Genomic DNA, 72,089 nt, shown 5'->3' on the forward strand with positions numbered 1-72,089 from the left:
TACTGGTGGAATCAAAATGGAAAAATGAATTAGTATTTTTCAAATCCTCTAAAATCATTCTCTTGGGAAAAGCTTTGGCTTGAATTCTTTCTCAGAGCAAAGCTTTCTCTTTCCTTAGGCTTAGGTAGTGTAAGTAACTGGATGCCAAAAATCCAATTGCTATTTTGTCAAATTTCAAGGCTTATAGGGTGTGTGCATGGAGCTATTGATTTTTTTCTTTCTTTCTTTTTTTTTTTTCTTTGAAAGTGAACTCCCCCTGGAAGGATCCCACAGAGCTTTGATCCTGACCTGAAAGTATTCCTGCAGATTCTAGAATCCCAATGGTGAGAGAAACAAAGCAGGGAACTGGCCCAAGATATATATTTTTTAAAAATAATAGCAAACAAATACAACACAACAAGCCTGGTCCCTTGATGTCCCTTAGGACTGGCTGGCTAGAACACTGATTGGAAGGAGAAGGGGAGGGGGGTCTTTGTTACAAACTTCCTTCCCTGCCCTGGCTTCTGTTTCCTCACCCACCCACCCCCTGTGGAGTTGTGTTTTCTGGGATCAGCAAGTAAAAATCACAAGTGGTCTTTTCTTTCTTTCTTTTCTTTTTTTTCCTAGTTCTTCTGTAAACAAAGCTTTATCACGTGTGGCCTTAAACTTGCTGCAAATTGCAAAGAAATGGCTCAAAGGCTCCAGCTCTTTCTGTGCCCTGGGAGCTGAGATGCAGGGCAGTGCCCTTGCCAGGGTGCCCAATTCCCTGCAGACTGCCAGAAAAAAGAGGCCAACTGGAAAGGCGAAAGAGAAAGACTGCCGAGGGGTGAGATCAGACCCTTGGTCTTTTCTTTCCTCTAATCTGTCCTGTCTGTGCCCACCAGCTCTCTTGACTTGCCAGAACTATTCACAACTGCTGTGGGGTGCTGCCTCAGTTTCCTGTTTCAGGCTGTGCTCTGTGATCCACACCCTTGCTGAACATTCTGAAAGGAACTGGACAGCTTTGACTTCTACCTCCAGGTAGGCTTTGGCATTTGGCTCTTCTTGTTTATCTATCTATCTATCTATCTATCTATCTATCTATCTATCTATCTATCTATCTATCTATCTATCCATCTATCTATCCATCTATCTATCTATCTATCTATCTATCATCTATCATCTATCATCTATCTATCAGCTATCTATCCATCTATCTATCTATCTATCTATCTATCTATCTATCTATCTATCTAATCATCTGCTTTTAATTGTGTGAGCAACATGCCTTGCTCTCCCAGGACAAATGTTGATAATTTAACACTAATTTTTGCAAGGCTTTAGCTTACTATGGTACTTCAGTAAAAGTCATTTTCTTTCCTTGTTAGCTGGGTGAATCAGAGAGGAGTCTGGTTAAAGACAGGTAAACCCAGACCTGCTTTGAGATTTAGGTTTTGTTACGTGTTAGTTGGGTAGTTTCTGTCAGATTACTTAAATGCTGTGGGCTAAATCATTTTGTAAGTCGAGATGATGATGTTGATGTTTTGGGATTATCTTAAAGGTTACAATATATGTATGTATATCACACTGAATAGAGGTGATGTTTATGCTAAGTGAATTTGACACTAAAATCATTTGTAGTTAGGGGTGGGAGATCAGAATTCTGTATAAGACACATTGCTCCTCATGAAAAAAAAAAAAAAAACCCAGGTTATTTTTAAGACTCCTGGAAGAGAAAACCGTTAGAGTCAGAACACCTGGCTGGTGCAGAGGTGTTTAAGAAGGGAGACTGGTCATGGGGTACCTCTCTGAGCTCCTTTATGATAGCCCATGGCCCATGCAGACTGGCTGCATCTCCATCACTGGTTCAGAGCACAGGGCCTGTGTGCATCTGTGTGACTCAACTTAACCTGTCTGTGCTCCTTTAAAAGCTAGGTTCCCAAACCAAGCCATGTGAACAGAGAATTCAGATTTTTAAAGAAAACTACTAGTTCAGTTTGTTTGCTTTATGATCTGGAATCCATTATACCTTAACTCAGGATATTGAATGAAAACTTTGCCACCTGCCTTTTATTATTTATTTTTTGGAAAAATAGACTCAACTGAACCAAGAGATAAAGGATATATCCAATGCATTTTTCTCTAAATGGTGCTCTAGTCCTACTATACAAATGCAGATGAAGAGAAGTAGGCTTTGGCTTTGACCATGTATGTCTGCCCATTCAAGTCACTGAACATTTCTCCCCATCCTTTCAAGGCAATGAGAAGCTAACAATGCCCACAAGCTGGGGCCTCATTGGAACATATTGCAGGCATGCTGATTTGCATATTAGGCATTAAGATGCAGTTCAGTTTCTGCAAAACTATATAGTGTCAACTTTTTAAGTGTTACTTTGCCAGATCACATCATCAACCCAGATCAGGCTATCTGGCCATTGTTCCCAGTAGAATAATTGTGTAATACCTTCAAATATAAGAAAATAGCATACTGAAACATCTCAAAATTTTAAATTATTATTTTTGTCATTGCTACTGTTTGGCACACACATCTTATAGTCAAGCCATTTGCTCTTTTAAAGAAAAGTTTAGTCAGAGTGATGCATGTCATTATTAAACATTTGCTTGCATGTTCTAGTTAAGAGCTTTAAAATCATGTCTAACAGGAAATAGTATATCAATAATCCCTTAAAAGGTCAATTCTAATTATATCATTTTTGTAGAAGATTACATTTTAAAGTATAAATTTACTATTGTTGTTGTTTTTTAAAAAATCTTCTGGCCTATATACTTTTATGTAGGGATATTTTTAGGACAATAATAAATTTATTATTGTTGTTTTTTAAAAAAATCTTCTGGCCTATATACTTTTATGTAGTGATATTTTTAGGGCTGGTGAAACTTTCTGCATATAAGTTCATTTCTTATTATAGATACTGTTCCTTGTGCTGTTGTAAAAGTCAACTCTTCTCTGTTCAATTTCTATAACTATATTTACTTCTTCACCTTACCTTTCAGTGGCTTCTAAAATTTCATTTAGAGGCATCACCATAATTTCCTTGCCCTTTGGGTAATTTGACTATTTGGATAATTTTCATCCTAAGCAATGACTTCTCCTAGATGTTCTACTTCAGGTGCAAGGTAGACTTGTTGGAAAGAGAGCTACTGAACATTGCAGAAGCCTGTGTTTCTCAAATAGCATTTTGATTGTTCTTGCAAAGCATTATTTTGGAAAACCAGTCTTCGTAACTTAGTATTTGTATAAAGTTTGTATCACAGACTGGTAACAGTTTTTCTTAGAGTTCTCATTTCATTTCTGTTACTTTTGTTTTATTGTTGTTATTGTTTGCGATTTTTTTCAATCAGAAATAGATGTTGGATGATTTCAATTAGCAATATTAATCAATTGCTACTTTTTTTAGGGTAATTTCCATTTGAAGTATTGAGTAGTTGATTTGAAGTTGGTAGTATTTGGGGGTAGTTTAAAATCTATAGGTTTGTTCTGAAGTTTACTCTTTTTGCTGTTCCTCTTGAGATTTTATAATGAAGGTTACTTTAGTTTATGTAAAATAAGTGGTGACAGTGAATCCATTTCATTGTGTGCTTGCTCTCCTTAAAAGGGACTTCATGATAAAACAGTCCTGCCATTTTATCTGTCCTTTGTTCCTTTGCTTTGGTGTATGGTGTGAAAGTGTACTGCTCTCCTCTCTTCATTGTCTGTTTTTCTGTTCTGTTCTGTTCTGTGTTGATACATGTATTATGTACTGAAAGTTCTTCATTTTGTCAACATTTTATACTTATATGTATATTTTATACATAATTTTGGTCCCACTTCCTAAGCATCTTATTTATTTATTTATTTATATGTTGTTCTTTTTATATATTATACTTTATTTTTTCTTGTAAATACTCCATTCATTTTTTGTTAATTATTTTATTTATTTACATCCCAAATGTTGCCCCTTCTGGGTCCCTCCTTGCAAAGTTCTTCCCTCATACCCCATCCCCTTCACTTCTGAGAGGGTACCCTCTTCCAGTATCTCTGGGCATCAAGTCCCTACAGGATTAGGCACATCATCCTCTCCCACTGAAGCCAGACAATGCAGTCCTCTGCTGCATATGTGCTGGCTGGCCTCAAAGCAGCCTGTGTGTATACTCTTTGGTTGGTGGCTCAATCTCTGGGAGCTCCCAGGGAGTCCAGGTTAGGTGACACTGTTGGTCTTCCTCTGGGATTTCCATCTCCTTCAGTTCCTTCATTACTTCCCATAACTCTTATATTGGGGTCCCCTACCTCAGTCCAGTGCTTGGCTGCTAGAATCTACATCTGTCTGTCAGCTGTTGGTAGAGCCTCTCAGAGGACAGTCATGCTAGGCTCCTGTCTGCAAACACAACATAGCATCAGTAATAGTGTCAGGGCGTGGTGCCCACCCACGGGAAGAATCTTAAATTGGTCCAGTCACTGGTTGGCCATTTTGTCAGTCTCTGATCCATGTTTGTCCCTGTATTTCTTTTAGACAGGAACAATTTTGGGCCAAAAGTTTTGTAGGTGGGTTGGTGTCCCCATCCCTCTAATGGGAGCCCTATCTAACTAGTAGAGATGGTCTCTTCAGCTTCCTTTTCCCAACTCTTGGTCATTTCAGCCAAGACCACTCACATTGAGTCCTGGAAGGCTCCCTCGGCCTAGATCTCTAGGTCTAGAGATTCATCCTAACCCCCAACCTCCAACCCTCAACCCCATATTTCCATATATTCCCGTGGGCTTCTCTCCTGTCTCTCACCATAACTGATCCTGACCACTCTTCCCTTCCCCTCTCCTCTACAATTCTGAACATCTATGTCCCAAATACAAGGGTACCAACATTCCTAAAAGTAACTTTACTGAGGCTTAAAACACATATTGAACCTCCACACATTAATAGTGGGAGACCTCAACACTCCACTCTCACCAATACACAGGTAATTGAAACAAGAAACTAAACAGATATAATGAAGCTAACAGGAGTTATGAACCAAATGGATTTAACAGATATTTATAAGACATTTCACCCCAAAAGAATATATCTTCTTGTGGAAGCTTCTCCAAAACTGACCATATAATCAGACACAAAATCAGTCTCAAGAGATACAAAAAGATTGAAATAACTCCTTGCATTCTATCAGATCACTGCCAACTAAGGCTGGACTTCAACAACAACAGAAACAAAAGAAAGCCCACATACTCGTGGAAACAGAACAACTCTCCACTCAATGATAACTTGGTCAGGGAAGCAACAAAGAAAGTAAAGACTTTATAGATAAATGAAAATGAAGGCACAACATATTCAAACTTATGGGACAGAAAGAAAGCAGTGTTAAGAGGAAAATTCATAGCATGGAGTGCCTTCATAGAGGTATTGGAAAGATCTAGTACTGGCAACTCAACAACACACCCGAAAGCTCCAGAATAAAAAGAAGCAAACATACCCAAGAAGAGTAGGTGGCAGGAAATAGTCAAACTTAGGGCTAACAAACAATACAAAGAATGGAAAAAAACAAGAGCAGGTTCTTTGAGATAATCAACAAGACAGACAAATCTTTATGTTTTATCCATATTTTTCATCTTTTGATAGTAATATTAACTACTTTAATTTAATTGGTTTAATATTTCTGTTCTTTCACTCCCTTTTATTTGCTCCTTTTTAAAAACTTAAAATTAAGTATGTTTATATAAAAACAGATATTCTTATAGTATTTTTAAAAAGCCCCTGTCCCTCCCTTTTAAGCCTTTCTCATTTCCCATAAAATAAGGAATAAAGACATCATAAACGTTAGCAGGACAATTTTACATTCTACAACATGCTTGAAAATTTAATCCAAATATTATATTTCTAGTCAGTGTAATAAGTATTCGAAGATACCCCTTTTTTTGTGTACAAGGAATCTTGTAACCAATGGGGACAGCCATGCTGTTTTAATTTTTGAGCCCTGTGGAATGCATTAGACTATTAGACAAACTCTGGTTCATGTAGCCAGCTAGCAACTTGTAGCACAGGATGTGTAAATATTAATGTGAACAGGGAGAAATAGGGTCAGATTGTGCAAAACTGTTAGGAGTTTGGTCCGGAGGAAGAGAGAGGGGAGGGTGGGAATTAAGCCAGGGAAGAGTTGTCCTTCCTCTAAGGCTAACTACAGCCTGTACTTTCATCTGAATTCAATCTAGGCACCAGACATTTATCGTTCGCATTCCTTCCCCATTAGCCAAATGGTGCACAAAGTGGACCTCTTCCTTTTTGCTTCCTTTTAAGCTTTACTTGGGTGCCAGAGGAATGCTAAGGTGCTTTGGGGATCTGCGATGGTGTCAGCCTCTGCTATTCATGTCTTGGAAGCCTTAATTCTAATGAATCAATATTCAAGAGGTTGGATTTCTCTTCCCCTTCCTGCTTGCGCCCAGTTTAATCTGGCAAGACCACAAAGTCAGCAAAATTCTGCCTCGTTATTTATTCCAAAGGCAACATGGAAATTTATTCTTTGCTGTAATGAGGCCCAAAGTGAAAAGATTGAGAAAGAATGCTAGCTGTAGGGTCTCAATGGCAGGATTCGTTAATCAAATATCCTGTCTGATTTTAATTGAAAAATGTTGCCAACTTACGGTGGTAAGAGGAGATAGTGACACTTTAAATTATACCTATAGAACTGTAGTCTACTGTGAAATGGAAACCTCTTTAAATCACACGGATCAGAAATAAATTGCTGTTTCTTTTTAAAATCAACTTTGACAGGCTGGGATAAGAAACATTTCCATAATGGACACCTCATCCAAAGAAAACGCCCATTTGTTCCACAAAAATTCAGTGCAACCTGCCGGAGGGCCATCCTTTAAAGTGGGATATCCGTCCACAGAGGAAGCGCGGTCATGCTGTGGAAAACTGAAGGTAGAGCGTTTGTGTGTAGTTTACAAGCTTGACTTTCCGTCCCGACAAATGAAGCAACAGGAGGAATTTGCTTTCCTTCTTTTCTTTTATTCAATAAGCTCTCAATTGCAAATTACTAAGACCACTCACCAAAGGATGAAATCATTTTTGCCTACCATGCAGGTGACATGGCTTTCCTGGGGTCCCTTGAAAGCACTTTCTAGATAAGCAGGCAAGAGAGAGAACCAAACATTTTATAAAGGCACTAACCTGCCCTGTACGCTGTGCTAATTATTTCCATACTATTTTCCTTTTCTGAAAGCAAACTTGGCTTGGCTTGTTACACAGAAAGAGAGAGGTGTCTGCGTGGTTCAAGCCTCCCTTCTTTATGCCAAATAACACTCATGGAACATAATAACATTGTATTTTAATTAACTGTGAACCTGAATTCACATGAATTCTGCTTTGCATATACAATTAAAACATATGGTTATCAAAATATAACCAGATATCAAAGACCCACTGAAATTTTAATAATAAATTTAGCAACTGCAAACCAAGCAGACTGAACATTTCAGGGCAGAACGATTCCCTCTAGTGTATTGAGCGTGTTTTCAAAATGCATACTAGGCAAGGGCTTGTGGGAAGATGGCACATGGGTGTAGTGATTTTCACTTCGCTTGTTTCCTTGCCCATCAATGGCTCTTTGCTTGCCTCTCACTGCTATTTCCAAAGCTAGACTTCCTTTTATGTCTTTTGTGGAGGAGTAGGGAAATCCTGTGAACATTTTAAGTGAAAGTCCACATGCTTTTCAACTGCCAAGTAACTTGGGTTGTTTTGAGGGAGGGGGGACTCTCAGTCTTAGGGCTGATTTGAGTTGCAACAGTGCTTGAGTTAAGTCATCAGTTGTAACACATTTGCTGTTCCTGTTAATTTTGTTTCCTTAGAAACTCCTGAGCTATGCAAAGTTAGTCCAGTTATCTGTACCTTTTCGTGTTTTCCAGGTGTTTTTGGGTGCCCTGTCTTTTGTTTACTTTGCCAAAGCATTGGCAGAAGGCTATCTGAAGAGCACCATTACTCAGATAGAGAGGAGGTTTGATATCCCTTCCTCTCTGGTGGGAATAATTGATGGTAGTTTTGAAATCGGTAGGTATCACAGTAGCCTGACTTTTCCTTTAAGCCCAAGGTGTTTCTCCTGAGCCTAATTGCCATCCATCATTGTCTGCTGAGATGCAACCTGTAAAATCCTGTTTGGATTCATCTGCCAAGACCTTATGCTACAAGGATATATCTATCTATATCTATATCTATATCTATATCTATATCTATATCTATATCTATATCTATATCTATATCTATATCTATCTATCTATCTATCTATCTATCTATCTATATCTATATCTATCTATCTATATCTATATCTATCTATCTATCTATCTATCTATCTATATATATATATATATATATATAAAGGAAATGTATTCTCTCAGCGAGCAGGCAAGCAGTAACAAATTTCCTGCCCCCAGTATTCATTACTCGATGTTTAGACAAAGTTACTCATCAGAGGGGAGACTTTCTTTAGGTGAGGTGAAGATTGGTGTTTTGGGTTGTAATATGTGGGAAGTACCTCTTAGAGGAGTGAGAATTTGGGAGCTCTCAGGGGGCCTTTGCAAAAATGGAGTTCAAATATTCAAAATAAATAGATGCTTGGAGGCTGGAGAGATGGCTTGGTGGTTAAGAGCACTGACTGCTCTTCCAGAGGTCCTGAGTTCAATTCCCAATAGCCACATAGTTGAGATCTATAGTGAGATCTGATGTTCTCCTCAGGTCTATCTGAAGAGAGTGACAGTATAGTCATATACATAAAATAAAATTTAAAAAAAACCAAAGTTGATGCTTAATGTATTTTTCTACATATTTGCTGAAAGGGGGATTATATTAGCAGGGACACAAAGTAAAACAAACTGAAAAGCTTCTACCCTCTGGTATCTCTGGTTTGGCAATTGCTTAGGCAATAATTTTAATCACTGATTTGAAATTGTTCGGAATGCCATTCCAGTTAGCTTCCTGAGTTAATAAAAATGAGAGGCATTTAATGCTTTTTCAAAATAAATAAAATAACCCCTTAGTGGTCATTGATGTCATTTGGGACAAACAAAATAGCAGAGAAATCTCTTAACTGCTTTAGTGTCAGATTTACCTGTAGTGAGTGGAATTTAGGTCTTCAACTTTTTGTAACTTGCTATTTTGATTTTATTTGTGACTTGGGATGTCACAGAGAAAGTTAGACCAATGAACATATAAAAATTTCTGGCTTTTGGAAACACGTAGCTTCACTTCAAAAGGGATTAGGAGGTGGTTTATTCTGGAGACAAAAAAATTGTATGACCATAGCTCTGGGACATAGATTAGGTTGCCTCATGAACCCTGTTCTAATCTAGTAACTGTTTCATGAAGATTGTATTGAGTAAGAACAAAGAAAGTCATAAATCAGCATTCTTTCCAACATCCTGGTGTAAACATCAGGTAGGTAATTATGACAAAGTGGGAGAAGCCTCTACTATTGAACTCAGAGGCCAGCTGATGGTGATATTGGCTTTTGAGCAGCTGAAAGTTAGAGTTCTATTCATTCATTCAAAGGGATTGACCCAATAGTCAGAAAGATGTCAGGTCATACAGAGGTGGTCATGAACAGCCACAGCGGGGATTAAGATGGTCCGAAATAATCTGGCTCTAAACAGAAAGTTCCAACCACTGGAGTTCTAAGCAAGGCATCAGCTTCTGTCTGTGGAGCATCCTGGCAAATTAGTTCACAAAGGTTCCCAAACTGTATCAATCACACCTTAGTGGCCATCCAGGTGCCTGGGAGGTGTTCAAGTGCAAGTGTCAATTCTTCAGGGAAGGGGACCAAGTTTCTATTTGTTTTTGTTTTAGATTGCATTAGTCATTTATTTATGATTAATTAACAAAGTTAGTTCATTTGTTTTCATGTGCACACACAAGAGTTCCATGGTGCACATGTGGAAATCAGAGGATACCTTGAAGAAGTCACTTTTCTCCTTGTACATTGTGGGTCCTGTGGATTAAACTCAGGTCATCAGACTTGGTGGCAAGTATCTTGACCTGCTGAGACATCCCAAAGCATGTCTTCATTCCTTGTTGCCAGAAGCTCTCGATGTTGGCAGTCCAGAACCTGACATACATCATGGTTCTAAAATACCCACTTCTTCTTAGTTAGGGCTTAATTGCTGTGAAGAAACACCATGACCATGGCAGCTGTTATAAAGTAAGACACTTGTTAGCTTATAGTTCGGAGGTTTAGTCCATTATTGTCAGGGCAGGAAGCATGGGAGCACACAGGCAGAGGTGATACTGGAGAGGTAGCTCAGCGTTCTAAATCTGGATCCGCAGGCAGCAAGAAGTGACGGTAACACACTGGCCAGGCTTGAGCTTCCCAACTGGAAAGCCCACCACTAAGCGACACACTTCCTCCATCTAAGCCACAGCTACTCCAACAAGGATACACCTCCTACTAATGCCACTCCCTAGGGGCCAATGGAGGCAACTTTTATTCAAACCATCATAGGGATTGTACCAGCCCCTTATGTTACCTCCTTGGAGGGACCTCAAGAGGTGATGCTTGCCCCATCGATGGCCTTGAAGGACCATAGAAGGATGAGGTCAGGTGATAGGCTGCATGGGAAGAAAGGCATATTGCTAGGAAACTTCTGCCAACTGAGTGAAGCTGAGCTATGATGTGGAAGTTGATATGCCAATAAAAATGAGGTATCATACAAGTTTAATTTTTCTCATTCTTGGTTTCTGTGTATAAACATAGTACTAGAGGTGCTTAAAAATGACGGAGTATAGATTTTTGCTTAAATACCCTAATATATAAGAAATAAACTGTCCAAAAAGTTATCCAATGCCAACATTAGGTCTCTACACACATGCACACACATGCACATTTTAGTTCCACACACATTTATGTCCAAACATGTATGAACAAACACAGAAACACACACATACACAACATACCCTCACATATACAGACAACAAGAGTTTGTATAATAATATATACATTCAATAAAATCACATGATTGAAATAGAAGACACACACACACACACACACACACACACAAACAAACAATTTTTAAATTCCTAAATGTGCCAGTTCTTTCCTTGCTTACTCAGTTGTCCTGAGGACTATGTTGGATTGAAGTGGTGATAACGAGCATCCTTCTTTTGTTTCTTACATAATAGAGTGCTTTTAAAATTTCACTATTCAGCAATTCACGTATTGCATCATTTTTATTTTAATTAACTAAATTATTATCAATTGGTTACTAATTTGTTTGCATGGTTTTTAGTAAGTATACTTTTAAATTTTTATCTGATCAGCACATTTCTCTTCTTGTTTGAAATTTTTGAGACGTGGTGTCTGGCCCTGTGGCCTTGGCTGGCATGGAATTCACGGTGTAGACCATCACATTGACCTCATACTCACAGAGATCCGTCTGCCTCTACCTGTAGAGTGCTGGGATTGAATGTGTGCTCCACCATGCAAGGCTCTGTAGTTTTTACACTTCCGTGTCTGGTTGCACTGACAGCTCCACTACATTTCTTCTATTCTGCAGAAATGTTTTCTCCATCTGTTATATGATGGGTTAATTAATAGATTTCTTCTTAGCTCAAATTCTCATAGTCCTGAAATAAGCCATACTTGGTGGGATGCACTGACTATTCCTTTTGCTAGTGGGATCTTTAACTCCAAATTCACAACTGTACTTGGCCTCTAATTGCCATTTCTTACTCTGGACTTGTTCAGGTTTTGTTTCTGGTGCATAAGATACCTTTAGTTATCTGCTTTCTTTTTTAACACTTAAAATTTTGGATGTGTGTGCATAAAATATTTCAAGCTTGGTAAAACATTAAACTCCTTGGACCTGTAATCTTTTTTTCAATTGGTTATATGAAGTATGGAAGAGTTTTCATATTCAATTCAATATGTGTGTATGTGTGATACATGTGTGTACATGTGTATGTGCATATATGCACACAGAAGCACTGCATAGGCATGCATTTGTGGAAAGCAGAGGTAGACTTTCAGTATCTGCCTTTACTGCCATCCACTTTATCTTTTGAGGTAGGAGGTCTCTCACTGAACCTGGTGCTCACCTTTGCAGCCAGGTCGGCTGGCCAGAAAGCCTTTGGAATCTGCCAATCTCCACACTTCCTCCTCAAGGCTAGTGCTGAGGTTACAGGCACCAGCTTCATGCCAACTTATATGTTGGTGTTGAGGATCTGAAAATAGCCAGCACTTTGCCCCGAGCCCTCTTCTCAGATGCTCCAATCCATTGTTTGCAGGTTTTGAATCATGTGTCTCTCCCATTTATCTCTCCCAGAAACTCAGAAAGGTCACCATTATAGCAAGAACAAGATATGAAATCTTGTGGAGATAGGATGGTGGTGAAATGAGATTATACATTAATGTAACAAGTAACACCCTGCAAACCAGTCCCTTATTGTAAGGGTTTGGTGAAAGCACATAGACTGTATACACACACACACACACACACACACACACACACACACACATATATTGCTATAAAATGTAAGCCAGCCTCACAAACAGAAGGGCATGATCGCTTTAGTTCTTAGACTAGTCAAATGCCAAATAGATACTCTCATGCTTAGTTTCTTTAATATGAAAAATTTAAAGAGCTGAATTCTTTGAAGAGTTGAGCACATAGACCTCATTTTAAAGCTATGTTTTCCTACATTCTTATTATCCTTCAGGCTGTAAAATTCACCACTCATTTTCCAATTGACTAACACTGGCAGTATGTCCAAACAGTAGTAAATCAGATGATTGCTTACAGCTGGAAGGAAATACACTCCTGCTGTAACATTGGAAAGAGCAAAGACAGCATCAGAGCCAGGCCAACCATCAGCCCCCATAGTCAGCTTATAGGGAAGTGTCTGCTTCTTTATCTTGAGGGGAGTTCCTGCAAATGAGACTTCCAAATGATTATAGCTAAAACATGACAAGTGCTCCTAACACAGGTTTCTCATGGCTTATTGTTGTCATAGTCTGCACCATTGGATTTGAGTTTACCTTGCAAATGCAGATTCCTTGACTGGACCATGGTTTCAGGGCACCAACTTGACATGCCAAGAATTTTTTATCTCCCTTTGCACCTTCTCCTAGGGATTCTTTTATAGAACAAAGCCTGAGAAATATTCTCTTAAAACGTGTTGAATCATAGAGTACATGAGATAGCTCATTCAGGGTCATGTAAACATGACAACCTGAGTTTGATTCACAAATATATATCAATGACAGCATCATCATCATCAACAACAACAACAACAACAACAACAATCAGGTATGATATAGGACCTTCACTTATTATTGCAGAAGAGAAAGGCGAGCCACAGTAGGTAGCCAAGAAAACCCAAGGCTGATGAGACCCTATCTTACAAAAGAAGATGAATAGCATCTGAGAGATGACACTCAAGTTAGCCTTGACCTCCAACATAAGAGTCAGTGAATACACACACACACACACACACACACACACACATACACACATGCAAACATACACAAGAACATGTACAAATAAATACACACAAAAGTAATTCATGATGTTTCATTGGAGTTGTTTTAGGACTCTTCAATTCCTACTTTAAAACCAATGTTGTTCAATTTTTTTAAATGGCTGTCTTATAAACATATTGTATTCATGGTATTTGGTCCTTGAGGTTTAGTTGTTTGTGGGGTCAAACTTTCTATATTGAGTCTCTTTGTAAAGAAGTCTTTGAACAATTATAAAGTATCATTTGTATAATTGCTGGTCTAATATTTTATTTCATTTAAAGTGAAGTATACCCCTGTTTTTGTAATAACTTTATTTGGGGATTATCAGCTGTAGGGATAATATAGGATCTATGTTTCAAAAATAATTTGGAGGGGGCTGGAGAGATGGCTCAGCGATTAAGAGCATTGACTGATCATCCAGAGGTCCTGAGTTCAAATCCCAGCAACCACATGGTGGCTCACAACCATCTGTAACGGGCATCTGATGCCATCTTCTGGTGTGTCTGAAGACAGTGACAGTGTACCCACATACATTAAATAAATAAATATTTAAAAAAATTTGGAAACTAATAGAAGGTTTAATCCAAAGCATATGTGAACAAAGAAACTAATAAGATTTGCTGCACAGCCACCAAGAAAAATTTAAAATATCAACGAAAGGAAATTTTGTATAATTTGGATTTATTTTTAAGTTTTAATTATATGCGTAGGTGTATAGGTGTGTCCATGAATCAACAGCTATTTTAGCTCCCAGCAAATCAGGTGACATGAGAGGGGACATCGTGAGTGAAGCTTTGCTCAGTCTGTGTGTGTCATTTGTTTACTGATGCTGTGGACTGATTCCTAGGCTCCCTAACCTGACCGTGAATGCTTCTTCTTGCTCCCAAAGGGAATCTTCTGGTCATAACATTTGTTAGCTACTTTGGTGCCAAACTTCACAGGCCAAAAATAATCGGAGCAGGATGCCTGGTCATGGGCTTCGGGACTATGCTCATTGCTGTGCCCCAGTTCTTCATGGAGAAGTAAGTCTAAAGCATCCATCTTCCCCTCACTCCCCCACCAATGGCAGGTCTCCTCCTCCTTTTCTTAAAAATTATAATTTTGTTTTGTTTTCAGAAGTCAGGTATCATGCTAGGTGGCTCTGGCTTGTTAGATATTCAGCTTACTAGATAGCCCAAGATAACCTTGAATTCACAGCCTTCCTGCTTTAGTCTCCTGAGTGTTGGGAATATGTGTGTATGTGCGTGTGTGTGCGTGCGTGTGTGTGCGTGTTCTGCCTATGAAAAGACAAGGCGATTGATGCTCACAATTTGGCTGACCAGTGGGCTCTAGTGATATGTCTAACCGTCTTCCCTGTGCTGGGGTGGTTACCTATGCTCACTGCTGCTCCCAGCATTTAACTGGGTATTGGGCTTTGAACTCAGGACCTCATGCTTGCACAGCAGACACATAATGGACTAAGGTGTCATCTCCTTGGATCCAGAATTTGGAGCTTTTAAATGGATCATTGCTTCAAAATCCCTTGTGAAACAAGCTTGGAAGGAGGCCAGCAGTCAGAGGATACAGAATTTCATACAGTCAGTCAAGATTGTCCTAGGCAGAATTTGAATGCTGTTCAGAACTAAATCCCTAAATTTAATAGCACTTGGGCCTGGGGCTATGTAAAGTACTGTCCTGCACACAAGGGGAGGTGACTTCAGCCTCCAGCAATGAAAAGAGGAAAAGACAAAAAGTTTTCTACCATTATTTGGACCCGATGACCCAACCCTGTAGTACCAGTTATCCCTGTGACTGAAATAGCAGGATGACTTAAGTTGAGTCATGAGGTCATGGTTAGCTCAGGGCAACTTGGCAAGGCCATGTATCTAAGCAAAACAGAAACTCAGAAAAGTCAGTGTGTGTGTGTGTGTGTGTGTGTGTGTGTGCGTGTGCGCGCGCGTGTGTGCGTGCGCGTGTGCGTGTGTGTTTGTGTGTGTGTGTGTGTGTGTTGTGTGTTTAATAATTTGCCACCAGATCCATTACCACGTGTGTGCGTGTGCGTGTGGTGTGCGTGTGCGTGTGTGTGTGTGTGTGTGTGTGTGTGTGTTGTGTGTTTAATAATTTACCACCAGATCCATTACCTAGAGAGGAAAACCATAATAAGAATTCCTTCTGAGAAAATGACTCTGAAGCTGGGATGCATATTATAGATTCTCTGGAACTGGCCTATGAGTGTTCTGTTAAGTCTGTGATTCTGATCTCCTAATGCCTCTAGATGTTACAATGTTGATTTTTATTTCTGACTTAGAGACAGCTTTGGGATTCAACAAATGTAGGTAGATAACTCTTGTATTAAGTGATGAACAACATTATCTTTTATTTTTAAAAGCCTTAAAATGATTGTTGTTTTTATTTTCTGCTGTGGGTTCATGGTGACATGAAAGCTTACGGCCATCTGTGAAGCAAACTGCTATTCAGTGCTGGTTGGTTTGGTGAGTCTGATTTGAAGGAAACTACCAACCCAACATGATCCCTTCATTTTCAGGCAAACAAAGTAAACCTTTGGTTTTGGCATGCTCTTATCCTGCCAGGGTAAAAGGATGCTCTTTATATGCAGGTACAGCTATGAGAAATATGAGAGGTATTCTCCCTCCACCAACATCACTCCCAACATCTCTCCGTGCTACCTAGAGTCTAGCAGTCCATCACCAAGCTCAATCCTGGGGAAATCACAGAACAAAATAAATCATGGTAAGACGGTTTTTAAACATTGACTTGTGTAAATGAATAATTTTAGTTTTTCTATATGCTTTAGCATGCATATTCATTTTTTTGTGAAAAGCATTAACATTTGAAATATTAAGGTGCCAAAACTACTACCAGTGCATTGGGGAGATGGCTCAGTGGGTCAGGGTGCTTAGTTTTCAAGCATAAAGGGCCTGAGTTCAAAGCCCCAGAACCTACTTAAAAATCTAGTTGTGTCTGAACATGCCTGTAGACCCAACACTGGGAGGCAGAGGTGAGACGGTCCCTAAAATTCACTAGCCAACAAGCCTACTTGTAACAATGAGCTTTCTGTTCAATGAAAGATTTTTGTCTTGAGGCCATGGGGCAAGAATACCCCCATTTGTAGCACTGTACAGTTATAGCACAGCTACAGAGCTCACTGGTCAGCCAACCCGTGAGCATTGCCTTGTCTTTTCACAGGCAAAACACCACACACACATCTAAACAAATGCCTATAATTCCAGCACTCAGCAGGCTGAGGCAGGGAGGCTGTGAATTCAAGGCTATCTTGGCCTATCTAGTAAGCTGAATGTCTGACAAGCCACAGTCACCTAGGGAAATGTATCAAGGCACCCACCAGGAGAAAGGTGCCAGTGTGCTCTGGAATCTGATCACCTGCAGGGATAGGCCTGGGTACTTGTTCTCTTGCCTGTACTGCATGAACTCACAAACAATAAACTGCTCCACAGGTGTAAAGCAGTATACTATAATTCCAATAAGGTAGTCTGGTGATCGAATACTATGGAAAAGACTACTAATTGCTTGGTGGTGACTAGCAACATCTACCAGTGATTCTGAGTAAGATTGATGGGTCTTGAAATGAAAATAAAATGAATTTCACAAATAGAAACATCAATCTAAAGGATTAGAAAGAAAGAAATGTGATTTTCCCCACACCCAGGGTTAAATTTAATTTTCTCTTTATCCTCTCCACACCTCACTAAAAATAACTCCCACCTCCCAGTGTTGCCAAGAAGACTCCAGTTAAAAATACCTGAGAACCACTTAGCCCAGCATGTGCCTGGGAGAGGGAATTTAGATTCTGCTTTGATTACAAAAGGCTGTCAGTATCCTAAACTTTATTACAGTGCCTAAACTCTGGGAAGTGGTCTTTCACTTACATGACTGGCGTAACTACCCCACCTCATACAGTGGGATTAGAGCATGACAGTTACTAATGTACCCTTCAATAATCAGCTCCAAATAGATTCAACTCTAAAAATACTGTCAAACCTTGTTGTTGTAAGATGAGGATTGCTAAAGAATATAAGATATATAATTTTTATATGACTTATTCCCAGAACTCTAAAAATAGTTGATCGCTACCAGATATAATTGTAGGCAATTATTGCCCACACAAATACTGGAATTTCAAGTAGAACTTGGGCAACAATGGCAGATACTTGGGTTTGAAAAACACACAATTTTTATTAAAGTAGAGGTGGATAAACGTTTGTTTGATCATGTTATTGTTTTTTTTTTCTGCCTTGAATAGCATGCTGAAAACTGCTGTGGTATAAAAAGAGAAATATCTCTATGTAGGTACAAAATGAGAAGACCAGAGAGAATAGGTTAAAGGCACAGCAAGAAGCAAGAATCTCTGAGGCCCCTGGATATATCTGTGAAAGAGATGGAAGTCACAAATCAAAACGAATTCCAGGCTCATTCAATGTCTTATCAGATTAGCACTGTGAAAAATTCTGATTCTGCTTTCTAATTCAGTCTTAAAACAGAATGTAGAAATGTAGAATCAAACATTTAACTTCCATAGTGACAAAGCTCCAGTCCTCTTGTTTGCTTTTCTTTCAAGAGTGTGAAGGGGATGCCAGTTCCTCCATGTGGGTCTATGTCTTCCTGGGCAATCTTCTCCGAGGTTTAGGGGAAACGCCTATCCAGCCCCTGGGCATCGCCTATCTGGATGACTTCGCCAGTGAAGACAATGCTGCTTTCTACATCGGTAATGCTTACGCCTCATTCAATTTGGGAAGTGGGGTGCCTGGCCTTTCCGATCTACTACAAATTCATGATGGAAAGATTTTGGCACTCAGTTCCCATGCTTCAGTTAACTTTAAACAGTCAAGGCACTTTAGTCAGCATCTGCTGAGTGAAGGAAAGAACACAGAACTAAATAGCTGTGACCTCAATGGCCTGGAACCTTATAAAAGCGTCCTCCTCGGGGCTTTGGAGTTTAGAGATTGCTTTTAATGACGTGTGTGTGTGTTGGGGGGGGGGTGCTTGTGGGCCTCTGTGTATGTGTGTTTTGTGTGTATGTGAGTGTGTGTGTGTGTGTGTGTTGTTTATGCAGTCCTTGCAATCTATAAGCCCTAATTAACTGAAGGATCTTTTATTTCACTTTCTCCTGTTTGAGATAGAAAGGGGTCCTGGAACCTTGGAAGCAGGTATAAATGATAGAAAAGAAATACAAAGAAAATATAAGCAAGGCACAAGGGGACAGTTGAGCAGCAGTACTCGCCTATATCTACTACAAAAGGGTAGGGAAAAAGCATCGGAAAATTTTCCACACAAAATGTATAGTAGAAATGAGCTAGTTAGGCCAGATGTATTCAAGCACTACTTAATTGGTTTCTCTTATGCCCTGGAATTCAGATAGAAATTATACCTACAGCGATGACTACAGTGTCTTCTGTATTTAACACATCAATTTTGATTCTTGGAATTCTGATCTTTTGAAGGTGTAGCTATTAGGGGCAAAGTGTAAGACTGAAGGAGAGGTTACACCAAGGACTACTGTGTTTCTGGCTATGCACCACAGAAATCCCCAATGTCCTGCACATGCCTAAACAGGTTTAAATTAGCCACAATCTTTGTCTCTAAGGAAAACTAGAGCATAACTTAGGAGCCTAAAGAAGAACTACATGGACCTAACTACACAATTATCCTGGAGATTGGGAAGGTTTTACCTTCCCCTGGAGATTCTCAGAGACTGGGCAGAATCTCATACTCTCCACTGTCCTGAAAGAGGCCAGGAATCTGCTCTTCCTGCCTCCAGCTCATGTCATTTCCCAGGAATATACTTGTTTGAGTTCTGCAGTGAAATGATCCACAGGTGTGAGACTCTTGGCTGAGCGGGACAGCCTCTCTGCTTACTAGTGACACTGTTCTCTGGATAGCCTTTTCCTGCCATCTAGTTAGGCTGCCTCTGGCCTGTAATGTATTTTCTCAGCCAGTGCAACTGAAAAATTAACCAGGGAAATGCCCACAAAAGAAATGGCATATACAAGATACCAGTGGCGTCTCATATTTCCTGCTTAGCATTTTATCAGTTTATCAAAGCAGAGCCAAATGACAGCTATTCTTCTTTTTTTCTCTTATCCCTTCTTTTAATATTTTATTTTGGTTTGGCTCTTTTTTTTTTTTGTACAGGGTGTGTGCAGACAGTGGCAATTATAGGGCCCATTTTTGGCTTCCTTCTGGGCTCATTGTGTGCCAAACTGTATGTTGATATTGGCTTTGTGAATCTAGGTAAGTAGATTACTTGTTTATATTTCTTTATTTACCCTTTCCTCTTTGTGTGTGCACATGCCACGATGCATTTGGGAAGATCAGAGGACAACTTGTAGAAATTAGCTCTCTCCCTTCACCTTGTGGGTCCTGGATAGAACTCAGGTGTCCAGGCTTGCTACGGGTGCCTTTGCACATGGAGCTACCTTACCATAGCTCCTTACATGGAGCTGAATTCACTTTGTATTTAGTTATTCATTTCAACTAGCAGAATTTTTAATGAGACTTTGAAAAATATTACATTTTCTTTTTTTAAATTTAAAAAATATGTGCATGTGAATATTTGCATGCATGTATGCATGCACACTAAATGAGTGCTTGTTGTTGGAAGAGATCAGGAGAGGGTGTCAGTTCCCTGAAACTGGAGTTACAGACAGTTATGAGCCTCCATGTGGGTGCTTGGTAATACAACCGCAGCTCTACAAGAACAGCAAGTACTTTTAACCACTAAGCCATCTCTCCAGCCGCCAAATTTGCTTTTATCACAATGTCAAGGTGCCACTCTTTCATTAAGTATAATAATCCATGGAATACACTTTGATACTGAAGATGCAAGCATTAACTGGTGTAGAAGGATAAACAGATTAGTGGTTAGAGCAGGGTTATCTATGGTCTGTTTATTAAGGCAGACCCTCTTTTCCCACAGCTGCCAATTCAAATAGATCCAGACTCAAAACTGTGGTTCTTGGCAGCTCCTTCTGGTCTCAGATGTGTCAACATGTATGATAGAGACATCAGCTGATAAAGCAAACATAGGAGTGAAAGTCACCAGTGACCAGACTTCCCTTTCTCCTGGTCCTAGCTTCTCTCTTCTGCTCTCCATTCTACCACTAGGCAGTTACCATGGGGACTGGCAGCCATCTTTGAGGACAATCTTAGACATTCAATATGTGAATCAGATGTGATGCTTCTGAAGGCGCAGCAGGCTCTAGGGTGTTTTACTCTCCTTACTCACCCTGGAGATTAAGGCACTGCCCCAGAGCACAGTGTAAAGTCATGGGCCTCTCACAGCCTTTAGTCTCTGACTTTTTAACCCATGATTAACCCATAACAGGGAAACTGAAGTCCCCCATAAACACCCTTTCTAGAGACTGAGGGTAGGAGGCAGTGGTGGATGCCAAGTATGATCATTAGATGTTTCCTGTTTCTTATATGTGTGTATGTGTGTGTGTGTGTGTGCATGCTTCCTTGTGCTTGGGGGAGGACTATGTGTGGGAGTGCATGCACATGGTTGTGCTTACATGTAAAGGCCTGGGGTTGATACTGGGAATCACCCTAAATTTTTTCTCCTCCCTTATTCATTGAGGCAGGGTCTTTCAATCAATCTCAGAGATCATCGATATAGCCAGTGTAACTATGCAGCTTACTCCATGGCTCTGCTGTCTCTACTATTAGAGGCTGGAATAAAGGCTAGCATCCAGGCCCACCTGGCATTTATAAAGGTTCTGGCCATTCTGACCTTAAGCCCTCCTATAGTTTTAATGATGTGGTAGAACTGTTGCTAGAATTTGTTTTCTTCAGTAACTCATTCCAACACCCTAACCTTGAAGAACTCACGACTTAAACAACCTCTGTTTTTCAGACCATATAACTATCACCCCAAAGGATCCCCAGTGGGTTGGGGCCTGGTGGCTTGGTTATCTAATAGCCGGGTTCCTAAGTCTCCTTGCAGCTATACCTTTCTGGTGCTTACCCAAGACTCTACCAAGATCCCAAAGTAGAGAGGACTCTGGCTCCTCATCTGAGAAATCCAAGTTCATTATAGATGACCCTGTTAACTACCAAATGAACCCTGGTGAAGAAAAAATGAAAATCATGGAAATGGCAAGAGGTAAGTCAGATTCTCTTTGATCACGGGCTACTGTACATCTTCCTAGGGAAGCTAGAGGAGGTGTATGACTGCAGCACTGCACACACACACACACACACACACACACACACACACACACACACACGGTCTGAAAGAAAGCTTAAGAAATCACATAGGAAGCAGAGATGCAGAGAGGAAGTCTTCCTTACTGAGAAGGTTATGCAGGTGGTTGAGCAAATCCTTTGTAGCTTCCTTTTGGTTGGCTCAACCTTCTCACTCAGGATTGTTTTTCTCCACAGCAGTTTTTCAGTATAAGCCTAGGTGGGCAGAACAGAAAATGCTATAACTTTTTTCTGAGAGCCTTTCACATGAGACCCACCTGTTTGAACAATATATTAAAATATGTATCTTGGCAAGGGTGTAAGTGGGAGCCAGGCAAAGGGCAGGCCTGTTCTCAGGAGTTCCCCTCAGGAATGTTAGTTGCTGAGAAACTGACTCTATGTCTTCATTTTTCAGCAATCTTGTATTTGTTTATTCATAAATGCAACAGTCTTCAACTGTTGAAGGTAATTGCCCAAGTCATGGGGTGGGGTTGTGGGGGCTGAGAGAAGGAGGTATGTCCTTTTAACACCAAGATACAATCACAAAAAGAGATATTTGTGAGCTACATTTGGAGAAAGAGACTTACACAGAGAGTTCATGATATCCAGCCTAGAACTCTGAGCAGAAGAATGAGGGGAAATATGCTAGTCTCTTGCCATGGGCACGTCAGCTGGTGGAACATGTCCCTGACTCACCTGTGGGTTCTCTGTAGTCTTCCTGTAGGAGTGAATGTGCCTATGTTCAAACCCAGGGCGACTGTAGCTCTGCAGGTTGCAATAACCACCACCAGAGACCCTATCTTCAAGGACTCTATATTGTTTTTGTCTTACAGATTTTCTTCCTACACTGAAGACTCTTTTTAGAAACCCAGTATACATCTTGTACTTGTGTGCAAGCACTGTTCAGTTCAATTCTCTATTTGGCATGGTCACATATAAACCAAAATACATTGAGCAGCAGTATGGGCAGTCTTCTTCCAAAGCCAACTTTGTCATTGGTATGTCCACCTGCCTGTCATGTGTTCCCATAGAAACCAATTTGATGAATCTTGTGCATTCTGAGTAACATTAGATTGTTCTAAATTTTAACTTAAAGTATTTTCAGATATTTTGGATGGAGTGAAATAGTAAAAATTTGTAAAACAAATCTAGTAGGATGAATATATACATGGTGGGTATGTATTACAACTTTGCAACAAGAGTTATTTATAGCTGTGACTGGATGGCTGTAAAACAATTTCCCACAGTTTTTTTTTTTTTTTTTTTTTTTTTTTTGATTTTTGAGACAGGGTTTCTCTGGGTAGTCCTGGCTGTCCTGGAACTCACTCTGTAGACCAGGCTGTCCTGGAACTCAGAAATCTGCCTGCCTCTGACTCCCAAATGCTGGGATTAAAGGTGTGCACCACCACTGCCCAGCTCCCACAGTTCTTAAATAAGTAAAAAGAAGTGAATCTTTTTAATTTTTTTTAGATGATTGGTAATGTTGGGTACACATGTTTTAAGCTTTATTGAAATCTTACATTGGCATAATTGCATGCATGATATTTGGAACTGCATGCAACAGACATTTAGACAGCATGATTGTGCTCTCTCTAACAAAGCATATGTTTGATAAGTTGTTTAAAGTAGTGGTGTTTATAGTATATTTATGTAGCCAATAACAGGAATACCATTCAAGGACCAAAGCAAAAGTAAAGAAGAGAAACCAATATTTAAATAGAGGCTATCACCTTGTATAAAATTAGAGACTTAAAACCTGGATTGGCTCCTTCTCTCCATAAATGTGTCCTTTAAAGTCACCATTTTGAAGTATGAAATGTATTCTGTTTCTTGGGACATATTCCTTTAAGATATGAGACTCTAATTTATTTCTTCTTACAAAGGTTTAAAGAATTTGTTTTATTGTTATTATTGTTCATGAGTATAGATGTGCCATGGGAGTGTGTAGCTATGGGTGCATGAGTGTGTGGGTGGGGTGTTTGCTTGTGTGTGTGAGCACAGGTACCCATGCAGGTCAGAAGAGGCTGTCAAATCTCCTGGAAGGCTGGAGATTTCTCAGTACACTGGCTTCTCAGCACCTACATGAAAGGTCACACATGCTGTAACTCCAGTTCCAGGGGATCTGACACCATTACACAGAAACACATGCAAACAAAATACCAATGAACATAAAATAAAAATTGATAAAAAAAATCTCCTAGATTTGAAGCTACAGGTGGTTGTGGCCCATTGTGTTATGGAAACTAAATATCGACATTTGAGCTGCCTCTTCAGCCCCTCTTCATGCAGTATTTTAAAGATTAGTCTCTATACATGTCTCTGAAAAGAGAAGAAAAAAAGCTGAGTACATCTCTCAGAAGATGCAATTTTCTGATAAATTCTGAATAATGGGCACTCAGAGGATGTGAAAGTGATGACCAAGTGCACCCTGATATTCTAGAGTTATGAAGATTGGATCATTGAACCATTTTCAATATTGATTGATTCAACATAACTCAATTGTATTATTTCCTTGATGAGAAAAATAAATATTTTAGAATGTTCTCTCAGCACTCCATCCATGTCTATCTAGTTAAAGAAGACCCAATAAGGAATGAAGTTTGAGATACTCTTTTTCACTTTATATGTAGTGAAGACATATGTCAAGACATAATTTTCAACCAATAGTTAATCCTGCAAATGTCCCCTGTGTGGTTTATCTGAATGAGTTGTTTTTATGTTTCTGCATATGTGTATGTGTGTATGTATGAAGGAGCCATCACCTATAACTTCATATTATCTAAGAAGAGTATTAACAGCATGTAATTTCCCTAATGGCTAGAATAATTGTAAACCAAATCTTCATAATCTAGTCTTGCCTAGTCTTTAGCCTCCTGTAAGTTGAATAGTTAATGTTCACATTCATTCACAATTTTAAATATCCATGGTAGATTATTTTCATTACTATGATATATAGTCTGTGATATCACTGTACTATGAATTATTTAATCAACTTATTACTGAGAGCCTTTTGGATTGATTTATTTTGTGGGGCCACTATATATTTCACAGTCATAATATGTCTATGGGTAGATTCATTTTCTTTGGCTAGTGCATAGAGTGCAAACTGTAGGTCCTAGGCAGTCTATGATAGATGCAGAAGGTATTGCTGAGAATCTATATGGCCGAGGACACTTGAACACCCACAGGAAGTGTGAGTGCATGCTAGCCTTCCCACATTTTTGCCAGTTCTTGATGCTGTCAACCTTTGTCATTGTGACTTCTCACAGTAGTAGCATGTCATTCAGCTGTGACCATTTATGTTGCATCTGTCTGCACAGGTTCACTGGCCACTTCAATTGTCTCCTCCGTTAACTCTGTTCAAGTCATTTTCCCACATTATGTAGTTATTTTGCTTATCAGTCTCTCATCGGTAGTTTCTGGCTACTGCATATTTTTTGACATGAGTTCTTCAATGAATATTGCGAGCATTTCTCATATACCTCACCTTCCTTGCCTTTTAACTTTTCCTTTTTATTAAACATAGATTAATTTTTTCATACAATATAATCTGAATGCAGTTTTCCTTCCCCTTATTCCCCCCAGCCCCTCCCCTTTGATTTGTCAATAAGGCCTTTTAATTTTGATAATGCTTATGATCAGCTTTTTAAGTAAGACCAAGTTTTAGTTTTTTTCTTTCTTGTGTCATTTTGATTCTGTTTGGAACACTATATTAAGCCCTCAAATCACTGAAATGTTTTTTTTTAAATATTCCTAATGTTAAAATTTAATTCTTTCAGTTTTCACATATTGGAACAATTAGTTTGTAATCAAGTTTTTGTACAATATGAAAGACAAGATTAAATCAGAATAAAGCAAACCCCCAAATCTCTTCCCTTGAATTTGCATGAAAGCCCATGTCTTTGAAGCTGTGGGTGGTCTTCATTATTCAAGCTCATACAATATTGCATCTGGGCACTTGACTGCTCCCATCCTGGAGTCATGAATTATGTTTCTTTTTAAAATTTCTAGTGGAAATCTGTTTTTAATAAAGGACAATTAAGAACATTATTTAGAGGGAGATGTTCATAATAGAAAATTAGAGCTGAAGAAATGACTCGGTGGGGACAGGCATCTGCAGTTGCAGCAGGTATGAGACCAAAGGAAGACCTCTGGGATATTTTCAAAACATATAAAAATTGTACAAGTTCTTTGTGGGAGGCACAGCGGTTCTTGTGCACATATATAAGCAGAAAAGGTATCAGAAATAAACACACAGGGTTGTCTTCTCAAAGGAAAACGTATAACTCATTTTCTGCCCAGAAGGCTAGGAAGTGGTAAGCTTTGTGATATCTGTGTGGCTGAGACTAAACCGGATTCTTACCACATTCTTACCATGAGCTTACTTTTCTCAGTTAATCTATGGAACGTATTGTTATGGAAGATGTCAAGTATACGTTACAAGGATTTTTGATGTACTCACACCTTAAGTTTTGTTGTGCACACGGGATTGAGTAAGTTATTACTGGAAAAAAAATTGTGCTGTGCTTAAATATGCCTAAAATAAACTACTTGGGATCAGACATCTAAATGTGAATGCACATCAGTCACTGAGTTGTGTTGAACTGAACGACCTTGTGGCTTTGCCTTGTTGCTTTGCTGTCTATGGTGTTCACAAAGGCTGCACTGTTCTTTGGGACTTTAATATATGCATGTAGTATGTTTGTATGTTTCAGTCATAGACACTGCACTCTTGCCTGTAACTTACCCTAGACTCACTTTCCACCCCTAGTCCCTATCATATATATATGATATTGAATGATATGTATGATATGGAAATTTATATGTATATATATACATATATAGAAAAGATATAGAACAATATATATGATATGGAAATTTATGTGTGTATATATATGTGTGTGTGTGTATTAAATATATATATATAGAGAGATATATAGATATAGATAGATAGATAGATAGATATAGATATATTTGGATATAAATAGGCAGTGTGAGCAGGTTTAGGAATATTTAGAAAATTCCTACAGTTATACAGCAGATAAGAGGCTGAACTGATGTTACCTAAACCCAGGCACCTGGGTCTCTGAGTATGCACTCTCTATCACCTGGTAGGATTACTCCCTCTGCAGGTTTTAAATCATGTTTAAGAGATGACTAGTAAAGTTGCCTAACTCTGTGTCTAGGATTTCATCCCCTAATTACCTTTAAAAAGATGTAACTAATAGAACCTAGTGATAGAAGGCAGGGGACTTGACATGGGTTTCCCTACATTTGAATTAAGGCTTACTCATCATCACACTCAAAATCACAAGGAAATTGCTCTCTAAATAGCAGATAATAATATGCTACCCTTCAGATTGTGAGGAGACTAAATGTGATGAGTAGCATATCAAATGCTTCACTGAGCACCTGGCACTTGGTGTGCAAACAGTAGCACCATTGTAGCTGTGAGGAGACCAGCAAAGCAAGACGCTAAGGAGCTGAGTCAACAAAACTATATTCGTTTGAGCCAAAAAAAGTAAGCATAGAACAAACAAACAGACCATTTCCTTCATTCCCTGTGAGTATCATTCTATGGACCATATTGAATAAGATTAATTTTCACCCAAATGCCATGTGATTGAGAGGTGTTAGTTCTTGGCATCTACCAGAAAAGACATCATTTCATTGACTCATTCAGCACTGATAGAGTTGTCCTTGTGTTGTACATTGTGTCATGGAGAATGTGAGACTCTAAGGCTAAACTTGTGATATGGTCAACTCATGACCTTGATGTTCTTCACAAACCTTTGGTATATGTTGACTAAAGATAGCAACTGAATATTTTCATAAATTAAAAGAACAACACAGTTAGATACACTAGAACAATTGATGTGTTTTAGCAATCACTAAGGCCACATGTGTGATGATCAGAGATCTCATGTTGTTTTTCTTGTTCTGCAGGGCTCATCAACATTCCTGCAGTAGCCCTTGGAATATTCTCTGGGGGAATAGTTATGAAAAAATTCAGGCTGGGTATTTGTGAAGCTGCAAAACTCTACCTGGGATCATCCATCTTTGGCTACCTCCTCTTCCTCTCTCTGTTTGCACTGGGATGTGAAAATTCCAGTGTGGCCGGACTGACTATCTCCTACCAAGGGTATGTTCCTTCATGACATTACTTGAGGAGATAGAATGGTTTGATTCAATTGTCAATAAAGTTTTCCAAAAGGATTATGTTAATGTTTGAAGTCTCATAATTATAGGAAGGGATTTTTAATGAAGTAGCTGCCACAACTTAAGACTCAGAATCTGTTATTGTCACTATAATATGTTGTTTATTGCAAATTTGAATTTGGTTGTCTTATAGAAATATAAAAATTGCTAAATCTACATCTTATATTAGAAAATTAATCTGACAAGAGAAACAATGTAATCATGGAAATACCAACCTTGAGTTCTTAGTAAAGTAATGGCTAATGGGCTGAACCAATCTAGCTATAACTTTCTTAATTAAAAAAAACCCTATCTATAAAGATTATAGAAAACCTAAATAATGTCATATACATGAAAGTGATTAGTATTTGTCTAAAATAGCTAGAAGAAGTTTTCTCATTTTCCTCTCTGGACTCCTAATGAACAGGATTGGTCTCTAGAAACATTCTTCCTAGTCTCTGCTATGTTAAATTCACTGCAAGGGTCAGGGTAAAATGCTATCTCATTGCAGCTGTCTTTAACTGTTCATCATACACTGAGTCCAGAGAACAAGAACTTTTATTTTCTGTTATTGGTCTCATTCCTAGGCTGCCATGTATGTGATCAATGATTTGATTATACCATTTCTAGTTTCTTTCTTAACACAAACCTGGATCTTGCTGGACACATTTCACCATTCCATTTAAGAGTTCTTCCTATCACTCCACCAGATGGGGCATCTGCACCCCTTAGCTAGTTCTACACTGCTTATCTATAGATGTTATTGAATCTTTACCATGTGCCAGAGAGGTTCTAGGTTAAATCTTCCAGACAGCTTGAATGCCTGCAGAGGTAGAAAGGCAGACTCTGCAGATCTCTTGTATTCATTACTTTCTTGTTTTCAATCCTTGTGACCAAGTGCCTGATGAAAGAAGCTTAAAAAGGGAGGTGTTTATTTGGGCTTACAGTTTTATGGGGCATATACAGTGCATCATGGCGGGGACAGTGTAGTAGCAGGTGATCCCATGTCTTTATGTGTGCATGGGAATTGCTCACTCACAAATCAACAGATAGGAGGCTGGGATGGTCAGGAAGGAAGCAGGTGCTACAAACCTCCAGGCCTTCTGACCCAGTGACCTACCGAGCGCACCTCCCAAAGCTTCCACAGCTTTCCAAAAAGCCCCCCCCCCCCAGTGGTAGAGCCAAGTATTCAAGTATGTAAGTCCATAGGGAACATTTTACATTTTCTGTATCATCTATTCTGTAGTTCCTCTCTTGCCTCCTGCTTTCTACAGCTCCCCACTTCCTGTTCCTTTGCCCATCTCTTTATTCTAGCCTCCATCTTTTCTACCAACGTAGTTTCCTCTACTTTTAACTGAGCACACACTGTACTTTCTTTCATCTAAAATGAAAACTTACTAAATACAACCTTAAAAATTTTTTAAAAAAGTTTGACTACCAGGGTTGTGATGCTGAAGAGTCTGCTATGGTCAGTAATGAATACGAAAATCAATGGTAACTATTAATTGCTAGAAGATTCTGCAGAGAATAGAAGCCCTGTGCCATTTTTGACCATACCTTTCATATTTGTTATATAGACCAGCCAGCATTCTGGAATCATTTGAATATTTCAGTTTATAAGACATAATAACTTTCCCTTTCTAATGTGTGTTCTTTATACTCTTTATACAAGTGAGTTTTGCTAACCTTCTTGGAAGAGAAGTGAGTTTTTAGAAGTCTATTTGCCACCCCCCCCCAACTTGATGTCTACAAAAGGCAGATCTTAACCTTGAACAGAGGCATGACGCAGAGTTTAAATCTTTCTGCATTATGCTGTTTTAAGACAAAATAAAATATATAGACAGCAGCTGTGAAATTTTGAGGTTCATATTATGAGTACTTCCATGATAAAAGATGAAATATTTTAGAGAAATAAAAGATAATGTAGTCATTGAGTCTAGCCTCTTCAGCAGCCAGTCTGAAGATGAATTATTAATCGCACTGTCAGTATTTGGTGCATTCTGAACTCCTCTTTCAAAACTGCTTTCCACATGTTTACAACATCCTCCACAATGGCAAAGATTTAACCTTTGAGAATAGTTGTGCCATTGAAGGTGGCCAAAGACAGGCAAGAGCTCTAGGGAGCCTCTGTCCTCTCAGCACAGCTTCTCCCAAAGACAAGTCCCACTGAAGAATAAGCACTGATGTGTTTTCTGAAACGCTCTTTACAATTAAAGTTTTAAGCCACAACCATATTGTCAAACAAATCTTCCATAAGATGTGTCTGCTATTAAGTCTGCTGTAGATTGCAAAGTAAACACATCCCCAGTAATGTAAAATATTTAATTTTATGCAAAATGCTCCCCAGGAATTGCTTTGTTTGTAAAGGTTATTTTGATTCTAGACACCAGAGAGCTTCTCTATTGACAAGCTTGAGATATGACAACTGGGGTAATATTTCTTCTACAGTTAGGAGCATAATGCTGTTAGGAGAACAAGAACTTGGATGCAAGATACCTGGGAGGGGTTCACTCCCAAGTTTGTCACTGACAAGTTGTGTGAGTTCTAGCAAATTCATTCCCTAACCTGGCTTTCTTGATATACAAGAGAGTGGGTGGCCTCCATTATCTCACGTTTCATTGGATGTCTGATCATCTGGGAACTTGGCCTTACAGGACCTCTAGGGGCCTGATGTTGGGCTTTTAAAAACATTAGTTATTTCAGATGAAACCAATCATCTCAGCCAGCAGTCAATATTTCATGGAAGAGGAGATTAAATGCTCCCAGTGGACATCCCTTAGACCTAGTCAAATGCCCTTTTGTTCTGTTTGGGGTGATTTTTAAGATGGCCCAATCCACAGCAGCCCAATTAGATGGACTGTTACCTAAATTAAGAAATTACTTTTATAATAATATAGGGAATATTCACTAGAACCAAGGGCACACAGCACTGCTTCTTTCTCTAAACACCACCTTTGGATGAATGTGGTGGGACATGATTTCAGTATTAGGACTAGGGAGGCTTAATCAGATGGTCTGAGGTTTCGTGCCTCAGCCAGGCTACACAGTAAGACCATGACTCATTTCCTATAGACTACCATTCTTACTCTACTATGTGCTAAGAGTTGTATTTGACACTGGCATCGTAGGAGTACAGACTGATCTGGCCACCATTAAGTATACATTACACTATATTGTTGGTTAATTTCAGTCTCCAAAATATCAGCATAAAACAAAAGTTAGCAAGGTGAGAGATTAACAGAAAAAAATCAAATAAGGGAGGAAACAGAATTATCAAAGCTCTATGGGCATAACATTTAACATGAAGTAAAAAAAAAAGAAAGAAAGAAAGAAAGAAAGAAAGAAAGAAAGAAAGAAAGAAAGAAGCCACTCCCATGGGTGAGTGCCCTCTGGAGAGACCAGAGAAAAAGAAAAAAAATCAAGAATGCCAACACTTAGAGAGTAAATATTGTTTATTAAGATTTATAAACATTTTCCATCCTCACAAAGCTAGCATTTCAGAGAGTTCCAATAAACATCTGTGGCTAAATGAGTTGGTAACTCACCGAATAATGTGAAACCGTATGCACAAAGATGATGTAGGATGTGGATGTTCTCTGTACATGGGGAGAATATGAAGACAAAAGATGTATGATGTGTTGTTGGAAAAACATATGCAAGTAGCTATGCAGTCACAGTGGATGTAAGAAAAGTGTTCAATTTTACTGCTTTCATTTATTACTACAAGCAACCCCTGTCATACTGGATATGCACTCAATTACAAAAGACAGCAGGTGTAATGTCATAATTATACTTTTCTGTCTTGTAAGCATGGACAAACCCACCTTTGTCCAAATTTTCAGTAAAGGAACCTAGAAGCAGGGGACTTTAATATGACCTTTACTCTAAGCCATGGTCTTGATTAGAATGGATAAACCCATTATAATATCATGGTACTATTTAAGGGAATGACATTTAACAGTTGGATCGTTTTTAACACTTAGATGCTGAGGTCTTTAACACAATAATTGTATCTTCAGAAAACAAACTTGATTGACAATATCATAGCATTTATATGACTCAAGAGCATTGGTATTTTTTAAACTAATATCTAGCATACTAAGAGGTAATATTTTATACTGTTACATTTCTTTTCAGAACCAAACCTGTCTCTTATCATGAACGAGCTCTCTTTTCAGATTGCAACTCAAGATGTAAATGTTCAGACTCAAAATGGGAGCCCATGTGTGGGGACAATGGGATTACCTATGTGTCGGCTTGTCTTGCTGGCTGTCAGTCCTCCAGTCGGAGTGGAAAGAACATTGTAAGAAATATCTCCTAACATGTCTGGTAGTCCCATGTAGCTCCATTTGGGGCTCGGGAGGTCACCAGGTGAAAGCTCTGGTTCTGACCCTACTCTTGTTCTTGTATATATTATAAAGAATTTAAATCATTCTTGTGGATCTGCAGTTGAAAGGATTAGTCATGAAACAGGAACAATAACTTTCATAATTATTTAGTCTACAACTCCTGTTTTATGGTAAAAAGTATTAGACCAGGATAAGAAAGTCCCAAACACCAGAACATATCACTTTTAAAGTCTGCTTTAGAATTGGTGTCTCCTGAGCTAAAGCTTAAGGCCAGTAGACATAAAAGGTTTTAGACACATCACAAATATAGAAGATTAAGAGGTCTGTATCTAGAGATAGGGATTCAGAAGTCCAGGTACTGATCCCAAGAAAGTTGATGGTTTTAAGGAAGCTCTGCTTTACTATGAGAAGTAGATGGTCTGGGCTATAAAATTTCTGTATAATAGAGGAGGCAAAACTCTAGATAGGAAGTTTGCTCAGTCTGATCAGGTATAATCACAAGTGTGCTTGAGATGAATGCCTTAAACTGTGAGCATTTAGTCCTCACAGTTATAGAAAGGAAATTCAATTTATTGCACAGTCTCTGTGTTTATCCACCCTCAGTCCTATTTATACTCCCTCCAAACATCACGTGTCCTCCACGGGTCTTTCCACACCACGTGTCTTGCGTTAGCACATGAGTCTATCTCAGCTGACATCACTCTGCCAATCAGCCTGAGTCTGGGGAAGCAACAAGAAGCCACAGCACACCACCAGAATTTTTTCGGTGCATTTCTCTTTATGGAATCCCAACAAATGGAGCTCAACTACAAAATGTAAGGCAGATCAATGCATGCATGCCATTAGTGATGAAGAATCTTTTATCACATGTCATTTTACATGCTTGCTTTAGCAGAACATTCTTTCAATTGTGTCTGCTTCAGGAAAACACTCCTTCCCCAGCAAAACAACGTCCAACACTTTCCAAAGAACGGTTAAGTTTCCACTTCAAAAACCTTAAAGTGCTTTCTTCTTGTTGGACATTAATTCCTGAAGACTGTATGCTCATGACCTCTTAAGGGCCTTACCTCCAAATATGATTGCACAGAAGTTTGATACTTCAATGAAGGAACTGAGAATGGATGTTCAGTGCATAACTGAAGCCATCTGTGAAGGACTTGACATTAACAGACTACCCCTCTAGTCATACCTTTGTACCTCAGGGCTAAACACTGTCTTTTGTAAAATTTGAACAACACACATATATTTACTCTGTTGGCTAGTTGTGAATCCAAACATATTAAGGACACTGAGATGCAGAAACAGATAACAAAAATAAAACAAGATTGATAAGGACTGAAAATACTTTACCAGAACTGTCAGGAGGTTCCTGGCCTGGAGTGGGTTGAAATGAGAGACAGGGTAGGACTCTGGTGTGGCTTTAAAGACTGATGGTTTCTAACTATAGTGAATGCTGATGATTACTTCTAAAAAGACCTACAAGCTCTCTTGCTAATTCTGGGGGTTAAAAGCCTGCTGACTTAGATGATTAACACCTGTAGCCTAACAGTAGGAGATTAAGTAATGTAGTTTTTGTTCTATCTCCACAGGAATTGCCAGGCTCTAACTTTCAGCCTGTTAATCGAAGTCTCAGGATAAAAAGAGGGACACTTTGAAAAGTGAATTTAGCTTTTATTTCTAAGTTGTAAAACAGTTTTCTATGAAAGCTCTTTAAGTAAAGGGGGAAAAGTGAAATGGTCATGATGACACTAAGCAGGACAAGGGAAACTCACAAGCCTCTCTGCCTTCAGCACCTAAACATCTTTCAGAATATATGACCACATGATAAAAAGTTCATCACAAGTTTACACATAAATTCAAATCATAGATTGAATAAGAAGATTACAACAGAGAATGTTTACATGCATATCCATTAGGAGTAATACCTGGCTAAGCATTCATCATCTGTCACAGCTCTACAAGTTCATGGAGAGTTAAAAATCATAACTAAGTTATCAGTGAAGTTGTGTATAGATAAACCCAGTTAATATTTTATCTTCTGTCTCAACAGAAGATAAAATTACCTATAATGAATGATAGTTTTCTTTATATGGCCTTTAGTTAATGGTTTTTCAATGTTTTGGAATGTACTCTGAGTAGTAGAAGCAATTAACTGCTGACACTTGGAGACTGGCAGGGTTTTCATTGCAGTTTTGAATTTCAGAAAGGACCTAATAGGGGACCCATAATAAAAGAACTTAGTAAATACTGATATAACTTTAGGAATTTTTAAAAAATTTACTATATATTCAATGTTTAATCAACCCATGTATTTAGGGTCACAGCTATGTGCCAGATGTGATAATGGAGACAGTGATCAATAAAACTACCCTTTTCCAATTCTGCATGAAACATAATTAGATGGAGATTCTGGAGGATTAAGAATTCATCAATTGATCTAGCATTGGAGGGGAATATAAGGACAGAGAGAAAAAAGGAGGGAGGTGATTGGAGAATGGATGGAGAGAAGAAGGTTTATGGGACATATGGGGAGGGGGGATCCAGGAAAGGGGAAATCATTTGGAATGTAAACAAAGAATATAGAAAATAAAAATATTTAAAAAAATAAGAAAAAAAAGAATTCATCAATTTGTCTGTATAGCATCACTAGAAGATAGTACAGTACACCTTTGTACTTCTGCAGTGATCTGCTCAAAAGGGTGTGCTAATACAATGAATGTTATATATGTTCAATAATAACAGGAAACACATATTAATAGCAGGAATCTTTCCTAAAATGATTTTTCTCCTGGGGCTTGCCTATGGAAGCAAATCTGTCTTGGATTATTTATTAATCCAAAGCAGACTCATCTCAGGAAGATCATCTGCTAGTTATTACTTTGTTGGCTCCTGACATAATACACACACACACACACACACACATTCTTAAACACTGAAAATAAAGCCAATTTTATGCACTGGATGCACACTAGTGACAAGGTGGGGTGATCCTACTTTTGTAGAGGTTGTATTCTAGTAGAAGGATGAATTTTAAAAATAAATAGCCCTACACACAGTAGCAAGAACTGAGTTAGGATGAAAGAGAGAGGTACAGATGTGATTTACAAGGGGAAGTCATGAATATTCTCTCCAGTGAAGTCTCAGAGCACACAGGGTAAAGCCAACCAGGCCAGAGGAGACCTTCCTAGGAGGGGAGCAGCCAGGCCATGTGATATGGGTGAGCTTGCTGTGTTCAGTCATGTGTTTTCTATGACAAAACAGACCTGAAAATTGCCATTGTGGGAGCCATTTGTGTAAGTGAAGCAGAACAAAAGGGAAAATTGTTGACTACTGATCGGAGTGGGATCTGGGAGCTACAGAAAGAGAATGAATGAGATAGAGAATAGATAATTCACAACAGTGATTTGGGGTTCTTACAAGTATGCAATGAACACCAATGGCACAGTTGAGAACAATGAGAGAGTCTGACCACCAGTTTTGAACATTCCCTTGCATCCTAAGTAGAAAGCAGGTTGGTTAGTAAAAGAGGAAGTAGGCTGAGCACAAAGTGACCATCGTACAATCAAAGCATACAATAGTGGAAAGGAAGGGGATCCCAGAGGATGCAGGGTGGGAGGTTGGAGAGGTGAATAAAACCAAGCACACAAAGGAAATTGTAGCTAAAGAACCCATCTCTACATACAATGCATGCATGTTTTACCAAAGAAAGAAAAGGAAGAATGAAAGTGAGAGTGAAGGAAGCAAGATTTGTGTGAATATCTTAGAATTTACTGAGAAATCTGTAGGATTAGTCACCATTTGAACAATAAAATACTCTACCTTAATGCATTTCAATACAGCAAAAAGTATTTCTCCATTGCTCATATAGTACATGTATATTATACTAAAACAATTTTAAACAAATACATAGCTTCTGCTTTAATTAAATATACCTCAGTAATTGCACTTTTCTCTATTGTGTTACAGATATTTTCTAACTGCACTTGTGTAGGATTTGCAGCCCCCAAGTCAGGAAACTGGTCAGGCATAATGGGCAGGTGTCAGAAAGAAAATGGATGTTCCCAAATGTTTCTATATTTCCTTGTGATCTCAGTCATTACATCATATACATTATCTCTAGGTGGCATACCTGGATATATATTACTCTTGAGGTGAGTGCCAAGTCTCCTCACTCCAACTTCACTATCATATATAAAAAATGATACTATATTTATATATTATATATAAATATATTATATATACATATCCTATATTATCTATCTATCTATCTATCTATCTATCTATCTATCTATCTATCTACCTATCCATCGATCTATCTTCTCTGTGGAGCCATGATTCTTGATAGCTTTTTGAAATAATTGACCCAGCCCTGGTTCCACTGTCATATGACCACACTTTACATTTCTCTATAAAAATGTAGCTGAGTAGAGTTTTCTTAATTCAACATGTTTGCCAACGTTTGATCTAGATCAAGGTTAAAACCTATATCATTGAGGTTTTTTTTATTAAGTAAACATCATGTCCTGTCTTTTGATGTTGGTGACAGTATTAACTAACAGAGATAAAATGAACCTTAAGTATGTTTCCATCAAATATATACAATAAACATTTGTGAGATACCTTAAATATATGCTTAATAACACAGTGTTTTGAATTGATGATTTTAATCTATAGTCTATTATTTTCTTCAAATTCCTGCTAAGATTGGAATTTGCTGTGGTATTTTTAAATCAACTGAGGATTCTGATCTATAAATATTATGTGAATGACTTAAAACAATTATATATATTGGACCTTGAAATATACATTCCTTTGCATATTTTATTTGGGATATAAGTTCTTAAGAATAATTAAAATAGGAATTAAGCACTGATCCTGCTGTAAATCATATATGTTTAAAAGTAAGAGAATTTTAAACTTTGCCTCACTTTTTAAAATAAAAATATGAATCTTAAAGAATAATGATTAAATAAGCATTGTGACCAGATAAGGATTATTTGAAAAGTGTGTGTGTGTGTGTGTGTGTGTGTGTGTGTGTATTATATGTATAGTGTGTGTATGTGTGTGTGTGTTATGTGTATAATGGACATCTATATGGTATGCACACATGAAGCCCTAGATTGAAAATGGCAATCTCCTCAAATGTCCCTCTTCCTCATTCACTGAGGCAGTATCTCCCAGTTAGAACTTATCAACATGGTTAGTTTTAGTGCCATCTTCTTCTAATGACTTCCTGTCTCCACTTTCTGAGGCTGGAATTACATCTATCTATCTATCTATCTATCTATCTATCTATACTCTGGGGTTTATACTTGTATAGCAGCTGTGAAATCTCTTAGGTCACATTTTAAAAATAGTGCTTTTTTAAATTTTAGGTGCATTCAACCACAACTTAAGTCTTTTGCTCTGGGTATCTACACCTTAGCAGTAAGAGTTCTTGGTAAGTATAATCAAAAGAACATTTTTTCTCTTCTTTCAGCACTGTGATGTGATGTGTGTTTATGTGTGTGTGTGTGTGTGTGTGTGTGTGTGTGTGTGTGTGTGTGTAATTTAGTTTATCATCAGGGGCCCTGCAAGCACTATAGCTGGTGAAAAATGAAACTCTGGTCAGTTCCACTGTAGCAAGTTCAGGGTAAGAAACTTCTGGAGTCTGACCTCACAGTTTATGTTTCTTACACACGTAAGTACAGTAATACTTTGGGTAAAATGTCTCCACATGGCAATTATCACAGCAAAGCTTCAGCAATAGCAAATTGGAAACTCCATGGCAAAGTAACAAAGCACCTGTGACCTTTACAAGGTGTGAAGGTCACCTTGTAAAGGTGTGTAAGAATGTGTTTTGTTGTCTGATAAATAGTGCTCAAGTAAGGACCTGAGGAGGATTTGTGATAAACATAAGGCTATTCTATATGCATAAGGCTATTCTATATGCATAAAACTATTCTATATGCATAAGGCTATTCTATATGCATAAGGCTATTCTGTTGATGGAGCATGCTCTTTCATAAGGAATGGTTCTGTTCCCTGAGAGACCAAGACACAAGGACCAACATGATGCTCAGGATTTTGGAGGTATTTAGGAAGGCTGGCTCCATAGATCAGCAAAAAGATCACCAGGTTGTTAGGCATCATCTATGCAAACCTTCCTGGCAAAAAGACATCAGTCATTTTTTCTTTTCTTGAGGGAAATAGGCCCATGTATTTAACAGGTCTGGTTTCAGCAATGCTTTCTCTTAGTTGAGACTCCTACCATTTAACTCATTAGTATAGACTGCTGACACTTTACTGCTTAAGGAGCATAGCTTGTGCTGTGGTGCAGGTGCAAATGTCATCACTTTGGATGACCATAATGCATTGCCACAATCAAAATATTTGATATGGGTGTGCTACTCTATCTTCTGTATATTATACACTCAAATTTAACTCACTACAGTGATGTCAACTATGCTTCTGTACTGTCTGTCCAGTGAGTAGAGGACCCCACACTGCATTTAGCTAGCTTTTATAGCCTCTAACAATTTTTCCTTGTTCTAGTCAGGCAGGTGGGGTCATCTTATGGATGGTCCTTCTTTTTCATTCACCTGATTGGTTTTGGTAAGCAGCTAATAAACTATTTCACATGCAAACTGTTCAAGTGTACTGTGGCAGTTCTCCCATTCTGTCAGGAAGAGCTGACTTTAGTGTAGGCCATCCCTGGACAATGATTTCTTGGTGAAATTAAGGGCCATAGCCATCTTCACAATAAAGGCCAATTCTCAGTTAATGAGTGGTCTGTGAGATGATGTGGAGTCATTATTCCATTTCTGGCATATGTTTTGCCTGAAGCTGAAATGACTGTAAATGATTCTATATTAAATCAATTATATAGTGACTACTTATAAAATGTTAGTGGAATGTTTACCCTTGAAACAATTTTTTTTTTTTGGTGTAGCCTTATCTGTCCTAGAATCACTCTGTAGGTCAGGCTGGCCTTGAACTCACAGAGATCTACCTGCCTGTGTTTCCCAAGTGCTGGGATTAAAGGTAAGTACCACCACGCTCAGGCCAAAAGTTCAGTGGAATTTTAAGAGGGCAATATTTTAAAAAATAATTTTTACTTGTTATCAAAGGACTGTATTGATGGATTCATAGACACACTAATTAATAATCAGTTACTGAGAAGCGATGAGTGTTTTAGCATGAGTAAGACAGACAAATGCCCTGTGCCTGTCCTGTGGCTGCATAGCTTGGTTTTCTCAGAACAAACAACCAAACAGGCTGTTCCAAGAGCACTAAGGGTTTGTGGAAGGGAGGAAAGCTTGGGCTGCTGAGCAGAATGAATGAGGTTTAGGTCATTGGGTTGGTTCTTTCCTAAGGGAGTCATTTAAGCTGAGATGCAAAGGGTATGTGCACATTCGAAAGGCAGAGGCAAGAACATGGAATCTGCTTCAGCTAAAGAAAGCTGCTCAAGGCATTCAGCAAGAGGGCGGACCACGTTAATCACTGAGAAAAGTTCAGTGAAGTTGGTGTCTGAAATATAAGACAATGACTATGATTGCAGATGAGGCCAGACATGTCACGTTTGGTCTTGGAACAAATACCTTGCACATTATCTGTGAGCCTATTTGCACAGTAAATAGGGTAGAGAGAGTTAAGGAAATTGGCAAAAAATAAAATAACCCTTGGCTATTGCTTTTATTAGGGCTGGGTGTTTGGGAATGAAGTCCTGGGCTCTGATGTATGCTAGACAAATTCTCTACCAGTAAGCTATACACACACCCTCCTTAAGATTTACATCAGAGCAGAATTAGAGACAGGATATGTTCCTAAGGAAGAGATTTTGTGGTTTGGGCTTTTAAAATTGAGAAGGGCTCAAAGGTGATATCCAGGCTCACTGCCTTGGCCACTTGGTGAGTCAGGGGAGAAGCTGTGTTCACATCCACATCGAGGGTAAAGTTCCAGGAGACATGGATCTAGAGCTAAACTACCGACAGTTACCGCTTGGGACCAAACACTGAGCCATTGAAAGAGGTCTCAGTGAAGAATTATGGCTTTTCATCCCCCAAACAGTGATTCCTGGGCTCAAGGTAAGTGGCTCTGGATCACTTTTCATGGCCAAAAACTTAGAAGCAACTATTTGTGTTTCTTACAGCGGGAATCCCAGCCCCTGTGTACTTTGGTGTTTTGATTGACACTTCATGCCTCAAATGGGGATTTAAAAAATGTGGAGGCAGAGGCTCCTGCAGACTGTATGACTCCCACACTTTCAGGTACAGTGCCAGACACCCTCCTGCATCTCTGTGCCCCCACATCTCATTTTCTGCCACATCCTTACACTTAAGATTTCCCAGCAGCTTCCTTGTTTATGAGGCAAGTCAACCAAAAACTGTGAACGAGTCTAATATTCTAGATTAAAAAAATATTTCCCAGCATTAACATTGAATTTCAGTTTAAATTCATCATTGTTTTATTTCATTCTTACTTTTTCAAGTTAGTGTATGATGCAATGTGTCCCATGAATGTATTTTATTATGACACTTTCACATGTACATATCATTATATTTTGTTTAAATTCCTCCCTGCCCCAAGTAATCATTTTTAAAAAATGATGAAAAATGAGCAGGTGACATGGCTCACACCTGTAACCCCAGAATTCAGGCTCTAAAAGAGGATAGTCAATGCCAAGTCAGACTTGGCTATATAATATGTTCTAGGCTAAACTGAGGCTACAGAGTGAGCAACCCTGGCTCATAACACACACACACACACACACACACACACACACACACACACACACACACATGAACATACATATATAACAAATGATAAAAAAATCCTAGAATACAGTTTCAAAAATGTGTGCACATAAATGGCAAAATATTCCCTGAAACTCAGATGCATTTAAATTTAGGTCACATTCTGGGTTTAATTCTATTCTTTTTTTTTTTTTTTAAACTGAGCCAAACTGTACCATTTACGTCAGCGCTAATCCCCTGGGCAAGATCTGGATTTGGCTCTCAATCCATCCGGCTCTTATTGCCAAGCTGATGTTCAATTATCCCAGTACTTGAAATGCACAAAAGTAAAAAGCTTTCTCTGTGTGGGTGAGCGAGTCTGGGTGGAGAGCATGGTTTTCTCACTACGGTATCATTCAGTTCCGTCCATCAAACCTTTATCTCCCTTTTGCTTAAAGCCATACTCTAGTGGTTTAAAAGCAGGGCTTCTTTCATTCAAAGACTTACACGATGAATGCTTTGTTTTAGAGAGTAAAAAAAAAAAAAAAAAAAGCCCCAGTCTCTAGCCTGTAAGTTTCATGTGAATTAGGCAGACCATCTTAAATAAGATAGATTTGATAGGCTTTGATGTTATGTGTGAAGAATGTTTGGCTAAGGCCAGGGCCAGTTCAGGGAGTGAAATTTGGTTCCTGCTCTCATTTTGGTGAGGCTAAGTGCTCACTGTAATGTGGATGTTGTACAGTGCAGAGACTGCAGGGAAGAGAGGAAACTGAACACTGAGTTCTTTATCAGGCCTTTCTGATCCACTAAGAACTCTGACCCCTTCTTTGAATTGCTAGCTGCAGCTTTTCCTTGGAATGTATTGAAGAAATATTTGAGACAGGGTCACCCCACGACTTAGTCAAACCTTGACACTTTTGAACATGAAAGGGGCTCCTTTGAAATTATTCTTGGGACAGCAATAGACTAAATAGGACTGCCCCCAGTAAGCAGGAAGATGGCTATCCAACTTCAGGGACTCGTTAAAGAGGAAGTTGGAATTATTATATCATTTGCAGTAATCAGGAATGACAACTAAGAAATTGCCTCATATGAGCTAACTGCTGGCAGGAGTTCACCAGTGTCCATAGCCACTGGCCTACTCTAAGTCTGCACCCCGTCTGCATCCCTCAGCTGTCATCGTCACACTGTGAGAGCCTTCATGTTTTTTTTTTTTCAAGTTGAATAGCTGCAATAATTATAATTGAGACTCTCTCCTCTTTTAGATACATATACCTGGGATTAACCACGCTCCTGGGCACAGTGTCTGTCTTTCTAAGCATGGCCGTACTTTTCGTTTTAAAGAAAAAATATGTCTTGAATCACAGCAGCTTAATAAGTACAAGAGAGAAAATAGTGATGTCTTCAAGCATCAAAAAGGAGACATGTCCCGCAAGGGATCATGGGTTGCAGCCCAAGTACTGGCCAGGCAAGGAGACCCGACTTTAAAAAGAAAAAGTTATGGAAGCAAACAAGCACGGAGGTCATTTTATCCAATGCATGTAAATGAATAAAATCATAATCAAAAGGGCTTCAACATGTAATTTCATTCTGCTTTCAAAGGTATGCCTGCTTTGTTTTTGACTCTAAGCATTAGATAATAAACCTCTAAAGATATAATTAAATTTATTTTAAAACTTTTAAACTTGTGCATTCCTTTTAATTATTTTCTTGTTTCTGCTTCATTCTAAATTGTGCCCACTGATATGTGAGATATATTTCTTGGGAAGGCTGTCGATATCATGTTTGATTGTGACGTTCCATCTGTATATTAAGTCACTTGACTAGAATCTACTTTGAGTAGTTCCTAAGGAGACCCTTCAGTTTTAGCTCCTCCTTGGAATTCAGTAAGTGATAAGAAAAACATTCATAACAGGGTTGTCTTGGGACACAATTTCAGTTCATTAGTTTACATATACTAATATATAATTTACTTTAATAACTTACATATGTTACACTATAATTAACGTCACTATGTTTTATTGTTTTTGAATTCAGTGAATCAAAATATTTTTAAACAAATGCTTCCAAAATTTCCATGTATTTAGGAAACTCTGTACTTTGATGTAAGTTGTATTCATAAAATATATTTAAAAGTTATGTTTATTTATTTGGGGTGGGGGGAGGGAGAGACCTGAGAGGATTCGGATGTCAACTCAATCAGACAGCATTAGATAAAATTCCCAAATAATCCATGAAAACATAATGTTGGAAAAGACATAGTAGCATAGATACTACAAATTGTACTGTGTGCTACTATGCATTTCTACATCATCTATCTGTAGTATAAAATGTTTATGTACACTATACATGCACTATGTAGTTGATATGTACTTTATATATAAAATAGTCAGAGACTTTAACCCTCCAAGGGCTCACTTTGACTCTGTTGAGATTATAGGCTCTAGATATTATTTGTCCTGGTTAGTTTTTTTCCACTTGACACAAGCTAGCATTATTTGGGAAGAGGGATTTTCAACTGAGGAAATTCCCCCACAAGCTTGGCCTACAGGCAAGTCCTGGTTAATGATAGATTTGCAAAGGTCTATCCTACCTTAGCAGATAGTCCTGAGTTGTATAAGGAGGCAGACAAAGTAAGCCATGAGGAACAAGGCAGTAAATAGCACGCCTCCATGGCCTCTAATGTTCCTGCCTCCAGGTTCATTCTTTGAGTTCCGACCTTAAATTTCCTAAGTGTTGGAGAGTGACCTGAGAGCTATAAGGTAAAATAAACTCTTTCCTTAAAAATGTTAAAAGTTTTTGAAAATGAATAATGACATCCATGGTTGTTATACTTGGAAAATTGATGAAGTAAGTAGTATTAAGGGTGTGGTATCACAGATATATCTACCTGCCACTTAGCAGACAAGTTAGAAGGATGCCATGAGTAGCCCTTCGTTTCTTCCTGCTGGAGACCTTCAGTTCAGACATCACCTTTCCTGGGCGCTGGTGTGCCTCTGACTGCAGTTAGTGAATTTGACAGTTCACTCTCTCATCTTCATGACATCAGTTTTGTTTATCCAAATTAGAAAAGTTTAAGCAAACTGATTCTTGAACAAGATTAATAATGGTCAGATGAAATTATTTGAAATAAAAAGTAACAGTCTTTTGCCTCTGTGCCATTCATAATCCTTGGAGGCAAAGGCTTCTAAGCAGGTTGCTTTGTTTTTCTGACTGCCACATTTCTATTCTTTAACATTTTTTCCATGTCCTGGGTGTTATGACTGTATCCACCATGTCTGTACAGTGCCCAGGGAAGCCCAGAAGAGAGTGTCAGATTCTCTGCCACTGGAGAAATGGTTGGTAGTGAGTCAACATGGGGGTGGTTGGAATTGAACTTAGGTCCTTTGGAAGAGCAGGCAGTGCTCTTAACCACCAAGACCTTTCTCCAGCCCCCATGTCACTTCCTTGCTTTACTTACTTAGAGTGACACCTACTGACTACTCTTTCTGATACAATAAGATTAATGTCACTTGCACATTATCACTTCTTCTGTAGTCGTGACATTAATGTATATTTCTCAAATGCTACATCACAGATGTGCTCCTCCCCCCCCCCCGTAACTTCAACTGTATTATATGTACTAATATTTGAAGATGACCTGGAACATCCCTCAAAGTTGACATGCTGAAAGAATGGTCCTCTCTCTGACAATGTTAAGAAGTAGTGAAACCCAGGGGAGGTGGAGCCCAATGAAGGTAATTGGGAAAATAGAACAGATAGAGTGTGGTGTCCATACCGATCAGGTGGCACCTTAGTGTGCTGTTTGTGGTCTGTCCACCAAGAAGTGCCACAATGAATTGACTAGAGTTGAAGTTTGGCATTCGAATTTTAAGCTTCACTAAACTGAGATATGTAGCAGGATTTTCCATGTCCAATTAATTTAAATATTAATACAAGAAGCCTGTGATTGGACAGGGAAAGGGGAGGCAGAGCTAAGAGTTGCAGAGATAGGGAGTGACACGGCAGGAGAAGGAAAATGGAGGACAAACAGGATGATTCAGATTATGTGTGGCTTTAAATAGCCACAGGTAGCTATACTATCATATAGGGCTAGAATAATTGGGATAACTTATCCCAATTATCTAATCTAGGTGGGCAGTCTGTGTCATTAGTAATTGGCTCTGAAATTATTGTGTGGGCATCTTGTGAATTGACAATTTATTGATATATAAATCTGACTGATTAATTATAAGCTTCTAAAGTTTTGATTTTACTGGGTCACTGGGAATTGTGATAGCTATCTGCAAGGTGGGTGGTCATTGCACTGGGCTGGTGTGGCAGCGACCCGCTGCCGCGATGAGAGCACCCCACTGGAGCCATGGGGCCTGCCGGTGCCCAGCATAGCACCGGAACTTGAGGTTCTTTTTAATATTTCCTGCAACAGAGATAAAAACTGGTTCTGAAGGATCATGGAGACTGTAATTAAGGCTTGTATACAGACACAACATGGATTTTTTGCTGTTATTATGTTCCACATGACCTTAAGTTGCATGTCACACTGAACCTAGCTACCTCTACAAACCTAGATTACCTGTGCCCACCATCTTCCTGTGAAGCCTTTCTCTTGTCCTGCAACTTGCAAGGAGTCCCCTATGGCAGGGCTTTGGTGATCTATATGCTCCCTGTAACTCGATTACTGCCTTTTTGGATATTTTCACCAATGATACTGGCCTAGAACAGGGTGTACCTCTCTGCCTCATTACCCTGACCTCTTCTTAGGAGTAATGTTCACTACTTAATATTTTCTTTCTTGCCAATTTATTCTCTAAAAGCTTCACAAAGTGCCAGGGGATGGCTATTCCCACTGTAAAAAGCTAGGAAAACAGTGGAAACTCAGTGACTTGGCTGACACATGGCCAGCAAGTAAAGATCTGGGGCCCAGGAGGCTTTGTTGTCAAAGATTCATCTGTTTTCTCTTGAATAGAAGTCACAGACGGTGGTTAATCAACTTTTAACACCAAAGTTTTTAAAAAGTGGCTCAATACAAAAAGTCTTTCTTTGGGGTTCATTTCCAGTGCCAGGGTTACCTGGGGTACCTACACATCAAATCCTTTAATAAGTGGCATTTTCCAGAATTCCATCTCTGATCTCACATCTCCAGGTTCCATTATTCAGTGTTACATTATAGATCTGTCTTGGATTAAACACATCTTTGAAAATCCACACATTGACTTATTTCTCACCTAAGGCTAACACCATTGAAGCACACCCTGTCTCCGAAGCAAAATGCAGGGCAATCAGTGAGCACTATGACCCTAAGGCAGACAGATATTCAGAAGCCTGACAAGTAGAACTGTTTGTCTTTATTCAAACACATTTAAAAAGTCTGCCAGAACATGGGCCATCTTGAAAGCAGTCATTGGTCCTGAGTTTTCCTGTGTGGAGTGTTTATTACTCTATGCTGCTTATTTTGCATTTTCAGATGCCGTTGTTGATGTTCTAAGTCTGAAACTGGGTTTCCTATGATTTGGCAAAAGGTTGGGTCTGCACTTCACCTTCACTATGTCCAAGACAATTCTGGAGTCTCTAGGAATTACCATGCTACACAAAGGCACTGGGATATGTGACTTCACTGTTGTTCTGAAGATCTGCATTAACTATTTGCATGTCTTTTTTAGTACCTTCTGCAAAGGAAGCTGCTTTTTAATGTCCCCAATTTGCAATACAGTTCTCTAGTTTTCAGCCCTCCTGATATGTCTCAATCCCACTAGACAGTGAGTTCCCATCTCAAACTAATCTATATCAAAGCAGATGGCAATTTAAACAAAACAAACACAACAACAACAACAAAAAGACAGAATAAAAGAAAGGAAAAGAAAAAAGAAAAAGTAAATCTTTTGGTCTTAGAGCGCCCTCTAGTGTATTTTATATTTCTCATTTTATTGTAATAGGCTTCCAAAAATATTTACATAGAATACTGGCAATCATTATGTGTGAAATACTGTATGCTGTCCCTGTGCAGTCGTCAAATCTGATGATCCTTACTGTTATGGATGTCTGCAATCTCTGCAGGTGCTGTTACTTACAAGATGGCTGATATTCACAGAGGCTATCTAATTCCATGAAGCCAGAAGCATAGAATTCAGATTCCCATTTATTGTGTGACTTTTTTGTTTTTTCCGGGGAAGACATGAACAAAAGTCTGTTGGCCCCAGATAGGCTACCACCCAACAGACTAAAGCAGTGACTGCACCTGAGTCTAGTTGGAGAAACTGAGGCTATCAAGGTCACTCAAAGGTACCTGCATCCCTGAAATCCCATGCCAACCTGGGTGAGAATTCAAGAGAGCTTTAGCCTTGGAGGTCCCTGCATGATCTACAGGTGGTTCTACTAGAGTCTCCCCTTCCACCAATTGTTTACTGTTTCCATGACTCCACAAAGTGGCTTGTATATCTCCTAACTTTCTAAGTCTTCACAACCACATACATTTCTTGAGCTCTCTGTGCTCTGAAGTTAATCTAGCTGGGCCAGTCTTAGAAGCCTGGCTCCTTTCCTCTATGAGAGAACGTTTCAATTTGTAGAAACCAGCTAAACTCTTTGTTTTGAGGCAGTGTAGTTGTGCTGTGTCTCCACACTCTGAATAGTCTATTCTAATGATCTTGCAGTAATCTGCCTACCAGATAACAAGTGTTCAAAGTCATTCCGTGAAATTTCATTTCCAATACTCGGTGTTTTTCACTCAAGAAAGAAGGAAAGAAGGAAGGAAGGAAGGAAGGAGGAAGGAAGGACTCTAAATTAACTGTTCCCTTGGCATCTATGACTGCACTATCTCTCACCACTCTGTGTCCTTTCTGGTTTTTATTCTTCACTGATCCTCTGGCTTTCCTTGGGTCTTCAGTCATGCCTGCAAACTTCTGTAAAGATTTCTTTCTCCTCTTGTAGAATATTTGTTCTACCGTTGTCTTTTGATAAATCCAGTGCAATGTGTTTAATGCAAAACTTTCTCCTGAGCCCTAGATCCTGAGTTGCCAGTAGGATATATCTCTTACCAATCTTAAGTGAGTCCAACTGGATTTCATTGTGTGGTGCTTTGTATATGCTTGGCTCAGGGAGTGGCACTATTAGTAGGTAGGCCTTGTAGGTGTGGCCTTGTTGGTATGGGTGTGGCCTTGATGGAGTGGGTGTGGCCTGTTGGAGTAGGTGTGTTACTGTGGGTGTGGGCTTTAAGACCCTTGTTCCTGCTGTCTGGGAGCCAATCTTCTGTTTTCCATTGGAACAAAATGTAGAATTCTCAGCTCCTCCTATACCATACCTGCCTGGATGCTGCCATGCTCCCTGTCTTGATGAAAAAGGAATTAACTTCTGAACTGATAAACCAGACCCAATTAAATGTTTTCCTTATAACAGTTGCCTTGTTCATTGTATCTGTTCACAGCAGTACAATCCTAATTTAGACACATTGTAAAGAAATCATCCCCTGCACTGTTATTTCACTGTAAGTAAATCATACACTGCACTGCTGTTTCACATCTGGATTTCACTGTAAGGAAGTCATTCCCTGCACTGCCATTTCACATCTGGATTTCACTGTAAGAAAAAGAAATGGTCTCCCACACTGCTGTTTCACATCTGGTCTTCACAAATATTGGAAAACATTTCAACCCTGAAATAGAATAGAGGGTAAGTCACATTCACAGTAGCCTGAGATAAAGGAAATATTGTGTGGGGTGGGGGAGAATAACATATATGTCTACCTATGTGTGTCAATGTGTATGGAGGCCAGAGGTTAGACATGGGCTGATGGAGAGCCCAGAAGGTCTTTATGTATCTACCTGTCACAGCCTGGGAGACGGCTATGATCCGAAGGATCCCATCTCTATCTCTTATTTGTGTTTTATTTGCTATGTGTTGAACTTGACTGTATGATGGCTGTTATTACCAGCTAGGGATGTTACCTACCACCCTATGGGTTTCTCTTTGGCTGGTAACTAGATTGTGTTGTCTTTGCTTTCATATATGCATGATTAGCTTATAACTTTACCTGAATAGTGTGTTAACTGCATCACAATCATGAGGCTGTAGTGTGGTCTTCTTTGGCTGTCTTATACTCACCTCCTTGCCTATGAGGTGGTCTTGGGGAAAGTTTTCTAGGAGAAGATGGCTAGAGATGGCAAGAAACCATATTTACCTACAAGTATATTTGCTACAATTATCTGTGCTGCAGATAATTTATAAAAATGGATAAGAGTGCTTTACATATGTTCCTTAAGGATTTCATGGAGTGTATTTGAAGTGGCAGTGGGGGTTGACCTGCTCTAAGTGGCCCAAAGCCTTGCTCCTCCTCTTGTCTGTAGTATCTTTTACACAACTTTCTTCAGCTTCCTTAGTGATCCAGATCTTGCTATGCTAACCACTAATCTTCCTTTTAATCACAGGCTCCATCCTCACAGCAACATATGTGAGCAATTTACCATTTTTACCATATGTCCTTTCCTTTGAAACCCATAGAGAGCTACCTTCTGCATCAACAGAAAGCCAGTAGGTGGGGGCAAGCAGAAGTTATTTCATTGAAGTATGAACCAGGGGTTGGGGGTAGTGAAATAACTGTCTTCAATGTACCTTCAGTTAAATCATATCAGTCTGGAAGTCATTTTATTCCTAAACGTAGTATCAGTGGTTTAAAAATAAAAATTTCTAACACATACTAGACAAAGAAAGAGAAGGAGGCATTATATACAAATATGAAATTTATCAAAGAGTTACTTAGAGCCTCAGAATACCTGACTTCTGCTCATGCTGTTCCATCAAGGAGCTGAATGTAAGCGGAAAAGTCATAGATGGGACATGTAAAGAACAAGAAACAGGAGTTCACTTAGATGTATGCAGATATGAGTTTATAAACACACACACACATATTCATATAGTCACATGCACACTAGTGATCATTTCTGGGAATATTTCTTAGGAATTCTATACTTAGAAAAAATAATCTGCACCCTAACATTGTTTTCTTGCTAATTTGGTCAAGATTCACCAAACTTGATCATCAGTCTCTATGGTGACCAAGTATGAGCAAACTAATTCTATTGGACTACCAAAATGAATGGCAAGTGCCTATACTGTTTTCGAAACCTCTGGAGTATCTTATCCTAGGCATAAGCTATGTCATTTCTAGACATGAGGGCTTCTGGTTAATAATCTTGGCTTCTAAAAGTAACATTGTTAAGACATACAGGTTATTCTCTCTCTCTCTCTCTCTCTCTCTCTCTCTCTCTCTCTCTCTCTCTCTCACACACACACACACACACACACACACAGAAACACACAGACACACACACACAGACACACACACACAAATTTCCATGTGTTTTATCATACATACTTAGCTTTCTTTAATTCCTTGTCACCTTGAGGTAGTCTGCATGAGAAATAAACTTCATGGGCTTAGGTATTTTGCAGTTGGGACCCAGTTTATTGTACATTGGGAACATTATAGAACTCTTAGGATTAGTAGCTTTGATGAAGGAAATACATCATTGGAGATGAGTTTTGTGAGTTGATAGCCTCACTCCGCTTCTGTTTCTCTCTCTTTTCTCATGTGTGTGCATGGAAATATGGCCTCCCATTCATGCCTCCCCTGCTATGTTGAACTCTATTCCCTGGGAACCAAAAACCAAAACAAACCATTTCTTCTTGAAGCTTCTTTTGATCAGAATGTTTTAACACAACAGCAGAAAAGTGGCCAATATACCCTCTGTGTGCCCATCTACTACTCATTTCCATCTCAGCTTGAGCCTTCCTTCCTCCAAATTCCTCCTTGTGGGACAGTGGACTATGAGAGGAAGCCTGGTAAGATTCCCCTTCCCATGTTTTTTTTCCAATCTTAGCTGCAATTCAGCAATGCATATGACCAACTAAAATAGGACAGGATGATAGCACCACAGCCCCTGAGCCTCCTCAGTCAGATGAGCCCATAGATCAAGGTCCTAAAGGCCACCATATTTCAAATCTCACAGCCCTTACCAAACTAATAAGGGAAATAAATTCCATTTACCCACCCCACTTCCTTATCCTTCAGAGGAAACTCTAAATAAACCATCTATTCCACCTGCTCCATCCCTTACCCAAGATCAGAGCTCCATAAGAAAAACAAATGAGCTTCCAGGAACTTCCACTGGCCTCTCTCCCTACTCCATCTTCCCCCACCCAACCAGAGATAGATATCTCTTCTCCCCCTTTCCAAAGCCACAAAAGCCAAAAAAAAAAAAAAACCCTACAAAATTCTTAGGCAAACAACAGCACAACAACAACAACAATAACAACAACCAAAAACGCCAAGTCCCATAGTCCTCTACCAGTAACCATCTATCACACAGCAACGTTGTAACTTTTGTGACTTCCTTGAAAAAACATATCCCACCTTGCATGCTACTCAGGACTCCAGTACGTAACTGCAATCCCCAAACACTTGGACATTCTACATTAATATTAATCCCTATACAACAAAATCAAACTGGTACCCATTCCAAGCCTCAGACTTCAAAGAACTCAGGCAGAGAATGAAGGAAGATGTCATCCATGCACCCTGGAAAAAACCCTACAGAGCTGTATTGTCTACTTAAACATGCCCTAAGGTTGGAGAGATATTTGCCACTCTTCCCTGCCTGGTCCAATGTTTTTGGAGTGGGAAGCCCTATTACTAGATGAACTCTTCAGGCTTTGATGGACTCTTTGGCCAGGAAGACTTTTCCAATGAAGCACAGCAGGCAACACAGCCATCAGGGTATTATGAACAGGTCTGCCTCTATGCCACCCAAGCTTGGGACAGGCTCACTTCACTCTCAGGTTCACAAGACCCTGCCCCCTCCCTTCTCTCCCTCTTCCCCTCTCCCTATCCCCTCTCCCCCTTTCCCTATCCCCTCTTCCCCTCTCCCTATCCCCTCTCCCCCTTTCCCTCTCCCCCTCTTTCCCTCTCCCTGCCCCTCCATTCCTCCATCTCCCTCTCCCCATCCCTTACTCTCTCTCTCTCTCTCTCTCTCTCTCTCTCTCTCTCTCTCTCTTTCTCAAAATCCCGAAGAACCCCTATCTGATTTTATTCTCAGAACTAAACAAGCCTAGAAAGAAAAATCCCCAACGCCCAAAACATAGATCTCCTCCTTAAAACCACTGTATGGGAAGGCATGACTTCTGAATCCAGAATAGCCTGGCAGGGTCCCCAGGAGGGCCACCACGATAGGTGGATTGTGACAACCCAAGATCACACCACATCACACTAGATTACATCCATGGCTCAGGCATTTGAGGTTACAGTCAAAACAGAAGGAATCTGCTTCAAATATGGAGAGACAGGACATTCTAAAAATGAATGCCCATAAAACTCTCTTCATAACAGATCCTTATCCCTGTAAGAAGATTTGCACCTTTGAAGGAAAGTTTTCCATTGGAAAGATATTCACTTCTGTATATGATAAGGATGGTAAGCCACTGGAACCTTTAAACTTCAGAGGGTGAAGCCCTCAACCCCAACAATTAGGGGGACATCTACACCCATAGAAGCCTTATGGGTATCCAGCATCTTAGAAGGCTCTCATTCCAAATTAACCATTAAATTAGATAAGCCATTCAAGTGCCTTATTGATACTGGAGCAGACAAGACAATTTTAAGTCAAGAGATCCCATGGGACTTGCAACTGACCCTGGGCCCTACCTCCTAGGCTTGGGGGTAACTCTCATGCATTTATCACCAAACAGGTCTAGAGGTGGGAGGACCCTGATGGTGCTACCGGCCTCATATGACCCCTGGTAGCTCAAGTAGCCACCAATCTTCTAAGGAGAGATATCTTACAATCCCTAAAAGTAGTGCTTACCACCCAATCAGAAAGATACCACATCAAGATAGAGGATATTACCTATAAAGAAAGTTAAACCCAAGGAGATCCTAAAATCCCTCCTGCAAATCACCCCTAATCCTAGGGGCCACTGTTAGATTTGGAGATGTTTCTCCAATGAACCCTTCTGGGTCTTACAGTGGCCTCTATTAATCGAGAAGCATAGAGTCCTTACACAGCTTGTAGAAGAACAGCTGTTGCTACAACACATCGGCCCCTTCCCTATTTCCTGGAATACCCTTGTTTTTGCTATAAAAAGTGCTCAGGGATATGGATACTATTCAAGATTTGAGGGTAATTAACAAAGACTGTGGCTCTACCCCACATCTCAGCCATCCCTGCCAATGTCTCCCTATTATCAATATACATAAAAGGCTGATTTTTTTTCCATCCCTCTCCACTCTAAAGACACAGGATACCCCATTAACAACTCTGACTCAGCCTCACTACGTAAATGGACTGTCCTCCTGCAGGGAATGGCTAACAGTCCAACCATTTGTCAGGAGGATGTAACTATTGCATTAAAACCTTATTTAGATAAAGAACTCAATATATACTATATGGATGATATATTAATACGGGGGGATTCTGTCACCTCCCCCTCCTAACTTAAAGACCATCTAATACCTTCCCTATCTGCCCTAGGATTCAAAATAGGCCCTCACAAAATCCAACATATTTCGCCCATTGCATTTTTAGGAACAAAGATCTCCCTTACCTCAATATGTCCTCTCAAATCCACCCTGTCCTTCCCTCAAAAATTAACTCTCCCTCCCTCCAAAGCTTTTTGGGTAACCTTAATTGGCTTCAACCCTGACTCACTCTTCCCCCAAGTACCCTTCCATCATCTTTTACCTCCTGAAAGGAGATAAAAGTCCCTCCTCTCCAAGAACACTGTCCCCTGAAGCAATCCAAGCTCTGAATTCTGTCAATGCAGCCCTAAAAGATATGGCTCATGCTTGGTATGACCCAACAATACCTACATAGCTCCTTATCTTTAACTCCTCCCCTATATCCCCATTGCTTAACTCCAAAGGATAGTAAAAGCATGCTCCTCTTGTGCTTCCCTTATTACCACCCCAGCTTTACAAATGCTGGACACCAATCCCCACCCCACCTCCAGGCTTCCAATGCCTTATGGCAAATGGATGTCACCCATACTCCCCAATTCAGTAGACAGAGATATGTTTTTGTTACCATAGATACATACTCACATTTTATATGGGCTACATCTCATACAAGTGAAAACTCAAAAAAGTTAATTCAAATCAAAACTTCTGCACACATTGGAAAATTATGTACCATATAGGGATTCCCACAACCCTCAGGGACAAGGAATAATAGAAAGAACACATAAAACCCTAAAGCCCAACCTCAAAAACAAAAGACAAACATCTACCCCCACCCCTTAATGTATAATTAATGGCTCTGACTACACTAAGCATATTTAACATCTTCAAGAACTCCAAACACCCTCCTATCTCCTACTATTTGCACACACCCAAATTACCCTTCCCACACCATCCTTGTGGTAGGTGTTGGGAAGTCTAGGGAAGGGCTATGTAGTATTAGAGTTAGTATGAATAATGACAAAAACAGCCAAGAGAATAGAGAAGAGGGAAATTTGTGGAGGGCACATGGCCTGGGCAGCAGTCACCAGATCATAGATGTCTTTCCAGGAGATCTTACACCTGAATACACCTGGATTCCATCTACACTACCTCCAGTTATTTCCTCTGCTTTCCTTGCTTAAACACAGATGAATGTCTTCAGGAGGTCTCTACATATGGGGGTTGCAAATATTGGAGCTGCAGAATGGAATCCACCAACCATGGAGGCACCATGTTTGCCAACCTTAAAACTCATTTTTAGTTTTCCATCAGCAATCCCTGGAATGAATGTTGGAAAACTGGAGTCATGGGTAAACTTTACCTTAATAACTGTAACTACCCGCAAAAGGCCTGTGAGAGAGAATAAGGAGCCAAGACAAAAGGTTTTCTGATCAAGGCTTGAAGTTTAATAAGGGGGTTCCAAATATAAAGGTGGAGGGAAAACCGTTTCCCCAAATTCCAGGATGTGTTCAGGGGAACTGGTCTGACTGTTCACTAGGCATTAGCTCCACTGCCCAGGTAGCTGGGTGGGTCACCTGCTTAATTCAGGAAACTGTAGATCTGGAAAAACAATGGTCTTCACCTTGGTCTGAGCATTCCACCCTCGGTGGAGGGGAATATGGCTAACATATAATTCCTGTTCAAAGGCAGGGAGAGGAGCTTCACCTTGGTCAATGTCAAGTTCCTGTCAGGTGGCATGGCACCCCAATAAGGCTCTCTAGAAATAACCAAGCCAAATACCCCATAACCGACCTACATGTCTCCTGGGAGCTTGTTCCTGCCTCCAAATAAGACTTTACCCATGTTAATATTTTTTGATAGGAAAAACAATCTCTGAGGATAGCCTCTGGTATACAGACCAAAACCTCCTCTCTGTTCTCATATCTCCTATATTCTACTTTTCCCCTTCCTCTGCTGCCTTCCTACCTAATGGCTCTTTTCTAATACTTCCACAAGCACTCCAGATTAAGCACACAAGACAAATATGGACATTTATGTAAGTTTTACTAACAAGATGACATGCAGCACTTATCTTTTTTTTTTACCATTATATATTTTTTATTCGATGTATTCTTTATTTACATATCAAATGATTTCCCCTTTTCTGGGTCCCCACTCCCTGCAAGTCCCATAAGCCCTCTCCCCTCCCCCTGTACCTCCATCTACTCCTTTCCACTTCCCTGTTCTGGTATTCCCCTAGACTGTTGCATTGAGTCTTTCTAGAACCAGGGGCCACTCCTCTGTTCTTTTTGGACATCATTTAATATGTGGACTATTTCTTGGGTATTCCAAGTTTCTAGGTTAATATCTATCCACTTATCAGTGAGTGCATACCATGATTGATCTTTTGAGACTGGGTTACCTCACTTAGTATGATGTTCTCTAGCTCCATCCATTTGTCTAAGAATTTCATGAATTCATTGTTTCTAATGGCTGAATAGTACTCCATTGTGTAAATATACCACATTTTTTGTATCCATTCCTCCGTTGAGGGATACCTGGGTTGTTTCCAGTGTCTGGCTACTACAAATAGGGTTGCTATGAACATAGTGGAGCATGTGTCCTTATTACATGCTGGGGAGTCCTCTGGGTATATGCCCAGGAGTGGTATATCAGGGTCCTCCGGAAGTGCCATGCCCAGTTTTCTGAGGAACCTCCAGACTGATTTCCAAAGTGGTTGCACCATTTTACAATCCCACCAGCAGTGGAGGAGTGTTCCTCTTTCTCCACATCCTCGCCAGCACCTGCTGTCTCCTGAGTTTTTGGCCTTAGCCATTCTGACTGGTGTGAGGTGAAATCTTAGTGTTGTTTTGATTTGCATTTCCCTAATGATTAATGATGTTGAACATTTCTTAAGGTGTTTCTCAGCCCTCCGAAGTTCTTCATGTGAAAAATCTTTGTTTAGCTCGGTACCCCACTTTTTAATGGGGTTATTTGGTTCTCTAGGTTCTACCTTCTTGAGTTCTCTGTGTATATTAGATATTAGTCTTCTGCCAGATTTAGGGTTGGTGAAGATCCTTTCCCAATCTGTTGGTTGACGTTTTGTCCTTTTGACAGTGTTGTTTGCCTTACAGAAAATTTGTAGTTTTATGAGGTCCCATTTGTCAATTCTTGATCTTAGCACATAAGCTATTGGTGTTCTATTCAGAAACTTTTCCCCTGTAACCATGTCCTCCAGGGTCTTCCCCAGTTTCTTTTCTTTTCTTTTCTTTTTTTTTTTAAATCTTCTTTTTTTTTCTTTTTTTTTAAATTTTTTTATTTGATATAATTTATTTACATTTCAAATGATTTCCCCTTTTCTAGCCCCCCCACTCCTCGAAAGTCCCGTAAGCCCCCTTCTCTTCCCCTGTCCTCCCACCCACCCCTTCCCACTTCCCCGTTCTGGTTTTGCCGAATACTGTTTCACTGAGTCTTTCCAGAACCAGGGGCCACTCCTCCTTTCTTCTTGTACCTCATTTGATGTGTAGATTATGTTTTGGGTAATCCAGTTTTCTAGGTTAATAACCACTTATTAGTGAGTGCATACCAGGATTCACCTTTTGAGTCTGGGTTACCTCACTTAGTATGATGTTCTCTAGCTCCATCCATTTGCCTAAGAATTTCATGAATTCATTGTTTCTAATGGCTGAATAGTACTCCATTGTGTAGATATACCACATTTTTTGCATCCACTCTTCTGTTGAGGGATACCTGGGTTCTTTCCAGCATCTGGAAATTATAAATAGGGCTGCTATGAACATAGTAGAGCATGTATCCTTATTACATGGTGGGGAATCCTCTGGGTATATGCCCAGGAGTGGTATAGCAGGATCTTCTGGAAGTGAGGTGCCCAGTTTTCGGAGGAACCGCCAGACTGATTTCCAGAGTGGTTGTACCAATTTGCAACCCCACCAGCAGTGGAGGAGTGTTCCTCTTTCTCCACACCCTCTCCAACACCTGCTGTCTCCTGAATTTTTAATCTTAGCCATTCTGACTGGTGTAAGATGAAATCTTAGGGTTGTTTTGATTTGCATTTCCCTAATGAATAATAAGTTGAGCATTTTTTAAGATGCTTCTCCGCCATCCGAAGTTCTTCAGGTGAGAATTCTTTGTTTAACTCTGTACCCCATTTTTTAATAGGGTTGTTTGGTTTTCTGGAGTCTAACTTCTTGAGTTCTTTATATATATTGGATATTAGCCCTCTATCTGATGTAGGATTGGTGAAGATCTTTTCCCAATTTGTTGGTTGCTGATTTGTCCTCTTGATGGTGTCCTTTGCCTTACAGAAACTTTGTAATTTTATGAGGTCCCATTTGTCAATTCTTGCTCTTAGAGCATACGCTATTGGTGTTCTGTTCAGAAACTTTCTCCCTGTACCGATGTCCTCAAGGGTCTTCCCCAGTTTCTTTTCTATTAGCTTCAGAGTGTCTGGCTTTATATGGAGGTCCTTGATCCATTTGGATTTGAGCTTAGTACAAGGAGACAAGGATGGATCAATTCACATTCTTCTGCATGCTGACCTCCAATTGAACCAGCACCATTTGTTGAAAAGGCTATCTTTTTTCCATTGGATGTTTTCAGCCTCTTTGTCGAGAATCAAGTGGCCATAGGTGTGTAGGTTCATTTCTGGATCTTCAATCCTGTTCCATTGATCCTCCTGCTGTCACTGTACCAATACCATGCAGTTTTTAACACTATTGCTCTGTAGTATTGCTTGAGGTCAGGGATACTGATTCCCCCAGATTTTCTTTTGTTGCTGAGAATATTTTTAGCTATCCTGGGTTTTTTGTTGTTCCAGATGAATTTGATAATTGCTCTTTCTAACTCTGTGAAGAATTGAGTTGGGATTTTGATGGGTATTGCATTGAATCTGTATATTGCTTTTGGCAAAATGGCCATTTTAACTATATTGATTCTACCGATCCATGAGCATGGAAGGTTTTCCCATTTTTTGAGGTCTTCTTCCATTTCCTTCTTCAGAGTCTTGAAGTTCTTGTCATACAGATCTTTCACATGTTTGGTAAGAGTCACCCCAAGATACTTTATACTGTTTGTGGCTATTGTGAAGGGGGTCATTTCCCTAATTTCTTTCTCAGCCTGCTTATCCTTTGAGTATAGGAAGGCCACTGATTTGCTTGAGTTGATTTTATAACCTGCCACTTTGCTGAAGTTGTTTACCAGCTGTAGGAGCTCTCTAGTGGAGTTTTTTGGGTCACTTAGGTAGACTATCATGTCGTCTGCAAATAATGATAGTTTGACTTCTTCCTTTCCAATTTGTATCCCTTTGACCTCCTTATGTTGTTGAACCCAGTTTCTTTTCTATTAGTTTCAGTGTGTCAGGTTTTATGTGGATGGAGGTCATTGATCCATTTGGAGTTGAGCTTAGTTCAAGGAGATAAGAATGGATCGATTCACATTCTTCTGCATGCTGACCTCCAATTGAACCAGCACCATTTGTTGAAAAGACTATCTTTTTTTCCCCTGGATGCTTTCAGCTCCTTTGTCGAAGATCAAGTGACCATAGGTGTGTGGGTTCATTTCTGGGTCTTCAATCCTATTCCATTGATCTGCTTGCCTGACATTGTACCAATACCATGCAGTTTTTATCACTATTGCTCTGTAGTAAAGTTTGAGGTCTGGGATACTGAATCCCCCTGAAGTTCTTTTACTGTTGAGAATAGTTTTAGCTATCCTGAGTTTTTTGTTATTCCAGATGCATTTGAGCATTGCTCTTTCTAGCTCTATGAAGAACTGGGTTGGGATTTTGATGGAGATTGCATTGAATCTGTAGATTGCCTTTGGCAAGATGGCCATTTTAACTATATTAATCCTGCCAATCCACGAGCATGGAAGATTTTTTCCATTTTCTGAGATCTTCTTCGATTTCCTTCTTCAGAGATCTGAAGTTCTTGTCATATAGGTCTTTCACTTGTTTGGTTAGAGTCACCCCAAGATACTTTATGCTGTTTGTGGCTATTGTGAAAGGTGTCATTTCCCTAATTTCTTCCTCAGTCTGCTTATCCTTTGAGTATATAAAGGCTACAGATTTGCTTAAGTTGATTTTGTAGCCACCCACTTTGCTGAAGTTGTTTATCAGCTGTAGGAGTTCTCTAGTATAGTTTTTTGGGTCACTTAAGTATACTATCATATCATCTGCAAATAGTGATAGTTTGACTTCTTCCCTTCCAATTTGTATCCCTTTGACCTCCTTATGTTGTCTAATTGCTCTAGATAGGACTTCAAGAACTATATTGAAAAGATATGGAGAGAGGGGGCAGCCTTGTCTAGTCCCTGATTTTAGTGGGATTGCTTCAAGTTTCTCTCCATTTAGTTTGATGTTGGCTACCGGTTTGCTGTATATTGCTTTTACTATGTTTAGATATGGGCCTTGAATTCCTGTCCTTTCCAAGACTTTTAGCATGAAAGGATGCTGAATTTTCTCAAATGCCTTTTCAGCATCTAATGAAATGATCATGTGGTTTTTTCCTTTGAGTTTGTTTATGTAGTGGATAGCATTGATGGATTTCCTTATATTGAACCATCCCTGCATCCCTGGGATGAAGCCTACTTGATCCTGGTGGATCATCGGTTTGATGTGTTCTTGGATTTGGTGGGCAAGAATGTTATTGAATATTTTTGCATTGATATTCATAAGGGAAATTGGCCTGAAATTCTCTTTCTTAGTTGGATCTTTGTGTGGTTTTGGTATCAGTGTAATTGTGATGTCGTGTAAGGAGTTGGGTAGTGTTCCTTCTGTTTCTATTTGGTGGAATAGTTTGAAGAGTATTGGTGTTAAGTCTTCTTTGAAGGTTTGATAGAATTGTGCACTGAAACCATCTGGTCCTGTGCTTTTTTTTGGTCGGAAGTCTATCTATGACCCCTTCTATTTCTTTAGGGGTTATGGGTCTGTTTAGATAATCTATTTGATCCTGGATTAATTTTGGTATTTGGTATCTGTCTAAGAAATTGTCCATTTCCTCCAGATTCTCCAGTTGTGCTGAGTACAGGCTTTTGTAGTAGGATCTGATAATTTTTTGAATTTCCTCAGTTTCTGTTGTAATATCTCCCTTTTCATTTCTAATTTTGTTAATTTGGATACTTTCTCTGTGCCCTTTGGCTAGTCTGGCTAAGGGTTTATCTGTCTTGTTGATTTTTTTCAAAGAACCAGCTCCTGGTTTTGTTGATTCTTTGTATGGTTTTCTTGGTTTCTACTTGATTGATTTCAGCTCTGAGTTTGATGATTTCCTGTCTTCTCCTCCTCCTGGGTGAATTAGCTTCTTTTTGTTCCAGGGCTTTCAGTTGTTCTATTAATCTTCTAGTGTATGCTCTCTCGAATTTCTCTTTGGAGGCACTCAAAGCTATGAATTTTGCTCTTAGCACTGCTTTCATTGTAAGGTGGAATTTCAGGGCTGTTTTGACTTGCATTTCCTTGATGACTAATGAAGTTGAGCATTTTTAAAGATGCTTCTCTGCCATCTGAAGTTCTTCAGGTGAGAATTCTTTGTTTAACACTGTACCCCATTTTTTAATAGGGTTATTTGGTTTTCTGGGGCCTAACTTCTTGAGTTCTTTGTACATATTGGATATTAGCCCTCTATCTGATGTAGGGTTGGTGAAGATCTTTTCCCAATTTGTTGGTTGCCAATTTGTCCTTTTGATGGTGTCCTTTGCTTTACAGAAACTTTGTAATTTTATGAGGTCCCATTTGTCAATCTTAGAGCATAAGCTATTGGTGTTCTGTTCAGGAACTTTCCCCCTATACCGATGTCCTCAAGGGTCTTCCCCAGGAGTACAGGTTTTTAAAGTGTGACCTAATGATTCTTCATATTTCCTTGGTGCCTATTGATATGTCCCTGTTTTCTTTTTTTATTAGATATATTATTTATTTACATTTCAAATGATTTCCCCTTTCTTGGTCTCCACCCCCGCCCCCCCACTAAGTCCCATAGGCCATCTCCCCTCCTCCCTGTTCCCCAATCAACCCTCTCCCAATTCTCTGTCCTGGCATTCCTCTACACTGCTGCATTGAGCCTTTCTAGGACCAGGGGCGTCTCCTCCCTTTGATGCCCAACAAGGCCATCCTCTGCTGCCTATGTGTCTGGAGCCATGAGTAACACTGTGTGTACTATCTGTTTTTTTTTTCCCCTGGGAGCTCTGGGAGTACTGGGTGACTCATATTGTTGTTCCTCCTATGGTGCTGCAAACCCCTTCAGCTCCTTGGGTCCTTTCTCTAACTCCCCCATTGGGGACCCTGTGCTCAGTTCAGTGGCTGGCTGAGAGTGTCCCTCTCTGCATTTGTCATGCACTAGCAGAGCCTCCCAGGTGACAGCTATATCTGACTCTAGTCAGCAAGTACTTGTGGGCATCAACACTAGTGTCTGGGTTTTGTAACTGTATATGGGATGGATTACGAGGTGGGGTAGTTTCTGGATGGTCTTTCCCTCAGTCTCTGCTCATACTTTGCCTCTGTGTCTCCTCTTGTGGACATTTTGTTTGCCTTTCTAAGAAGGCCCAGAGTATCCATACTTTTTTCTTCCTTCTTCTTGGGCATCATTTGATATGTGATTTGTGTCTTAGGTATCGTGGAAGAATTTTCACCTGAGGAATATGAAATGGCTGAGAAGCACCTAAAGAAATGTCCAACATACTTAGTCATCAGGGAAATGTAAATCAAAACAGCCCTGAGATTTCACCTAATGCCAGTCAGAATGGCTAAGATCAAAAACTTAGGAGACAGCAGGTACTGGCGAGGATGTGGAGAAAGTTAAACACTACTCCACTGCTCATGGGGTTGCAAGCTGGTACAACCACTCTGGAAATCAGTCTGGCAGTTCCTCAGAAAACTAGGCATGATACTACCTGAGAACCCTGATATACCACTCCTGGGTGTATACCCAGAGGATTCTCCAGAATGTAATAAGGACACATGCTCCACTATGTACATAGCAGCCCTATTTATAATAGCCAGAAGCTGGAAAGAACCTAGATGTCCCTCAATGGAGGAATGTATACAGAAAATGTGGTATATTTATACTATGGAATACTACTAAGCTATTAAAAACAATGAATTCATGAAATTTTTAGGCAAATGGGTAGAACTGGAAAATATCATCCTAAGTGAGATAACCCAATCACCAAAGAACACACATGGTATGCACTCACTGATAAGTGAATATGTCTCTGTTTTCATTTTTTTGATTTTGTTAATTCGAATTTTTCTCTTTGCAGTTTTTATTAGTTTGAATAAGGTTTTGTCTAGCTTGTTGATTTTCTAAAAAAAAAAAAAATAACACTTTGCTTCATTGATTCTTTGTGTTGCTCTCTTTGTTGCTATTTTATTGATTTCAGCCCAAAGTTTGATTATTTCCTGCCATCTACTCCTCTTGGCTGTGCTTGCTTCTTTTTGTTCTAGAGCTTTCAGGTATGCTGTTAAATTGCCAGTATGAAATCTCTCTAAGTTCTTTATGAAGGCACTTAATGCTATGAACTTTCTCTTAGCACTGCTTTAATTTTGCCTCTAAGTTTGGGTATATTGTGTATTCATTGTCATTGAATTATACGAAGTTTCTAATTGCTTTTTCTTTGCCTCTATGTAGTGGTTATTCAAAAGATAGTTGTTTAATTTCTATGTATTTGTAAGTTTTATGTTGTTGAAATGTTGCTGAGCCTTAATTCCTGGTGGTTTGATAAGACATGAAGGGTTATTTCAATTTTCTTGTATCTGTTGAGACCTTTCTTTGTGATTAAATATGGTCATTTCTGGAGACAGTTTCATGAGGTGTGGAGTTTTATTATTTTGGGTTTGTGTGAAGTGTTATCTGTTAATCCATTTGAATCATAGTACCTGTTAGTTATACTATTTCTCTGTTTAGTTTCTATCTTGGTGACCTGCCTATTGGTAAGAGTAGGGTGTTAATGTCTATTAATGTGTGTTTTAAGCTTTAGTAATGTTTCTTTTACAAATGTGGGTGCTCTTGCATTTTGGATGTAGATGTTCAGAATTCAGATGACCTGGTAGATTTTTCTTTGATGTAAATGAAGTGTCCTTTTCCATTCTTTGATTAATTTTAGTTGGAAATACATTTTGTTAGATATTAGAATTGCTATGCTGGTTTGTTTCTTACATCCACTTTCTTGGAAAACCTTTTTCCAACACTTTACTAGGAGGTAATGTCTATCCTTTATGGTGAGGTATGTTTCTTATATGCTGTGAAAGGATGGATTCTATTTTCTAATCCATGCTATTAGCTCATGTCTTTTTATTGTAGAATTGATACTGAGAAATGTTAATGACCAATACATTCTAACTCCTATTATTTTGTTGTTGTTGTTGTTGGTAGTGGTGGTGGTAATGTGTGTGTGTGTGTTGTGTTTACTTTCTTTTGGTTTTGCTGCTGTGAAATTATTGATTTCCTGTGTTTTCTTATGTGTAGTTAACCTCTAACCTGGGTTAGAATTTTTCTCTTAGTGCCTTGTGTAGGGATAATTTTGTGCAGAGATATTGATTAAAATTGACTTTTTCATGAAATATCCTATTTTCTCCATATATGGTGATTACAAAGTTTGCTGGGTATAATAGCCTGGGTTGGCATTTGTGGTCTCTTAGAATCTATAAAACATTTGTCCAGACCCTTCTGGCTTTTAAAGTCTCCACTGAGAAATCAGGTGTAATTCTTATAGGTCTGCCTTTATATGTTAGTTGGTATCATTCACTTGTACCTTTTAATATTCTTTCTTTGTTCTACGCATTTAGATTTTTGATTACTCTGTAGCAAGAAGACTTTCTTTTCTGGTCTAGTCTGTTTTGTGTTCTGTCAGCTTCTTCTAACTTTATTGGAATTTCCATCTTTAGGTTAGGGAAACTTTCTTCTATAATTTTGTTGAAAATATTTTCTGGGCCTTTGATTCCTATCATTTTTTTTTAGGTTTGTATTTTCAGTAATGATCCAGATTTCTGTGATGTTTTATGTCAGGAAATTTTTCTTTGGTTGATATATTAATTTCTTCTATCATATTTTCTTTAGCTGAAATTCTCTCTTCTATTTCTTGTATTCTGCTGGTGATGCCTACATCAGTTCCTGTTCTCTTACCTAAGGTTTCTCTCTCCAGGAATCCCCCAGTTTGTGTTTTCTTTATTACTTCTATTTCCATTTTCATGTCTTTAACAGTTTACTTATTTCCCTTACCTGTTCATGTTTTCCTAGATTTTTTTTTAAGGAATTTGTTCCTTTCATCTTTAAAGGTCTCTATCATCTTCATAAAATTGGATTTAAGGTCATTTTTGTGTGTGTGTGTGTGTGTTTCAGCTGTGTTGGAATATCTAGGGCATGCTCTAGTAGGATAGCTGGGCTCTGGTGGTACTATATTGCCCTGGGTGTTGTCCATTGTATTTATATACTGACCTCTATTCATCTGGGTTTAAATTTATTAGGTGCTGATTTCTGAGTTTATCTTTGTTTGATGGATCTTTTTAGATGTCTTTCTCTTGATTTATGTTTTCTTTCAGGTCTTCTGGCCTGGGTGGCCTGTGGTTCATGTGAACAGTGAGTCTTCAAGGTCAAGTAAGGTTTCTCCACTGAGGTTTGGCAGCCTGCATGACATCTGAAGTTTTAGTTACTAGTGTTGCCTCTGGGATTCTGGAAGTTTCTCTCTTATCAAAAGTGCTCTAAGTCACACATCCTGGCTTTCACTTTGTCCTCCAAGGGACAAAGCTCTAACTCTTTACCTTCTTACAGTCCTATTTCCAAGACCCCAATAGAAAAACCAGACAATCACATAACAAGAAAAGAAAATTATAAACCAGTCTCCCAATGAACCAGCATGCAAAAATTCTTAATGAAAGCTTGAGGGATGGCTCAGCAGATAAGTGATTGAGTCAGAGTCTAAGAGAACTGCTTCCTGTACCTGTGAGACAAGGAGGGAGATAGAATCTTGTGGATGATAGAAAAGATGGAGAAGATAATCTCTACTGCCACACACCCTTCATTAAGACAGTGCTACAAGTTTCAGAACGACAGATTCAAGAACATTTGATAATGAACCAGGGGATGGCTGGAGTACATCTGGTATAGGCAGATGTTGGTGAGTAGCAGAAATTATAAATAAGCAAGCTTCTGACATGGACTTAATATAAACAGTCTGAGAGTGAAAAGATATGCCAGCTTCTCCAAAATTTAATGATAACTCTCCTCTGTACACTTAGCAATAGAGTGAGACAGGTGCCAGACACAATGGTACTTCATGAGCAGAACTAAAATAATCTCTCCATACCCTGTGCTGAATGTATTGCACATGCTGGCACTGCGTGGCATGAGATATGTATTAGGTGGAGTTAGGGGAGGGAGACAGTCATGTAAATATAAAGCAGCTTTCTAAAAGTACATTGTGCCTCAGGAGGTGGGGATTTCTCTGTTGCTGAGTATATTCTAGCAGTGAGCCAAGTTGTCTTGTGAAAAGGCACCTTAAAAGATCAAAGACCTCATGTGGAGTTCATTATTAGTCTCCATCTAATGTACAAAGAGTTTTTGCCCTTGCTGATGCTGCAGCTGACTGTACTTGGTTGCCTTGAGTACTTTTATGACCAGTAGTGTACATGGATGTCTATGGTGACCTCATGATCAAAGCCAAATGAGTGACCATGGCCTTGAGATCCACAATCCAACACTGCCTTCTATCATGTGTATTTTTCTTATGTGTAACTATATTCTAAATTTGAACATTCTGTGAGGACTGGTAACCCTCCACTCAACTACTAGGGAGTTCAAGCTATAAGTTAGGACAATAAAGCCAGTACTAGTATCACCAATCCAATCCAGGTTGTCAAGGCCAAGATCAACTGTATGCATGTGCCAGTACTGGTTCAAAGCAACTCATTTTGTATAATTATGTTGAAGACATCATGACAACCTCTTGTTCTCTTAGTTCTGATTCTCTTAGTGTGATGGTGGGGTGACAAAGGTCAGTGTACTGTAATAGTCCTACAATGCTGCCATTTGGCTAATATAAAAACCAGATAGAAACTGGAAAATGACCATGAGCTACCAAAATGGAATAAATGGAGCTCTATCCCTGCATGTAGCTATGCCATCTATCATGAACACCATGAATTCTAACTTTTGATTGGTACCAGCATGAAGTGCACCAACACTTTCCCACCCCCCTCACCTGAGAAGGTCACATTAACCCAGAGATAATATGTTTGTCTTCACCCAATTCTCATGTCTTAGTGATTCAGGATTTGGCATCCTGGCAGTGGTTCAAGGCAACTCATTTTGTGTAATTATGTTGAAGATATCATGCCAACCTCTGGTTCTATTACAGACTTCCTATCTGTGGCTATGAGTCTTATAAATGTTCTAAAATCTTGGAGATGGATAAGAAATAGCTCCAGAGTATAAGGGCCTGGTTTGTTTGTACCAAGGGGAGAATAGGTGTATCATGTAGTAATTTCCTAACAGATTTACCAAAGACTTTGGAACTCATAAATATATGTAATAGGTTACAATATAGACTTCTAAAGGAAGCCTTCCTGCTTTGTTGAAAGTTTCAGTACAGGGTCTCAAGTCACACAAAGGGCAGTGACAGTACAAATGTCTGTTAATATTATTTAGACAAATTCAAGGTTGGATAAAGCTATGTGACTGTGGGTCACAAATAAGCCCTCCCCACTCCATGTACATATTGGATTGAGGAGTGAGTATCCAGTCACTCTGTGGATATCCTACGTGGGAAGACTCCTGATACCTAAAGAGGAGTTGAGCATCTACAGACTTGGGAGCTTGGAGAACTCACAGAGGCTAAGAATATTTGTCATATTGACAGCTACCAGTAAGCCTAGAAGTTTATAGGGCCTGAAAGCCTAGGCCCCTCAAAATTTTGAAACCTACATCACTGAGAAACCTGCTGTTGGACCTAATAGATTAACAGGTCAAGGAGTCTAAATGAGTTACATAGCCTAAAATTCTATAGAAAATTTTGTTGAGTGTTGTTTTCTGTACCTTTGTTGTGGATTATAGGCCTACATAACACCCCTATAAAGCACCAGTTGTTTAAAAAACGGTACTGTCTTAGTTAATTTTGTATTGCCATGATAAAACACAATAACCAAAATGAATAAAAAAAGAAAATATTAATTTGTGGTTCACAGTTCCAAAAGGTTAAAATCCATGACCATATGACAGGGAGCATGACAGTAGGCAAGAAAGAATAGAACTAGGACAGTAGCTGAGAACTTATTCACAAGTACCATGTAGAGAGCTAACTGGAAAGGTTATGAGTTCAGCAAAATGACTGAAGTCATATATCCAGGGAATGCAAAAGAAAATGATGCAATCTATTATATGATTATCTTAGACACAGTGTCACTTTTGAGTAATTCTGTATCAATTTCATCATGAGGTCAGAAGCTAGAGTCTTGGCCTACACCTTTGTAGAACAATTTAAATGTATCTGCAATTAGCTAACAAACAAGATTCAGATTAGGTTTTGTCAATTCCTGGAGGCTAACCCCTAATATACCTTTCTAACTGCTGGCCAGGCTGCTTCCTCAGCAGTGAACCCCAAATACTTGATGTTTCTCCTGGTCATGTGTTCATGGTACATCTATTCTTATGGTGCCTTCTCCTCTTTTGCTTCTCCACCTCCAACCAGGTAACTCAAGATGCACTTGTCTCTAATCCTTCCAGTAATTGGCTGTAACCAATTTTATTTAACCAGAAAATTTAAACTAAAGAACAAGGCTTTTACAACAAAAGCTTATAAAAATAAGAATTCACTCATAGGCCTAGACCTTGGAGTACAGAATTTAGCATTATAATACACACAACAGACTAAACATTAATGATTCCTCACTTTTGTCTAAATAAAAAGGCTGTTTCTCTTATAATAATAACATTGTTATTACATAGTAAGAACAATTATTAAGCAATTATGAAAATTATTATGTAAGACTTACATTAAAAAATCCAGTCTTTTCATATTTGGTAACTTAGGAGAAAGTATCCTATTATCTATCCTATCGTGGTGAGCTCAGAGTTCTGTATGTAAATAAATTTCTATCCTAGCTTGTATTATCATTTAAAAAATACCTTCCTAGACCTAGAACATCTTAAATCCTAAACAATTTAAGCTTATTGTAAGACTATGACTATCTAGTCTTCAACCCCATCAGAGACCTGAGAAAGAAATACATATTACCTGAATATGCAGGAAATACAGAGATGCAGCTTCAAAATTTATAGAAATTAGAGTAAGAACTTAATGCCTGGACAGTCTCCAATAGTCTGTACAATGCTGGAGCATCTATCTTTAGCCTTCTGTCCCAGAACAAATGATAGACCTTTTATGAATCAGGAATTATAAAGGACTTACTTTCCCTGTCTTTGTAGAGCTTGACAGTTGTTTTCCCTGAGTTGGTTTGTCCTGCCTGGACAGGATTGTGTCTGCAGATAAAGTTAGGATGCTTTCTTTGTTCAGTGGCTAGCCTTTCACAATTAAAGTAACTTCATATGGAGGTCTTTGGACCTTGGAAAAAGGTGCTCATCATATTATTCCACATCGAATGTGGTGCTACCACGGGCTGACGTGTTTCAATATCAAAAATACTTATATTAATAAAAACATCTTTAAATGCCATATTCTGTGAATCTCTGAGGGCTTTGAAGACCATCTATTGATTTGAAGCATTTTTGAACAAGCAACACTTGCATGTCTCCAGATACCTGTTATCTGAACAATCCAAGATGTACATTTCTGTGATAATCTAGATGAGTATCTAAGAACATGAGTATGATTGACTGTCTGTTAATATGTATTCATAATTATCCTAAAGATTTTGTACTAGCAGCTATTGAAAAGTCTAGAAATAAACCTTACATTTTAAAATGAGTGTGTAGGAACAATGGCTATTTAAGAGTTGAAACGTGGTGCAGAAAGCTAGCTATACACCCAGCAGCCAGCGAGGAAGAGGCAGCCTGCACAAGTGAGACCTGTCCTGCAGATCAGAGGATTCAGTCCAGAGGCCTCTGGCAAGAGCCTTCCGATTTCTGCCTCTGGATCAGGAACACCCTTAGCCACAGTGTGCCATCTCCAAGCAGTGCAGGAAGCCAGTTATACACCCAGCAGCCAGTGAGGAGACAGTCAGCACAGCCTGCATCCAGAGCTGATTGGGGCAACAGGGGTACATACCCAAATACAACTACAAGAGAGTGGGTCTCACTGTCATCTTTGCTTCTGTGACTGTGCAACAGATTGGTAGGCAGGTTTCACCAGAGTAGAAGGATCACTTGGGACACACCGCACCAGGACTACACCTGCAGCTAGGAACTCAGCAGCACCACAGCAATTTGTGTCAGGGGAAAGCAGCTCACACAGGGTTGCTGAGATAGGCCTGAAGGCACACAGGAGGGGCAAGCACCAGCCACTAATAGCAGGCCCAACTAACACTAAAGATAACCAGATGGCAAAAGGCAAACGTGGGAACATTGCTAACAGAAATCAAAGCAATATGGCACCATCTGAACCCAATTCTCCCACAACAGCAAGTCCTGGATACCCCAACACACCAGGAAAGCAAGATTTGGATTTAAAATCACAGGTCATGATGCTGATGGAGGGCATCATGGAGGGCTTCAAGGACATAAATAACTCCCTTAAAGAAATACAGGAGAACACAAGTAAACAGGGAGAAGCCCTTGAAGAATTAAGGGAAAACACAACAGAACAGGTGAAGAAATTAAACAAAGCTATTCAGGATCTAAAAAAGGAGGCAGAAACAATAACAAAATCACAAAGGGAGACAACTTGGGACATAGAAAACCTAGGAAAGAAGTCAGGAGTTATGGATCCAAGCATCAACAACAGAATACAAGAGATAGGAGAGAGAATCTCCGATGCAGAAGATACCATAGAGAGCATTGATACAATAGTCAAAGAAAATGAAAAATGCAAAAATCTCCAAATATACAGGAAATCCAGGACAAAATGAGAAGACCAAACCTAAGGATTATAGGCATAGAAGAGAGTGAAGATTTCCAATTTAAAGGGCCAGTAAATGTCTTCAACAAAATTATAGAAGCAAACTTCCCTAACCTAAAGAAAGAGATGCCCATGAACATATAAGAAGCCTACAGAACTCCAAATAGATTTGACAAGAAAAGAAATTCATCCCATCACATAATAATTAAAACACCAAATGTACTAAACAAGAAAAAGCAAGAAAGTAACCTTCTTTCAACAAACCCAAAAGAAGATAGTCTCACAAACATAAAAATTATATCAGAAACAGCAGGAAGCAACAATCATTATTCCTTAATATCTCTTAATATCAATGGACTCAATTCCCCAATAAAAGACATAGACTAACATACTGGATTCATAAATAAGACCCAACATTTTGCTGCATACAGTAAACACATCTCAGTGTCAAAGACAAACATTACCTAAGAGTAAAAGGCTGGAAAACAGTTCTCTAAGCAAATGGTCCCAGGAAACAAGCTGGATTACCCATTCTAATATTAGATAAAATAGACTTTCAACCAAAAGTCATCAAAAAAGATACAGAAGGCCACTTTATACTCATCAAAGGAAAAATCTTCCAGGAAGCACTCTCAATTTTGAGCATCTTTGCCCCAAATACAAGGGCACCTGCATTCGCAAAGGAAACCTTACTAAAGCTTAAAGCACACATTGCACCCCACACAACAATTGTGGGGTATTTAAATACCTCACTCTCTTCAATGGACAGATCAGGGAAACACAAACTAAACAGAGTCACAGTGAAATTAACAGAAGTTTTGGACCAAATGGCTTTAGTAGATATCTATAGAACATTTCATCCTAAATCAAAAGAATATACCTTCTCCTCAGCACTTCATGGTACCTTCTCCAAAATTGACCATATAATTGGTCACAGAACAGACCTCAACAAATATAAGATGATCAAACTAATTCCATGCCTCCTATCAGATCACTATGGAATAAGGGTGGTCTTCAATAGCAACAAAAACAACAAAAAGCCCACATACACATGTGTCGCGTCCACCCTCGCCGGCAAGGAATGATGCAACACAGGAAGATCTTCTTCAAGCAGTTTACTCAGGACCCTTGTACTTCTTCTTCTCCCCTTTACTACTTCTTCTCCCTCCTGTACTTCTTCTTCTTCTTCTCCTTCTTCTGACCCCGAGAGAATCAGCCCAGCCCTTAAATACTAATAGCCAGCCAATCAGGCTTAGCCATGTGGGCATTGCTGATAGGTTGTATCCACGTGGAAGGCGCAAGACTCAACAGGCTCCACCCAAATAAGGACTTGTCAACAGTTAACGACAGTTAAGGACAGTTAACGACAGTTAATGGGCAAGCAGCTCCCTACAGTTCCTCCTTTTTCTTTTTAAACACGCATTCAGGCGAGAGTAGAGGTTTGACCTCTGATATATCATTTGCCCATCGGGTGGACTCATGGACCTTGTTTCGACGCCCTTCTGATCCATCAGCCCAGTGGATTTCGTCAAACCCGTCCGGTACCTTTTGCTCAGAGACGGGTTCTGGGGTACCAACCCGTGTGCAGTCAAACATGCTCCCCTCAAGGGCTCTCCAATCATGGGCTCCTGAGTGCAGTGCTTAGCCTCGCATCCTGAGCGTGGAAAGCATCTTATTAGGCCTTCATGGCTGCCAGCCAGGCCTAGGAGGACTGTCCAGCTTCAATGGCTGTGAATGCCTGTACCATCA

The 72,089-nt window shown here is 39.3% G+C and overlaps 1 protein-coding gene across 1 annotated transcript; it reads left to right on the forward strand.

The window, feature by feature from the left end:
- Positions 1 to 6,737: 6,737 nt before the first annotated feature.
- Slco1c1 (solute carrier organic anion transporter family member 1C1) lies at positions 6,738 to 42,394 on the forward strand. Its single transcript, XM_052172754.1, has 14 exons — positions 6,738 to 6,866; positions 7,850 to 7,991; positions 14,336 to 14,468; positions 16,043 to 16,176; positions 18,023 to 18,169; positions 19,597 to 19,695; positions 21,317 to 21,565; positions 22,479 to 22,643; positions 27,592 to 27,787; positions 31,981 to 32,146; positions 36,159 to 36,343; positions 37,568 to 37,632; positions 40,324 to 40,441; positions 42,172 to 42,394. Exons 1-14 carry the CDS (start codon positions 6,738 to 6,740, stop codon positions 42,392 to 42,394), a joined length of 2,151 nt encoding a protein of 716 aa, XP_052028714.1.
- The last annotated feature ends 29,695 nt before the right edge of the window (positions 42,395 to 72,089 follow it).

Source organism: Apodemus sylvaticus, chromosome 2 (genome assembly GCF_947179515.1).
Source record: "Apodemus sylvaticus chromosome 2, mApoSyl1.1, whole genome shotgun sequence".
In the NCBI taxonomy this organism is placed as follows: domain Eukaryota; kingdom Metazoa; phylum Chordata; class Mammalia; order Rodentia; family Muridae; genus Apodemus; species Apodemus sylvaticus.

Excerpts from the sequence above, each read along its gene's own strand:
- Slco1c1 (XM_052172754.1), top strand. The coding sequence starts at position 6,738 with ATGGACACCTCATCCAAAGAAAACGCCCATTTGTTCCACAAAAATTCA. Across the intron at positions 6,867-7,849 it reads CATGCTGTGGAAAACTGAAG|GTGTTTTTGGGTGCCCTGTC; the intron begins GTAGAGCGTTTG and ends CGTGTTTTCCAG. Across the intron at positions 19,696-21,316 it reads TATTGGCTTTGTGAATCTAG|ACCATATAACTATCACCCCA; the intron begins GTAAGTAGATTA and ends TCTGTTTTTCAG.